This window comes from Vitis vinifera, chromosome 9 (genome assembly GCF_030704535.1).
Source record: "Vitis vinifera cultivar Pinot Noir 40024 chromosome 9, ASM3070453v1".
NCBI classification, from domain to species: domain Eukaryota; kingdom Viridiplantae; phylum Streptophyta; class Magnoliopsida; order Vitales; family Vitaceae; genus Vitis; species Vitis vinifera.
In genome coordinates this window covers 14152867-14224955 of record NC_081813.1, presented here as the reverse complement: position 1 = coordinate 14224955, position 72089 = coordinate 14152867, and the positions used below count along the sequence as shown (strand labels likewise).

The following is a 72089-nucleotide window of genomic DNA, read 5'->3' as shown; positions in this document are numbered from 1 at the left end:
GTTCTTTTTCAGTTTTTCATTTAAAGTGATGGTATAAGTGTTTAGAGCCTACATCATTTTGGTCACCCTTAAGAGGTTTGACCTAGAGTAGTAGATTTCATCTCCCTCTTCAACTGATTTTGGCATTAAGAGCCATGTTTTAGGTGTTCAGAGCCAAAGTTCAAGTGTTCAAAGCCATATTATTAATGTTTAAACCTATATTAGTAGAATTTAGAGTTTTTTTTTTCATAGTTTGGTGTTAAGAGCCACTGTTTTTCAGTCAAGCATTCAGAGTCATCATTTTTAATTTGGCATTCAAAGCCATTATTTTTTAGTTTGGTGTTTAGAGCTACAATATACACATTTAGAGCCTACATCATTTTGGTCACCTTTGAGAGGTTCAACCTAGAGTCATAGACTAGATCTCCCTTTTTGGTCGATTTTGGTGTTTAAAGCCATAGTATTGGTATTCAAAGCCACTTTTTCAATTTTGGCATCCAGAGCCTTTTTTTTTAGTTCAAGCATCTAGAGCCATAGTATTAGCATTCAGGGTCCTTATCTTTCAATTTGGCATTTAGAGCCACATTTTTTCAGTTTGGTGTTCAAGGCCTTTTTTTTTTTTTTAATTTCGACGTTAAGAGTCTTTTTTTTTTTGGGCATTCAAATCCACCTTTACCCATTTTTAGCATTGAAAGTCATGGCTTTCAACATTCATGGTTACTAGCTTTCTATATCTTGCTCTCATGGTTTCACATCCACTGTTCTCTTTACTTTATTTTGTATATGCTCTCCACTCTGTCATCATCTTCATCTCAAGTTTCTTTTCTATTGCCTGACTAATCTTAGAGCTTATCATGTCATGTGCTAGGACAAAATTGTTGGTCTTTTTTATTCTTCAGTATAAATCACTTCATTCCATTCATCACTCACATTTCATTGTTCATATTCATTATACTTATGATCTACACCGAAGAGGGGTATAGTTGTAGACCCTTTATTTTTCTATTAGCACATGTCATTTCATATTCATTTTTCTCTCACTTTGTGTTCCCTTGTAATGCATGCCTAGGATCTTTTTGTTTAGTCATTCATCATGTCCCTTGGTAGTCCGCAATTACTTGACTTGTTATTGATTCTCGAGCCAATTTTGAAGACCATTAGGGAGATTTTTGTGGATCCTAGCATGGATTTTAATTGCCCCTTAGGTTTAGCTTAGATTCATTCATTTGGACATGAGCCTTAGCTTAGGACCCTTATTTAGTTTTTTTTTTTGGTTTCATTTAGGGGGTTTCTTTTTAAGGTTTTTAGAGAGCTTTTTATGCTTGGATTATCCATCCTTGACCCTTTAAAAAAAACCATTTTGGTCTTTTATGAATGATCTTTTTCTCTTTTTTAGGATGGGGTGAGAGAACATTCAACATTGTTGTGTGTGAGAAAGAGAGGAAAAAGAGAATATTTTGTGGTTGGAAATTTTTGGGTAGAGAGAGAAAGCTTGGAAAGGAAAAAATAGGAGAAAAGTAAAGAGCCAAATGAAGAGAAAAAAGGGTTCGCCAACAATCTCTTCTCAAGTAAGTTCTTTTTACTATGAAACCCATACTTAGTGTTGTTTTCTTTCTCTTTCATCTGCTCTTATTGAAGATTGCTTGTTGGTTGAGTGTGGATATTAGAGGCCACATGTTGTTCTCTTGATTTCCGAGTTAGTCTATAGATTTGTTATTATTGTTTCATCTTCACTGTTTGATATCTATAAATCTTATTTTCATTTTGGTTTCAAAACCACTTTAGCTCTCTCACTTGTTCTTAACTCATTGATAAAACATAAAATGGGGCTTCGTTCAATGGCTTGTTTGTTTATTTGTTCTCTTTAGTTGTGCTTTATATTTGTTGGGTTTTTTCTATGTTTCTAGTGTTTGTTTCTCATTGGGCATCAAATTATGCATCTCCTCTTAAGGATGCTCTTGTTTGTGCAACAGTTAATACGTTTTTATTTTTTGTGATTGTTGTTTTTTTGCACACTAGTTAGTGTGCGTCTAGCTCCCACTAGTGTTTTACGTGTAGGTTTATGCATCTCTTGTGCACTATTGTACATTGTTTTTGTTTGTATGCCTCTTCGTTCCAGTCCTTTCGTTTGAGCAAATGGTTTACACATTGTGAGTTGAGTTAGTGCATTGCTCAGGTGTGTAGAGTTTATGCATCGTTCAAGTATGCAACATATATTCATGCATGTCTCTCCATTTTGTTAATGCTCATTTTTAGTTTATGCACCATGTTTGTGCATTAGTAGTTTCCTATCTTTGTTCACATAATGTTTAGTGTGCATTCCACTGTAGGTTCATGCACTACTTATGTATGTACTCTAGTCTACGCAAACATGAGTTGCACAAGTTTGGTGTCTTTTTTTATATGCAATCTTGTTTTTGTACATTTTGTTGGTACACTTTTTGTTCTACGGTTCTTCAATCCCGCAATTTACCTGCATAGTGCTCTTAGTGCACTTTTCAAAGTGTACACTCTTCAATGCACATTCTCAATGTGCATGCTGCTTTCCCTTCCGATGTACTTTATTTAGTGCATTTTTTTCTTCTTGATAATGCATCTTAGCCATGCTATTTCCCAAGCATGCAAGCTACTTTAGTATGCAATCCTCCTACACACACTCCTCTCTCTCTCTCTAATGCACACTCTGTTGGGCTTTGTAGAGCCTAGTTTTGTTTGATCCGGTTTGACGACCCGACCCGAATAATATTGCATGGCTTTTTTAATGGGAGATTTATTGAGGCCTGTTGGGCTCGTTTAGCCCATTGTGGAACCACCCTTTTTTAATTAGGATTTTTTAGTATGGTAGGGTTGCCGTGCTATATATATATAGAGAATATTGTAGCCGCTAGGTTGTACTCTGTATTCTTCCCTGATAATAGTGAGATCCCTGCCTCTTTTGGGGACAAAACCTGAGAGTATGAAGGCTGAGGAATGGGCGCTTCTTGACAGACAGGTTCTAGGAGTTATTAGGTTAACTCTGTCTAGGTCTGTTGCACACAATGTTGTAAAGGAGAAGACCACAGCAGATCTGATGAAGGCTTTGTCCGGTATGTATGAAAAGCCGTCCGCAAACAATAAGGTGCATCTGATGAAGAAATTGTTCAATTTGAAGATGGCAGAGAATGCATCAGTAGCACAACATCTGAATGAATTTAATACAATCACAAATCAATTGTCGTCTGTAGAAATTGATTTTGATGATGAGATTCGTGCTCTGATCGTCTTGGCTTCTTTGCCAAATAGTTGGGAGGCAATGAGGATGGCAGTAAGCAATTCTACTGGAAAGGAAAAGCTCAAGTACAATGATATACGAGATTTAATTCTGGCTGAGGAGATTCGCCGAAGAGATGCAGGTGAAACCTCAGGATCTGGTTCTGCCCTAAACCTTGAGACAAGAGGTAGAAGTAATAACAGAAATTCAAATCAAGGTAGATCAAATTCCAGAAATTCTAATCGGAACAGAAGCAAATCTAGATCAGGCCAACAAGTACAATGCTGGAATTGTGGGAAAACAGGTCACTTTAAAAGGCAATGCAAAAGCCCTAAGAAGAAGAATGAAGATGATTCTGCTAATGCTGTAATAGAAGAGGTACAGGATGCATTACTTCTTGCAGTAGACAGTCCACTTGATGATTGGGTTTTGGATTCAGGAGCTTCGTTTCATACCACTCCACACCGAGAAATCATACAGAATTATGTTGCATGTGATTTTGGTAAGGTGTATTTGGCTGATGGTTCAGCCTTGGATGTTGTGGGTCTGGGAGATGTCCGGATATCGTTGCCCAATGGGTCTGTTTGGTTACTGGAGAAGGTTTGACATATTCCTGACCTGAGAAGGAATCTGATTTCTGTTGGACAACTTGATGATGAAGGACATGCAATACTATTTGTTGGTGGTACTTGGAAGGTTACAAAGGGAGCTAGGGTATTGGCTCGTGGAAAGAAGACTGGCACTCTGTATATGACCTCATGTCCAAGAGACACAATTGCAGTTGCTGATGCAAGTACTGATACAAGCCTATGGCACCGCAGACTTGGTCACATGAGTGAGAAAGGGATAAAGATGTTGCTGTCAAAAGGAAAACTACCAGAATTGAAGTCCATTGATTTTGACATGTGTGAAAGTTGCATCTTAGGAAAGCAAAAAAAGGTGAGCTTCTTGAAAACTGGCAGGACACCGAAGGCTGAAAAATTGGAACTAGTACACACTGATTTGTGGGGGCCTTCTCCGGTTGCATCCCTAGGAGGTTCAAGGTACTACATCACCTTTATTGATGACTCAAGTAGAAAGGTATGGGTTTATTTTCTAAAAAATAAATCTGATGTATTTGTAACTTTTAAGAAGTGGAAGGCCATGGTTGAGACAGAAACAAGTTTGAAAGTAAAATGTTTGAGGTCAGATAATGGAGGAGAGTACATAGATGGAGGATTCAATGAGTATTGTGCTGCACAGGGAATTAGGATGGAGAAGACCATTCCTGGGACACCACAGCAGAATGGTGTGGCTGAGCGCATGAACAGAACTCTCAATGAGCGTGCTAGAAGTATGAGGTTGCATGCTGGACTACCAAAAACTTTTTGGGCTGATGCTGTTAGCACTGCAGCTTACCTGATAAACCGAGGACCATCAGTTCCCATAGAGTTCAGACTTCCTGAGGAGGTTTGGAGCGGTAAAGAGGTGAAGTTTTCACATTTAAAAGTTTTTTGTTGTATTTCTTATGTTCATATTGATTCTGATGCTCGTAGTAAACTTGATGCAAAGTCAAAAATATGTTTTTTCATTGGCTATGGTGATGAGAAATTTGGCTATAGGTTTTGGGATGAACAAAACAGGAAAATCATCAGAAGTAGAAATGTGATATTTAATGAACAGGTTATGTACAAAGACAGGTCATCTGTAGTGTCAGATGTTACAGAGATAGATCAAAAGAAATCTGAGTTTGTCAACTTAGATGAATTGACTAAAAGTACTGTCCAAAAAGGGGGTGAAGAAGATAAGGAGAATGTAAATTCACAGGTAGATCTGAGTACACCTGTAGTTGAAGTTCGCAGATCTTCTAGGAACACTAGACCTCCGCAGCGTTATTCACCTGTTTTAAATTATCTCCTGTTGACTGATGGTGGTGAGCCAGAGTGTTATGATGAAGCCTTGCAAGATGAGAATTCAAGCAAGTGGGAGTTAGCCATGAAGGATGAGATGGATTCCCTGTTGGGGAATCAGACATGGGAACTGACTGAATTGCCAGTAGGAAAGAAGGCTTTGCACAACAAGTAGGTATACAGAATAAAGAATGAGCATGATGGTAGCAAACGTTACAAGGCCAGATTAGTTGTTAAAGGGTTCCAACAGAAGGAGGGCATTGACTACACAGAGATATTTTCTCCAGTTGTGAAGATGTCAACAATTAGACTTGTACTTGGAATGGTGGCTGCAGAAAACTTACATCTTGAGCAGTTAGATGTGAAGACTGCATTCCTTCATGGTGACTTGGAGGAAGACCTTTACATGATTCAGCCAGAAGGGTTCATTGTTCAGGGACAAGAGAATCTAGTCTGCAAACTAAGAAAGAGCTTGTATGGCCTTAAACAAGCTCTTAGACAGTGGTACAAGAAGTTTGACAATTTTATGCATAGAATTGGGTTCAAGAGATGTGAAGCTGATCATTGTTGCTATGTTAAGTCCTTTGACAACTCTTACATCATATTACTGTTGTATGTGGATGATATGCTTATTGTAGGGTCTGACATTGAGAAGATTAATAATCTGAAGAAGCAATTGTCCAAACAGTTTGCAATGAAGGATTTGGGAGCTGCAAAGCAAATCCTTGGTACGAGAATCATTAGAGACAAAGCTAATGGTACATTGAAGCTTTCACAGTCAGAGTATGTGAAGAAAGTTCTCAGCAGGTTCAACATGAATGAAGCTAAACCAGTGAGCACACCCTTGGGTAGTCATTTCAAACTAAGCAAAGAACAGTCACCAAAGACAGAAGAAGAAAGGGACCATATGAGCAAGGTGCCCTATGCCTTAGCTATTGGCAGCTTGATGTATGCTATGGTGTGTACAAGGCCAGACATTGCACATGCAGTGGGAGTTGTGAGCAGATTCATGAGTAGGCCTGGAAAGCAGCATTGGGAGGCAGTCAAGTGGATTTTAAGATATCTGAAGGGTTCATTAGATACATGTCTTTGCTTCACAGGTGCAAGTTTGAAACTGCAGGGTTATATAGATGCTGATTTTGCTGGTGATATTGATAGTAGAAAGAGTACTACTGGGTTTGTTTTTACTCTAGGTGGTACAGCTATATCATGGACTTCAAATCTACAGAAGATTGTTACTTTGTCTACTACAGAAGCTGAGTATGTTGCAGCAACTGAAGCTGGAAATGAGATGATTTGGCTACATGGTTTCTTAGATGAATTGGGTAAGAAGCAAGAGATGGGCATTCTACACAGTGACAGTCAGAGTGCAATTTTTCTTGCCAAAAATTCGGCTTTTCATTCAAAGTCGAAACATATACAAACAAAATATCACTTTATCCGTTATCTTGTTGAGGATAAACTGGTAATACTTGAGAAGATTTGTGGATCTAAGAACCCTGCAGACATGTTGACTAAGGGTGTCACTATTGAGAAGTTGAAGCTGTGCGCAGCTTCAATTGGTCTTCTAGCTTGAGGACAGGAGGATGAGTTGTAGGGATGAGGGATCGTTTCTTGGAGGATAGCGGTTTGATGTTGGTGATTGGACTAGTCTCCAAGTGGGAGATTTGTTGGGCTTTGTGGAGCCTAGTTTTGTTTGATCCGGTTTGACGACCCGACCCGAATAATATTGCATGGCTTTTTTAATGGGAGATTTATTGAGGCCTATTGGGCTCGTTTAGCCCATTGTGGAACCACCCTTTTTTAATTAGGGTTTTTTAGTATGGTAGGGTTGCCGTGCTATATATATATAGAGAATATTGTAGCCGCTAGGTTGTACTCTGTATTCTTCCCTGATAATAGTGAGATCCCTGCAACTCCGTGGACGTAGGCAAATTGCCGAACCACGTAAATACTGTCTTGTGTGTGTGATTGTTTTTCTTTGGATTGTGTTTTTCTCTAATTTTTGTTTCTCACGGGTTGGGAATTCGGTTTAATTCCCTACACACTCTAGTGCACAAACTTTGCCCACACAATACCCCTTTCATGACCTTCCCCTTATTCAATGCATAATGCTTGATCTAACTCCCTTCAATGTGCATTGCACCCTCTTTAGTGTGTAGTCAAGTTCCCTTCAATGCACTATTACGTACATTATTATAGCTTCTTAGTGCACAATCTTTATGCACACTTTTTCCTTCATCTCTGATGTGCAATCTTGCGTGCACTTGTATTCCTCAATGTACATTTCCTATGCAACCTTGTTGTTCAATGTGCACACCTAGGTGCATAATCCTCTTTGTTATGCTATTGTGCACCTTTTCCCTTGCGCACACTCAATGCACAACCCCCTTCAATGGGTAATTCATTTGCACATGTTTTTTCATCCTTTCTCTGGTCCACACTCTGGAGCACAACCTTTGTGCACTTAATCCCTCATATTTTAAGTGCACTTTTCCTAACTACATTTTTTCTCCGCATGCTCAATGCCCATGCGCATAGTGTACTATATTTTCTTTTGTGTTTTTTTCTTTAGGTACAATTTCTGTTTTTTATGTTCTTTTCATGATTTTTAAATTGATTTCTAACTCTCTTTTCCTTTTCACATTTGATCCTTAAACCCCCTAGGTTGATAAAATTTTGCTTTCAATCCTAGATGCTACCATTTTCCTACGACATGCACTATTCCTAGTTTTCTTTGATTTTAAGGATTTTTTTTTTCTCAAATTTAATTACATGAATGAATCTTGCAATTCCAAAACAAAGGAATACTCTTTATCCTTTTATGAGCTTCCCTTTATGATCATTTGAAGAAAAGTTGTGGATTAATTCATGTATATTGATGTGGGCTACATTCATATCTTTTTAAATACATTCATTTGACTTAGTTTTAAATACATAACTATTCCCTTGCTATCCTTTTTGGTGTATTGACATTGATTTGAGCATTCAGCTCATGTCTCTTATATTGTACATGACTTTGATGCATTAAGAATTGCATAAAAGATACAAGTCATGGGTTCATTGTAAGTAAATAAGTTGTCCACAGTCGATTCATGGATTTGGACAATCTAGTAGATATTGTAGAGCACCACCTCCTAATTGGAAGGATGACTTGTCTTGGTTGTCAGGATGGGTTTCTCATGGTGAGTGCACTAGTGTATGCGATGCATACTAGACAGGACCTATGGTGAATCATAACGCTAGGCTATCATTGTCATGATTCACCAATCTACTACATGGAATAGGAGGCTTTGACCTGTGAGTGAGACCCTAAAATGGTCATATATCCCTATGAATTGGGTCACTATTGATGGAGGTTGGTGGCAACAAGTATTCTCAATAAAGGCACCATGATATCTCATGAAACTAAGACAGTGTGTCCCCTTAGGTGATCCAAAGGACATGTGATCATGGAATCTATGGCCACGGTAACTCCTTTTGTGGAATTTGACATATGCTCTTTGGAGCTAGAGTATATCATTTGATCACATAATAAGTAGGATTTGTAACTCAAAGATTTAAAAGGTAATCTTGATAGATGATAACACTACCTTGTTATATTACAGATACCATTTCATGGGAAGTCTATATATAATAGATAGTAGGTCACAGACCTTAACACTTGGTGTCTTGTTGTAATATGCATAGGATATTGGAGTGCAATTAACTCTCTATAGTGGGATGTTGAGTCAATTTCAGAATTTGATTTTGAGAAAACCAGTACTCCTATGGGTCCTAGTGATTCCTACTCTAAGCTCATATTCCTTGATGACATGGTTTATGAGGGTTGGATGGGTTTTTAGTTCACTTTTGTGTACAAAGGTATTTTGGTAATTATGTAAAATTATGCAAGGATAAGTGAGTAGTATCTTTGGACTTGGCTAATTGATTAATTACGACCTTGTATGGTTAATTAATCAATTAGCAACCTTTTTCTCCAAATCTCTATTTTGTAATGGTTTTTGAAGCTATTATTTTCCGTTGCATTAGATCTAGAGATCTCTAAGAATAGATACATGCACCTTATGAGATCCAGAGCACGGGAACAAAGTAATCCAAGTTTTCTAACACATAATATGGTACTAATTTATTAGGGATAGAAAAAGGTCAAGTTTGAACTCCAATTAAGGAAAATATGGTGTTTGATTAGCCGATCAATGAATACACTCTTATTGCACCTTTAAATTGCATGTTCATATGTTTTTAGCATGGTGAGAGTTTTGGCATGGTGATTATCCTTAATGTACGATTATTTGTTGTATTCATTAGTTTTGTTTGAGAATTTTGGTATGGAGATTATTATTGTTTTATGCTTACTTATCAATATAGTTTGCACAACTTTATCAATAGTTTAGTCCTTTGAGGCTTGGTAGTAAGTCCCAAGGGTGGTTCATCACCTGAAGCCTTAGGTTAACTAGCTTGGGAATCACAAGCTAAAAGTCATTATATAAGCAAATAAGCCAAGATAGAATGACTACTTGAATTATTTAAATAATATAGAGAAAAAGAAAAAAAAATGAAGGCATAAGTAAAAAGAGAAAAAATGAATAAAATGAGAAGACATTAAAAAAAAAAAAAGTGGAAGTGAATAAAAAGTAACCAATAAAAACTTAAGCACCTAAGTTACGATGTAACTTAGCAACATTAAGGGCAAGGAGTACTCCAAATTAACACTAGAGATGTCTATGGAAATCCTAATGATATTCTAACTTAAACAAGAAACTTAGAGAATCCCTTCAAACTAAGTTTTACATGTTAATAGGGGTAGCTAATGAGGAGACTTTGACCTTGGCGATGAATAAGGGATTTCTAGCATAGATTTTGAAGCAAACTTAGGGTTTGTTTGGTTACTATTTTTCAAAACTGTTTTGGAAAACAATTTTTAAGAACAATTTTTAAGAATAGTTTTTTATGTTTTCAAGAAAAAAAAATAGTGTTTGGGAATTGAATTCTATAAAAAAAGTTTTTGTTCTCAAAAATAAATAAATAAAACATATTTGGTTGAGTTAATAAAAAAAATAGAACAAGTAAAACAAAAAACATGTTTGGAAGTTGTTTTTTTAAACTAAATGTTTTCTTCTATTAATTTGATTTTATAAATATAAATAATTTTTATATTTACTCTTCATTAAAATTTAAGAAATTGTACCAATTTCAAAAATTATTTGCATCATTTTCAATTTTTTTAAATAATTATAAATAATGAAAATACATCAAAGGTATATTAGGTGTCTTAATAGAGATATGTTGGTGAGGATATTCTCAAGGTGTAGTACATTATTCAAAGTCGTGGTTTTGATCATTAACTGCATCATTTTTCATGTCTATAATATAGGGTGAAATGCAGAATATGATAATTAAAAAAGTTCAACAAATTATAAAAATATTATTAAAATTATTAAAAATAATTATAATTATATAAGTTTAATCATTAAATTTATATCATATTATTAAATTTACATCATGATACAATATCATTAAATTCACATTATTCAATAACATCATACCATTAACATATAAAATAATACATCTTTACATATAAAATAATATATTACTGATTCTTATTCAAGTCCTACAATGTCATTAGAATTTATATAATAAACCATACATTAGAATTTATAGAATTCACTCCACACACACACACACACACACATATATATATAAACTATTATTATATATATCATCAGTTGTTTGCCTGCTTTTCATTCCCCATTCACAAACACCACAAGGGCATACCCACAAAACCCAGATGCAAAGAGGAGATGGGTACATCGATCACCCACACACAGAGAGAAAGGAAAAGACAGGATGCACTGATCATCAATCCTATCGTCGATAAGAGGAATTGGATCCCAGTAACCACAGCGACACCATTGGAACAAAGGAATTGTTCTCAATTGGTCAATTATTTGGATTTGTTTATTCTTCATCTTCATCTCATGGGTATTGAAAGTTTTCCTTTTTGAGAGAATCTTTGATTTTTCAAAGATTTTTTGATGTTTTTCAGAGATTTTTCTTTGTTTTTCTCAGATAGTTTCCTTTTTTTTTTTCAAAAAATTTTTTGTCCGCCCAGAGATTTTTTCAAGGATTTTTCTTGGTATTTTCATAGATTTTTCTTTGAGATTTTTCTATGTTTTTTTAGAGATTTTTCTCTATTTTGGATGTTGGTGAAGATATTCACGATGTAGACTGAGAAGGAACACTTGAGAACACGAAGAACACTCCTAATGAAAACACGAAGAACAAGCCCTTCTTTTAGTTCTCTAAATAGTGCAAAAAACAGGAAAAACAAGTTGAAGATGTTCTCTGAAAATAGGATTTTAAGAACACGAAGAACACTAGAACAAAACATCACTCAGGTTACCAAACATGTTTTTTGGTGTTTTTTGTTCTTAGGAACAAAATACAGTTCTTGAAAACACTTCCCAAACAGGCCCTTAATCATGGATTTCTACTCCTTTAAACCCTATGCAAGCTGGTTATAAGAGTTTAGCTTTGTTTGTGTACTTCTCTTTTATTTTCCCTTTAAAGGTGTTGAGGGACTTGCAACAAGGGCCCAAACTCAACACCTCAATAGACTCTAAGGAGCCTATCATAGTTTGTTCAAGGTGCTTAAAATTCATCCAAGCTTAATCTTGTTGTTGGTGCCTTAGCAAGTTACATTTGATGCTTTTATGTTTGTGTTGTAGATTTTTAGGTCCAATCTAAGCTCAAATTTCAATAGGAGGAATTTGGGCGTGAAAGGTTGAGGAGAAGGTAGAAGGCGGCAAGAGCTAACAAGTTCAAATTTGGGAGAGAAAGAGAACTTGCATAGAGAAAATCACTAAGCAAGCCTGAGCTAAGTGAATCTATACAGGGGAAATGCCTAAGCAAGCCTGAGGCACCTCGAACTCATGCAGGCAACATAGAAGCCACCATGAACTCAAACTTATACCCATCTCTACCTAAACTTCTAGGGCACCAAATCCGAGGCACAAATCATGCCCAACTGAAATGAAATTGTACACTTAGTACAACAAAAGCCCATATCATGATTCATGCCCCTCTTCCAAAACCCATGTCTGTATCATTTTCTTCATCATATAAATTAATAAGAATACATAAATAACAAGAAGCAGAAAGGTGAAGCTAGATTATTGCTAGGAAAGCAACCCTCAAAAAAGACACAAAGCAGCATTACAATAAAAAACACACGAGATGGAACTCTTCCTTGCTGCGATCCTTCGTTCATTGCTCTTTGTTGCAGCATAGAATTCTCGCTTCGGTGTCTTTGTCCTTTAGACAAATACAAAGGAAAGATATGATTGAATGGAAGAGATTTAAAATTGGATATCAAATAGATCAGTAGTAGGGGATTCCTGGGGGAGGAGGAGATGCATACGATACCCCGATAACTGGTGGCAATGGCACGTTATCCGGAGGCGGTGGAGGGGGTGAATATGGGTTTTTGGTGGGTGGTGGAGAATTTTGATGGTGTAACGGTGGTGGATGATGCCAATGTTGTGAGGGAGGTGGGTATGATTGTGAGTGGTGATGGCTGGGTGCTGGTGCCAATGGTACTGGTAGAGAATGTGGCGGTGGTGGTGGTGGGAGTAGGGATCCAGGAGTGCCACATCCAGATGGTGGTGAAGGAGGAAGAGGATGCAAAGGCCCAGGTGATGGAGGCTGTTGTTGATGTGACGGAGGCATCTCAGACTCTGGGGGCGGATTTGGTGATGAAGGTGAGGGCGGGGGTGGGGATGGCGGTGTCATATGTGGATAGACAGGTGGTGGCGGTGGTGGTACAAAATGGGCATTTGGTGATCCTTTTTCGGTGGGTGGGGGAGGTGGGGAAGTATAATGGCTCGATGATTGTGGTGGTGGTGGTGGTGGTGAATAATGATAGTGGTTTGATGACGGAGGTGGCGAACTGTAATGTCCTGTTGTGGATGGTGGCGGTGGTGGTGATGAATAATGGTAATGATTCGATGATGGAGGTGGTGAACTGTAATGTTCTGATGAGGATGGTGGGGGTGGGGGTGGGGGTGGTGGCGAATAACGATACTGGTTTGATGATGGAGGTGGTGGTGGTGGTGGTGGTGGTGGTGGTGACATATGCTGATAGGTGGGGGTTCGTGGTGGGTGCGGTTGCTCAGGCTTTGGGGACCAGTTGTAAGCTGGTGGTGGTGGAGGCGGCGGTGGCGGAAGATGCGTCCTTGGTGATACCTTTTCAGTAGGTGGGGGCGGTGGCGGGGATGTCATGGGGGACTGCTTTGGAGGAGGTGGGGAATGATATGATTTGGCGGGAGGAGGCACGGACGAGTGTTGTGATTGGGGTGGTGGTGGGTGTGATCTGGTGGAAGGCGAAGACTTTGAAGAAGGTGGTGGTGGCGGGGAAGGACCAACTGGCGTTGTTGGGCTGGGCACAGGAGGGGTTTTCTTGGGAGGTGACCCTCCAGGGGAACCACCAGCGTTGGTGCTGCCGCCGCCGCATTTGGACTTGCTGCAATCCACAGGACGTGCAGCTTGAGAGGAACACATACTAGAGGACCGCTGGTCCGTCTTTCCTGGGATACAATTCTGGCGACCATCACCAGTAATGGCAGCACAAACAGGAGCCTCTCCGGTGAAATAGTTGAAAGAATAGGTGAAGTTTTCCAATCTGGGCAGCTGACAGATGCTGGGCGGAATCGCACCGGTGAAACTGTTGTGGGCAACATCCAGCTGCTCCAAGCTCTTCATCTTGCCAATGGCGGGTGGCAGTGAGCCTTGGAGATGATTGAAGCTCACATCAAACACGGTAACCTCTTTGAGAAGGCCGATTTGAGGAGGTAAGCATGAAGTGAGATTGTCGTTCATGAGGATGATCTCATTTAGGGTTTTTCCCATCTTACCAATGCTGCCTGGAATGCAACCCCCAAGATTGTTGTTGGCCAAGACCAGAACAGAGACGGGTGAATTGCCCAGATTCTGAGGGATGCCGAATTGGAATCTGTTGTCATTGAGGAAAACTGCATCCAGATCCTTATTGAAGAGCTGGGATGGAACTGGACCCTCGAACTCATTGAATCGGAGATCCAGGAACTTGAGGGAGGGCATGGACAACACCACATTGGGGAAGCTCCCCACGAAGCGGTTGTTACTGATGTCCAGCTCGTAGAGGAGCTTCATGCGCTTCAAAGAGCTGGGAACAATGCCGCAGAAGCGGTTGGAGTTGAGATGGAAGAGAGCCAAGTCGGAGAGGAGGCCCAGCTCAGAGGGCAGATAACCGGCGATATCGGCATGGTTGAGGTCGATGCCAGCAACCACTTTGAGGGAGGGATTGGAGAGAGAAGGGGCACAATACACACCCATGTAGGAGCAGACTTGAGGACCAACCCAGTTGGAGGTGAAGTTGAAGGGGTCTGAGAAAATGGCCGTCTTCCATGCTTGGAGGGCAATGTAGGCTTGCCGAAGTCTTGGATTCTCAAACTTCAACTTTGGATCAACCACCACGCTTTGTGCACAACAGATCTGAATGAAAGAAGCACCAAACCAAAAGGAAAAGATGAAGAGCAAGAGGCGAGCAGCAGGTGGGCGAGACATTGCTGCTTGTACTACTGGATGGATGGAGTGTGGAGAAGTCACATGCCCCTATCAAAAGCCTCTGCGATCTCCTCTTCAGTCCTGACTAGACTCCTGTTTGGGGTGCTTGATGTGTGTGGCAGCTGGCCAAGGCCATCCCTCATTGCCTTCCTGCCTTTTATTTTTATAAACCTCTACTACGCCTATATTTTATTTTCTTAAATTATTACTTGGGTTCACAATTTCATAACCACACCACCAGAGCAGTGTTGGTGTCAAGTCCCTGCCATGAGTCATGACATGCTGGCACGTCTACGGGGATTGACAAAACAGAGGTGTGTTGAATTGGGCATTAAAAGCTCAGCCCATCTACTCCCATAGGGCCATAGTAATTGGATAATCCAAGTAAATGCACTACTCCACGGCCTGAAGCCCTGCACATTTTCTCTGCTCATTGAAATTTTTTCCAACATTATGTTAAAATGTATATAATTAAATATCAACAAGTTAATGATCTTTTTAGCCCAACCATTCAAATTAGAATATTTCTTTCATTTTGAGTTGGTGTCAGTAACGACATTAAAGCACTTGGGAGGAAGGGAGTAGAGAGGGATTTAATTAGACCGCATCCCTCGCTATGCCATACAGGAAATAAGTTACAGAGAGGGAAAACCTCAACTTGCGAGGGGGAAAAAGGGAAACCACAGGGAAGTTCTGTAGTTTAGTCATCCGGGAGACAAACGGGCCCCACGGATACAATGTCTGCACGATCTTTGAGACCTTTTCAATTTCGAATCTTTTGCAATCAATTATCAAATTCAAAAAACGCGGTTGAGTAGGAGTATTAACCTGTGCCATCTGGGCAACCGAGTCTTGAAGGACAGGAGTCACTCAGGTTCCCATTAAAAGGAAAGGGAAAATGGCCGTCCCTCCTCATCACCCATGTGGTCCAGAGTGGCATTTTTTTATTTTTCGAAATGGGCACCCATCCTTTGCAACTCCTTTTCACTCTTAACAATTATTAATTTATTTCTGATTTTCTCCTGTTTGTAGGTAAATAAAATCTTCAACCAAAGAAAAACCCATCCAAGTCGCCCAACGGCCCCGACTGATGAGAAAGTTTCCTTGACCCCTTATAAAAGAAAAAAGGTAAACGTGGGCTGTAAACTTGTCATTTCAAGCCTACAAAAAGGCAATATAACAAGTAAATTAAGAGTTGTCAAGCACAAAATGCATTCTGCCTGTCTGGATTTGACAATTTGAAAAACAAAACAAACCAAACCAAATGATTCAACACCCATTGTCTTACTTTTGTTTTGACAGTGAGGTTTGTACAACTTGAATCAAGTTTTGGGCTTGAATAGTGAATACACATCAACAGCAGGAGGATAGGGGCTGTGCTAAATTTATGGATTGGCCCTAGATACATACATACATACACACATACACACATACACGGAAAGATGACAGATGCAAACCATTTAAACAAAATGTCACCACCCAACACCCTTCCACTGCATTAGTTTTTATTTTAGTTTTTCTTATATGCCATTCATCCATCTTAGAGTCCCCTCACTGGAGGTTTACCCCGTCGTTAGCTTCAGGGCTCCGTGGGATTAGTCGAGAGGGCGTAAGCTAACCCAGACATCCACGGTTATAAAAAAAAAAAAAAAACTCCAATTTTAATTTGTCCCTCAAGTAGGAAGCATGGCATCTAATCATGGACAAGCTAGAAATAATTTGTTTCTTCCATTCTCGATTTGCAGCCATCTATGCAATTTAAGAGCTTCCAATCCTGCAATTTTTTTTTTTTGCCTCTGAGAAATCAGAAAACAACTAAAACCAAGCTCTTTGCATTAAACAGATACGCATACATATCAACTGATCACTTAATTTCTGCACCTATTTGAAAAGCAATATGTTCAATAGAAAATATCAGCAATTATGTGCATCAATTAATGCATTTATAGATAATCTAAAAATTTGCACAGCAGCATAGCCACAATTCAGATGCCGCTTTAAAGGCTAGTACATGGCAAGATATATGTGATTAATGGAAAAGATAATCCCACATTTCACTTGCCACGGCTAGAGAACTTAAGACTCTAAAGCAAGAACAGGGGCCCAGGCATCAGAATGATTTGACTATTGTAGCAACAAGTGACTTCTTCAGCATGCCAGAAAATTATCATACCAAAATTAATCATCCCTTCTTCCCACTCCATGGCCATGACAGCTTTATCAATCTTGCAAGTGACGCCAATAAGCTGTGTGCTCTTCTAGCCTTTCAACTATGATGCTTTATAAGTCTTCATTACCCAAGTATACCTGTTAAACAAAAGCATCCGGAGGCTCTTCTTCTGGAATCTGGAAGCCAAAAAAAAATTAGTAAAAAAGACAACAACAAAAACACAGAGTAGTTTATTTAAGCTTCATTTGGATAATACCTTTTGTTCTTTGTTTTTAAAAATAGAAACATTTATATAAAAAGTAGAAACTCTTTTGGAAAATGTATAAACTTAACCTATGTCCTTAAAATTACTTTAAAAAATCTTAAGATTTGAGGTAAAAAAATTTTAATACCTCAAGATTTTTAATTAATCTTGAAAAACAATTATCTTTTCAATGCAAGCCTCTAGAAGATTTTATATTTTAAATAGCAATTTCCTTTTGCTATTCTCTATTTTTAAAAACAAATCATAAAGTATATCCAAACGGGCACTTAATGGTTTTCTTTTTTACCGAAATAAGATATGGTAAAGATCATCAAATCAAGGCTGAAAGACACATTTACAGTAGGCAAAGTGGTATTTCCATTTATTTTTATATTCTGTCTGGTTAATTGGAGGCCTTCAAGACAAAGACTGACAGAAAATAATAATAACAATTATTATTTTGTTGTTTTTGTTGCTTATTTGTTGATTGACAAGGAAGACTTAAAATGCTAAAACACAATGCATTACTCTTTCTATTCTTTCTTTTTTTCCTTTTCCTTTTATTGTGCAAAGGAAGGGCATAAACTCAATTTCCCAGTCAATTCTCAGCCCTTTGTAAACAGATTATGAGGATATCAATCCTCCCATAAAGCTACAAAAGCCAGAAAACTAATCATGAGAAAAATTCACAAAATATAGCCAACATTAAGATCTTTACCTCTCCAGGATTCCATTCCTCTTTCAACCAAATACTCATATCCCCAGAGAAGTTATCTCTCTGCATTTTCTCTCTGCAGCATGGAGAAGACAGACCAAAACCAAACTATAAGAAAATCACAAATTTTCAATCATGAAGAACACAAATTTCTTTAAAATTACATATCCATTAAGGACTACCATCCAATGAATGAATGAGTAAAAAAATGAATTGATTGAGTCAAGGGTGTCACAAGAACATGATGAACGTTAAAAAGCACATTGACCCATGTAGTGGGAAAAGCCATCATCATATGGTATAAGATTTGACTAGAGATATGGCCTTAGATTATGCAGAATAGCAAAAGGGTTCATTTTGCTAAGCTGAAGGAATCAGGATTTAAGGTTTTATCGTGCTTAGTCAAGCTTCAATATTAGAGGCCACAGATGCATCATCCAAAGTTCGGAAACTTCTCTGTTTCAGTTAAAGAGAATAAAGGAAAGAGTTTGATTTGAAATAGATTGATAGCTGAATAAACAACTTCAGCCCAGAAACCAAAACTCAAATCTTATAATTGTCATCTAACCTTTTGAATCCAAAAATTGTTAATTAACAGGTTCTCTTTCTAATAGCTTGCAGATAGAAGATTTCTCCATTAACTTACAGCTGAGCATGCATGGTTGACTCTGCACTAAACATAGAGTTAGTCCCACTGGAAAGGATAGGTGACTGGTTATTTGCAAAACTGATAATCTGCGGAGATGCTGCTGGAGGAGAAAATGCTTTACTTCCAGCACTCATGTTATTATGGCTGAAGCCTGCTGTATTGGAGGGAAGGGGACTTCCATGCATCTGTACAGGAAGTTGGCTGCCAAATGAACCTATAACATAATTGAAGTCAGAAGCAATATGTCCACAAGTATACAACCTTAGAGTTCTTGCACAAAAGCTTTAAAACACCTGCATTTCCAAATGCCAAGTTGTTTGTCCCAAATGCACCTGAAGTCTGGCTGGAGAATTGAATGGAATTTGATTGCCCAAAAGCATTATTTGATGGTGTAGAGGGCCTGAGGAAAAATTGCTCAACAGGTCAATAAAGGCCAAATGGCATGCCAGGAATAGGACTAATGAAATATCAGCATTAACTTAAGTTTTTCTTCTTTTTTTTCTTCAATTGAATGGAAGGATTCTGTGAATTCCTAAAAGATAACATGTGAAAATCAAACGTTAGGAAGAGATCTTACCTCGTTCCAAATCCCATATTAGGTGATGTGCTCAGTTGACTAAAACTTGAGGCTGAAGGAGGAGTATTATTTTGAGCAGTTAATGAGGATGCATCTGGATTGGGAGCAGGACTTTGGATGGCTAGAGTAGAATTTGGAGGAGCTGCATAGGGTTTACGGAGGAGGCTATCAAATTCAATTAACTTGGAATTGAGCAAACTCCTCTCCCTTTCAACCTGAATAAAGATAAATTTAGTCAGCAAATCATCTAAGAAAGCAATAATAGATCAACATGTACTGAAACATCAATATCTTTAGTATTCCTGAAGAAAGTTATAGGAAACTACCAAAAACCAGATGCAGGGAATTTTCACAAAGGGCAAAACGTGAAACTTTCACAGAAACTAGTTAACTTCCAAAACTTATGCCCATGAAACCTTATTCCTAACTCCACTCAAATTAATAAAAATGTGGGGTGCATGTGCAAACACCCCTTCTCCTCTATCCAATTGATGACATTAGAGCAATCACACACTCCATTTTGATAATTCCCAGTTTTGCATTCCTTTCTTCTTCTTCCTATTTTTCTTTGGTTTTTTCCGTTTTTTTTTTTTTTAAGGTTAGGGCAAGGTCCAAAAGCAAAGGTTACCCAGGAGAATGGCCACAGCTCAGATTTAGAAGCCCTGTACCTTTTAATCTTGAAAGTTAGTCCTTGAATCCATTTGCTTTCATCTCACAACATGCCCCCGCCCTAGACATCCAAGGATTTCCTTTAGATCTCCCATCAGTATTTATGTTGACACATGTTGTTGGTGGGGGTTGCCTATTCAAAATGATCTCCCTCTGTATATTGAACCTTGAATCCTACTCGAAGCTTGCAGAACTTCCTTGCCTCTCAAAAGAGGAGAGTTCCAAACCTTGGCCCCGACTAAATGCCCATGTGGCTCAGTTGAAGACAACTTTCCATGGATGAACTCCCCTACCTCCATAATTAAATCCAAACACAACCAATCAATGATATTCACATAGAAGATACTATGATGGAGAGGATTAGTCACAAAAGTCAAGTCTCAGTTAATGCATGAAAAGAAAGCTCCTATATGACTTAAGTGATTCAGGCGAGACTAAAGCAAAAGAAGCCACCCTTTCCTAAATTGAATATTATGACCTGTAGACATTGTAAAAAATTCTTTTATAGTTCTTTCCCACAACATCAAAATGATGGCCAAATCAATCCCATAGCATTCTAATTTTAGCCCATCAAATTTTTTGAACATAGAGAACCAAAAGACAATTATGTCCCTAGAGTTGACCCAACAAGTACCCACCACCAAAAACAAAGACCGCATACTGAGCGAGGTACCAGTTATTAATTGTCTCATTACTGACTTTTCACATTATGCAAACGCCAGAAGAACCGTAAACCTCATCTTTTACAGAAGCTCACAAATGTTTAGCACAGAAAACAAAGACCAGTTAGTAAGTGCCTTTGAAGGTCACAAATGTTTAGCACCTTTAATTCTTTAGTCCAGGCCAAATTTTTAACCTCTGGAGGAGCTTTGATTTCCCTAATAGTTTACCATGAAAAGGAGAATTATCTGAAAGAGAAAAAAATGTCTAGAACCTTTAATTCTTCAGCCCAGGCTTAAGTTTGGCTACCCTAATTAACTTACCAGGAAAGAAGAATAATCTGAAGGAGAAAAAATGTTTAGCACCTTTAATTCTTCAGTATGCTTAAGCTTGACTTCCCAAATTAACTTACTAGGAAAAAGGATAATTATTTGAAGGAAAAAAAATGTCTAGCACCTTTAATTCTTCAATCCAGGCTTAAGTTTGGCTTCCTAAAAAGGAGAATTATTTTTGAAAAAAAACACATAGTAAGGTCATGTTTGTTTGTTTTTCTTTTTTTCTTTTTTTTGTCTAAAATATGTATGGACCTGCATTTAACTTAAATCAGAATAGACCTTAATGTCATTAAGTGTTTAAGTTGTTTGGCTTTTTATTAGAATTAAATGCTTTTTTTTTTTAATCAAAAACGAAACTTGATTAAAATACAAAACCTGATCAAAGTAAGAATATACTCCACCATATAATGATAACTACATATGACAATATCATTAAAAAACCAAAATCAAACTCTCTCAAACATTATCCACCCCTTTTGAATTACAAACCGATGTCCAACTTAGTTGAATAACATTAAGTGGGATTCCTCTAAAAGCAACAATACAAGAGACTCAAAAGGAGGAGTAGAAGTGAAGAAGACCTCACAACATCCCTTCTGTTTTGTACTTAGCCTAAAAAATCTTAGCATTTCACTTTTACCACACAATCCACAATACAGTGAGGCAAGTGCTATGCCAAAGAGTCTTGCCTCTAATTAAATTCCCCAACCTTCTAAATAAAATAACCAACCTATCTCCAATACTCCTAGAGGGAACTCAATCCATATTAGCTATCGTGAAGAGCTTATGCCAAAGCCCCAGCATTATTAGGTAATGTAGGAAAATGTGATCAATTGATTCTCCACTCCCTTGGTAAAGAATGCACCAATGAGCAATTAGAGACTTGTAGGATCTTCTCACCTGTAGCATGTCATTGGTATTTACCTTCTTGCACACGACTAACCAAGCAAAGGCTTTGACCTTTGAAGGGGCTTTTGATTTCCAATCAAAATTAGCCAAAAGGAATGGGATTAGATTCAAGGACTTGGACAAGACCGTGAAAAAAGATGAAGAATTTCTGAACTCCTTTATTGATAATGAATCGGTACACACCATACACATATATATACACAAATGACTGAATAAGAAACAATCAATCTAGCTTAATTCTCTCCTAAAATTAGGAAACTAAATCATAAGGAAATATCCTAAATGATCTCTCCTTTTTTATTCCTAAATTAAAGTCCTAACTTTGGCATTATTTCAACACTCCCCCTCAAGCTGGAGAATATATATCATATAATCCCAGCTTGCAAGTTAAGTCTTCGAAGTTAGGCCTAGGTAAAGCTTTGGTGAGGATGTCTGCGGTTTGGTGCTTGGTAGGAACATAGTTTAATTTGACCGTCTCACTAGTCACCTTCTCTGTGATAAAGTGTCTGTCAATCTCAACATGCTTGGTCCTGTCATGATGCACGGGGTTCTTTGCTATGCTTATAGCTGCCTGATTATCACACATCATCAGAATTGGAGATGAACTCGTTTGTCCCAGTTCACTAAGAACCCTTTTTATCCAAATCCCTTCACAGATTCCCTGTGCAAGAGCTCTGTACTCAGCTTCTGCACTACTTCTGGCTACAACTGATTGCTTCTTACTCCTCCAGGTAACAAGATTTCCCCAGACAAAAGAACAATATCCGGAAGTGGACCGCCTGTCAATGATGTTTCCTGCCCAATCCGCATCTGAGTATACTTCAGTGTCACGGTTCTCTGTCTTTCTGAAGAATAGGCCTTTCCCTGGTGTCATTTTTAAATATCTAAGAATCCTGTAGACTGCTTCCATGTGTTCCTCAGTGGGGCTGTGCATGAATTGACTTACAGCACTCACTGCAAAGCCAATATCTGGCCGAGTGTGTGAGAGATAAATCAAGCGCCCGACAAGCCGCTGATATCTCCCCCTGTCTACCGGTGTACTTTCTTTCTCGATACCAAGTTTCTTCTGACTATCCATAGGAGTATCAATTGGTTTGCATCCAAGCATACCGGTCTCCTTAAGAAGATCAAGTATGTATTTTCTTTGAGAGACTACGATTCCTTTCCTTGATCTAGCCACTTCCATACCAAGGAAATATTTCAAATTTCCAAGGTCTTTAACTTCAAACTCTTCTGACAAATACTTCTTCAAATTCTGTAACTCCCCCATATCATTTCCAGATAGAATAATATCATCGACATAGACTATCAATATGGCCAATTTCCCGGCATGAGATTTCTTGACAAATAGAGTATGATCAGCCTGACCTTGTTTGTAGCCCAGCTTCAGGACTGCTTTTGTGAATCTATCAAACCAGGCTCGAGGAGATTGTTTAAGGCCGTACAATGATTTTTGGAGTTTGCAAACCTGATTCTTTGCCATACTTTCTTCGAAACCAGGTGGTATTTCCATGTAGACTTCCTCTTCTAGGTCCCCATTTAGAAACGCATTTTTTATGTCCAGTTGTTGCAAGCACCAATCTTGATTGACAGCCAATGAGAGAAGGATCCTGATAGTGTTCAGTTTTGCAACAGGAGCAAAAGTCTCCTGATAGTCTATCCCATAGGATTGTGTAAACCCTCTAGCTACCAAACGAGCCTTGAATCTTTCGACTGATCCATCTGCTTTGTATTTTATGGTGAAAATCCACTTGCACCCCACAGGCCTCTTCCCAACCGGCAAATCTGTGATAGTCCACGTCCCATTCTTCTCAAGTGCATCAATCTCATCTTGTACTGCCTTCTTCCATTCTGAAATTTTTAATGCCTCTTGTATTGTGTTGGGAACCTGAGTATCATCAAGAGAAGTAGCAAATGCTCTGTAAGATGGTGATAACCCTTCATACGTAACATAATTCCCAATTGGATGATCTGTACATCTCCTAACACCCTTCCTCAATGCAATTGGCAAAGTAGAATCATCAATGCTGGGAATTAACACCTCTCCAGCCCTATCCTCACCTATGTTCTCTTCAGGAAGACTTGAATTGGAGTCAATATATTGGCCACATGTTGACTGTGATCCGTGCTCTAATTCCTGTCTTTTCCTCCTCCTGATGTAAACTTGTAAGTTCTCATTAGCAAGTTGTGGGGCTATAGGTTGAATAGGCATGGGAGACTGGATGGTCACGGGAGAAGGAACATTTGTGTGCTGGGCTGGCTGAACTGATGGCGGCATGGGTGTGGACAACTCAGTGGGCGCGAATTGGGAAGGATTTGGTGACTCTGAGTGAAAAGAAGGTACACCATCAAGAAAAGACTCCCAAACTTGATGTTCATTCATGCTCTCCCCCTGAACATGAGATTTGGGATAGAAGAAGACATGTTCAAAGAAAGAGACGTCCATGGTGGTGTAAAATCTTTTGTTGGTTGGAGAATAGCATTTGTACCCTTTTTGGGTTGGAGAATACCCTAGAAAAATGCACTTATTTGCTCGAGGAGCAAATTTGCTACGATTTTGAGGATACACATGAACGAATGCCGTACAACCAAATACTTTGAGTGGTAAATCAGAAGAGGCAGCATGGGTGTGAGGAAACTGTTTTAAGAAAAGTTGACGTGGGGATTGAATGGTAAGCACTCTGGATGGCATACGGTTAATCAAATAGGTAGCTGTGAGAATAGCTTCCCCCCAGAAATAGTTTGGAACATTAGAGGAAAACATAAGGCACCGGGCAACCTCCAAGAGATGTCTATTCTTGCGTTCGGCCACCCCATTTTGTTGTGGGGTGTCAATGCAAGAACTTATGTGGATAATGCCATGATTTTGAAGATAAGTACTGAGACTACTAGTAAAGTATTCCTTTGCATTATCTGACTTGAGGACTTGTATTTTGGAATTGAATTGATTTTGAACCATACGATTGAAGGTTTGAAAAATGTGCCCGACCTCTGACTTTTCTTTCATAAGGAAAACCCATGTTACCCGAGTATGATCATCAACGAATGTCACAAACCATCGAGTGCCAGAAATATTTTTTATCCGGGAGGGACCCCACACATCACTATGTACTAGAGAGAAAACAGTCGAAGGTTTGTATGGGATTTGAGGATATACTGTTCGAGTATGCTTTGCAAACTGACAAATTTCACAGTGATAAGATGCTGGATTTTTATTGATAAATAATCTGGGAAACAATTTTGCAAGGTAAACAAAGCTAGGATGACCAAGGCGATAGTGTAACATTATAATCTCACTATCTTTATTGACCTTAGAATTTGACACAGAATTGAAAGACTCTGACATACTCTGAGACTGTACGCAACTTGCTTGAGAGACTTGGTTGGAGAATTGGTCACATGAAAGGAGGTAGAGCCTAGAACACAGTTCAGCACTGCCAATCATCTTCCCCGATTTCAAGTCCTGAAAAACACACAAGTTTGGATAGAATTTAGTAACACATTGGAGATCATGAGCCAATTTGCTAATGGACAAAAGATTGCAATCCAAGTTTGGAACATGGAGAACAGAGTCAAGATATAAGTCTTTAGTAAGTTTTATAGAACCTGTCCCGGCAATTTTTGACTTTGAACCATCAGCAATATGGACGGATGAATGACCATTACTTGGCTTGTAATTTTGAAGAATGGCAGCATCTCCTGTCATGTGATCAGAAGCACCTGTGTCTACTATCCACGGCCTCATTCCTCCTCGATTAGCAGTGAAGGCTACACCGGTAGTACTGCCACTGCCAACTTGGCTTAATAATTTCTGTAGCATCTCCATCTGCTCTTTGTTGAATGGACTCGGCTCGGGAACAGAGGTGCTCTCAGAGTTGGCAGCCACGTGTGCTCTGCCATCTCTGTCAAACCGTGGCTTTGGTTTCCAATCAGCAGGTTTGCCATGAAGCTTCCAGCAAGTCTCCTTATAATGGCCTGGTTTCTTACAATAATCACACCAAGGCCTATCCCGTTTCTGACGATCTCCACCACTACTATTAAATGACCGAGCCGCAAGGGCAGAGGCATCCAATGTTGGGGCAGGTTGCTCTTTTGATCCCATCATCACTTTCTTTCTACTTTCTTCACGTCTAACCTCTGAAAAAGCCTCCCTGAGACTTGGCAGGGGTTTAATGCCCATGATTCGGCCTCTAACATCATCCAATTCCCTGTTTAGTCCTAGGAAGAACTTGAACAGTCTCTTTTGTTCCACAATTTGCCTGTATGTTGCTGCATCATCCGAACATTTCCATGAGTGAGTCTCAAATAAGTCAAGTTGCTGCCAATACCTTGTGAGTGTGTTGTAATACTGAGTAACTGACTGATCTCCTTGGCGGAAGTCATGTAGAGCTGATTCAACCTGAAACAGTTCTGAAGTATTTTCAGAACTTGAGTAAGTTTCTTTGGCTGCATCCCATATGTCCTTTGCAGTCCCAAACAGCAAGAAATTTTCACCTATGTCATTGTTCATGGAATTGATAAGCCATGACATGATCATGCTGTTTTCAATCTTCCACTTCCTGAAACCCGGTTCTGTAGTTTCTGGCATGACTGCTTCTCCAGTGAGGTACTCATCCTTTCCTTTACCGCAAATGAACAGTAACACAGATTGTGACCACTGTAAATAGTTATGGCCATTTAATTTGTGTCCTGTGATGAGAATAGGAGAGGAATCATTGCCACCAAGGTTTGGAATTTCAGATCTGCCCCCTGATTCTGGTGACGTGACGCTGGATACTTGTGATGATGTCATTCCGTATTTTGTCATGGACCGGAAAGGTAGAAGAACACTTTTCAAGGCACGTGCAGGGACTGGAGTTGAGAAAAAATAGCCGAAGGACGCCGGAAAATCTGATCAGAGGGCCCGCGGAAGCAAAAGAACCCCAAAAGAGGCACGTGCAGGGCTCGGATTGCACAAACAGGTAGGAAGGGTGGCTGGTCGGCGTCAGGCGAGCCTAGAGGAGGAAGCGCGTCGCCGGAAAGTGGCTCACGCGCCCTCACGCGCCGGCGCGTGAGATGCAGTCGCCGACCGGAAAAACGCGCGTGGGCGGCGCGTGGATGGGTTTCTGGTTCCGGTGCTTTGGGACAAATTGGAGATCTCCTCCAGGCGCTCCTTGCGGTGTAGAAAAAAAAAAAAAAAAAACCGTCGCCGGAAAGTTCGCCGGAAAAGTTGCCGGCGGTGAGTGTTTTCTGACGACTATTCGACTGATTGGAAAGTGTTTTCTCCCTTGGCTCTGAGAACAGGGACTGATGGCCGGAATGAGAGAGAGAGAGAGAGATGATCGGATTGAGATATGGCCAGAAAGATTTGGCCGGAATGAGTGATGGCCTGAATAAGAGGTGGCCAGAAGGGATTAGGGTTTCAGAAAACTGGCTCTGATACCATGAAGAATTTCTGAACTCCTTTATTGATAATGAATCGGTACACACCATACACATATATATACACAAATGACTGAATAAGAAACAATCAATCTAGCTTAATTCTCTCCTAAAATTAGGAAACTAAATCATAAGGAAATATCCTAAATGATCTCTCCTTTTTTATTCCTAAATTAAAGTCCTAACTTTGGCATTATTTCAACAAAAGATTTTACTAAGAATAAACTAAGGAAGACAAGGATCAAGTTCTTGAATCTATGGTAGAATAAGTGCACTATGGTAAGTGAAGACATGAGTTTTTCGATAAGTACAATTTCTAAATCAGTAAGATTGCATCAAAAGTTAAAATTACAAGACGGATAGGAATTACCAAGGACGATTGAGATGGTGAGATTTCTCACTGAGACAACTCTATAAAAACCTGAAAATTGTGAACACAAAGGTTGATCTCCCCACCATAAATCTTCCCAAAATCGGATTCTCTCCCCATTCCCCACCACAAAGCGGGTGTATGGGGAAAAGTCTTAAAAAACTTATGCAATAACCTTCAAAGGACATCTATGTAACCATCTAACCAAAATGTTGTTATCCCATCCATTAAGATGTGTTGCATAAATGCTCAAAATAACTTGCAACAAAGAGCACCTCCAAAGCCATCTAACTCTATGTGACCATAGCTTTCCTTAGGAAACCTCCACAGTCACTTCCCTAAAAGTGAAATGATTTCTCAAGTCTTCCCAATTCCCAAATCCCCAAACTCTGTTGGCCTACACACTACATCCCAACTGATAAGATGATCTTTCTTTCCCTCCCCAATCCCTGACCAAAGGAAATCCCTTTGCATTTTCTCAATCTTTAAGGTTAATTGAATCTTGAAAAGAGCGAGAAAATAACTAGGGATGTGAAACAAACAAGATTGAATTAAGGTTATACTCCTCCCCCACCCAAATACAAAAAGGTCTTTTTCCACCCATCCAACCTCCTCAAGACTCTATCAACCATAGGGTCCCAAAATCCTATTGTATTTGGATTCCCTTGTAAAGGAAGACCCAAATAAAATAGTGGCCACTCTAAAACTCTACAACTATTAAGTGTTATAAGGGTTTGCCCTTGAGCAAGAGTGCTTGTGGAGGAAGATCATCCAAGGAAACTTTGAGGAATGGGTCAAGTTGTGATGTGAGGGAGACTTTTGGCATGAGTCTATGGAAAGATATAAGAAAAGGTTGGGAGGGAATTAGCCAAAAGATAGCTACCCATGTTAAAAATGGAAGACAAACAAATTTTGATGGTATAGGTGGTTGGGGGAGATCTATCTAAAAGAAGCATTTCCTTGATTGTTCAAACTAGCTTCTCATAAGAATGCTACTATTTCTCACCTATGGGAAGGGAGAGGTTGTGAAGGCCAAGAGCTAGTGCATTTCAGAAGGCCTTTCCAAGATTGGGAAATAGAGGGAGTGTCCCAATTTTTAGAGCTTATTTATGTAGAGAAAGTGCAAGAAGAAGGAGAAGATATCTTAGTTTGGAGGGAGGATTGGAAGGGAATCTTCAGTGTAAATTCATACTAGCATTCATTGTATGTTTGAATCTAGAGTGGACCTCCCAACCAAAGGAATTTGGGGTTCCTGAGCTCCTATGAGATAACGTTTTTTTCACTAGGTAGTGGTATGGGGGCAGATCTCAACTATAGACACGTTAACAAAAAGAGGATGGACAATGATTAATAGATGTAGTCTTGGCAAAGAGAATGGAGAGCCTACTGATCACATTTTGAATCATTGTGCAAGGACAAAGGCATTGTGGACTTTTTTTTTTAAATCAAGTTTTGGTCAGAAATAGGTGTTTCCAACTACAATGAGGAATTTACTCCTCTAATGGAAGTTAGGAGTTCGAATAAGAAGAGTCACAATGTTAGGAGAATGGTACCTCTATGCTTGTTCTGCTGTATATAGAAAGAGAGACACCGCAAAATCTTTAATGGAGAAGTGCTTGCATATCAGAAGTTAAAGGAGAGCTTCATTAAACCCCTCCTTAATTGGTTTAAAGTATCATTAGAAATGGGAAATTTCTCAATGATGGCCTTCATAGATAGTCTTAGTGCTGGATATAGTTGGTTTTGAGGCTTGGCAAATACCAACTGTTATACTTCATATATACATAAGAGTGTGCTCCCTTTCACTGGCGCTCTATCCGCTCTTTTAATAGATTCTCTGTTTGCTAACAAAAAATAAAAATTAGCGAATCAGATCTTACAATGGACTGCAAGCTCAACCCACGCCCAGCATCATCATACGCAGCCAACCTCAATTCTTCATAGCTAATGTCGCCAACAATGTCACAAGGAGCACTGCAAAAACAAAATTAGAAAGATAAAAAACTCATAACCAACGCCACCAGTTTCCTATGCTTGATCCACTCTTATAATCACAAGAAACAAGCAGAATATGATAGAGTCAATTGAAGAAGGAAGAGATAAATGAATAAAAGAACATAGATGGTTATTCCTTTATTCTCCCTCTCATTATGAAAATATAACAAAATTGCCCATTTTTCTTTGCATAATTTCTTACGACTAATCAATGAGTATATTTGACTAGAGTTTATTAAAAATAGTTTCAAAACCCATGATTATTCACCGCCACATAAGATCATTATGAATAATTGTTGAGTTATATGTGATACTTCCAACCTATACTGAACAAATCACTAGAACATGCAACTTCTTTTCAGTAAAATGCATTGCCTTTCCCCGCATGTTTTAAAATATTTAACTAATTGGATAAAAGAATAGGAGCTGAAAACCAAATGTCAAACCAGAGAAAACCAAATGTCAAACCAGAGAATGTGCTGGCAAGGGCAAAACAAGGGCATACAAAGTAAAGCATGCAAACTTGAGCCTTCGCTGAGCAATAGCATATCAAGCAATCAAACAAGCCATAAATATTTTGAGCCCTCCAAAGGCAAGTTTTCAAGCTTGTTTGGTATGTGATTTGCAAATTGAACAAAAAAAAAGTGAAAAGGACTGATAGGTTTAAATTGGCCAGTGGAAATTGGTTTCACCATTAATAATGCCCACCACCAATTTGGCACAACTCTCTGTGTGTATATTAAAATTCCTGGACTGAAGCATGTGCCATCCACTAAAGCTTGCTTTTGTGCTCATTACAGAATCAAATGCTATCCCATCGGAATCCTTGAGAATAGCCTAAAACTGGTTTTTTTATTTTTTTCTTCTTTTCACCAGCTTATTTACAATCACGTCTCTATTGACATTCGAATTCCAATCAATTATGCCATGAAGCAAGTCCAAAGTCCCAAATTCATCAAATGCCAGAATCATGTGGTAAATAGAACATACCTTTTACTTCTGATAAAAAAATAAAATAAAATAAAAAAAGACACAACAACATACCTTTTACAGTGACCATAACATGTGAGCTTCCAAATTGGTCTTTCATGCTCAAAATCTTCAACAATTTGACGTTTGCATGACTCAGGATCTGTGCACCTTCACATGCATCAAAGTTAATATTTCCATAAAGTACATCACTTAAGTCATGATGAAGTAAAAGAACAAGATGTCCAAAGCCATAAAACAGAAAAAGAGAGAAGTCTAGCCTGTGTACCAAACACTTACTTATGATTAGCAGGCTGCACCTGATTATCAGATTGTCGGGAGGAGGAAGAGGAGCTACCAGTAGTCAGAGGGGAGAAGCGGGTCCACTTGTTTTCAAAAGGCTGATCGACAAAAAAAATTTTAAGACCAACAAAGCTAAACTCTTCAACACTTTTTTTGAATGGCAATGCGCATAACTAAAACCTTTTAGAGTTCATTCATTCAAGAAACTCAAAGAGCATGGTGTCCTCCAGTGACATTCTTAATGATGTTAACTCAGTTTAGGAGGAAAAACCTTGAAATGGTTCTGCTTGGATCCAAAATCAGAGGTCCCTTTTGGCAAAGAGTTGCTCTGGACACCAAATCCAAAAGGATTAGACCTTTGCTGTTGAACGTTTGTGTGCTGGAAGTTTGAGCTAGTTTGTGCACCAAATCCGGAGACATTAGGTTTTGGCTGCTGCTGAGTCACGTGAAGAAACTTACACCGTTCGCCATACTGACAGCTGGAAAATGTATAGTAAAAATCAAAAAATAAAAGAAAAATATCACAAAAATGTTTCCAAGTAAAACAAGTAAATGCACAATGTGGCAATTAGAAATAAAGCATCAAGACATTTTATGGATAAGGCAGCAAGACAGCATAAAACACAATTATCATTCTAATAAATGATAAAACTCAATAACAAATTATAACAAAGAGGCAAGGGAATTTTTTTATTTTTTTATTTTTTTTTACTCTTATTTTTTTTTACAAGTATAATGACAAAGAAATGTATTGATGAAATATGATCATTTGTTTTTTAAAAGAGAATATAATGAAAAGTATTGAAGAAGGAAGAAAGAGAAGGAAGAGCCTTTCTAAAAGGGAAAAACGACAACGGCTCCGTTTGGGAAGTGTTATCGAAAAAGTTCCAAAAAACAATTTTTGAAAACTATTCTATGATGTTGTATAAAACAAAAGTTTGTTCGGGAACTTGAACTAGTTTTCTATGTTTTAAAATAACTTTTATCTATAGTGCTTTATTTTTAATCACACTTCACATTCATATAATTGTTTTTTAAAACAACCCTTAGAAAACATGCGAAAACAACTAAAACATGTTCTTTGAAAACACCATGTTTTCTGTTTCTAAGAACAAAAAACTCTTTCTTGTTTTTTGGTTATTAAAAATGTTTTCTTGTTTTTTTTTTTATTCTATAGAACTAAAAACTATTTTAAAAAATAGTTGCCAAACAGGGCATAAAAGATGCAAAGGACAAAATAAAACAAGAAAGGTTGGCCAAGTAATGAAGAGTTGCTATAACATTTCTCAAAGATATTATTATTTCAACCAAAACATTGACAGTTCAAGAAGGCTTCTCTAATAATGAGGACTTAAGTTTTCCTAAGAAGATATGAGAATCTCTTATGCCTTCTCATATGAACATTTATTTGTTGCATAACAGTTGACAGCTACTTTTCATTAAGGCGAGTTCCAAGATCCTCAATCATCTCCCTTCATGCCCCATTGGACCTTATCAGTGAAACCCACCAATCCAAACTGTTTGCATTGGGCTCAAATTGACACATTTCTAAATCTATTTGGGTTTTGTTTTAGGGCTTGAACTTGGTTACATGTACATCTTATTTTTATTATACCATTTATAATTCATTTTTGTTTTAATAGTATTTGGTATTCTATATTTCTTATATTCATGAAATTATAAACAACTAGGCTACACAGCATCTAAAGTCTTTGAACACTAGATAAAGTGCACCATTTTAGAGAAATGATATAATATGACAAATAGGGAGTCATGGAGCCTAAAAGTTTTTGGCAAACCAAGGACAAAGTCCATGCTTAGGTCTTGCCATGGCTCATGTGGCATGTACAATCCTATATTTTTCTTCTTTCCCTTTGATAGTTGACATGTGCAGCATTTAGAAACATTCTTGCCAAGGTTCATTAGAATATAAAACAAACTCCTTTGGAATCAAATAATGACACCAATAGTGCAAAGCTTGAATCATTGCATAGAATTCTTCGAGAGTGAGTATTTTTCTTTGCTTCATTCAATTTTTTGCTAAAAAATGCAACAAGATGCCCTTCCTGACTAAGTACACCTCCAATTCCCACATTTGATGCAATGCAAACTACTTTGAATACTTTTGAAAAATCAGGAAGTTAAAGAACAGATGCTTCAGTTAACCTCTTTTTTATTTCTTCAAAAGCCTTTGTTGTCGCTTTGGTCCAAACAAATTGCTTTTTCTTTATACAATCGGTCATAGAAGTCATAACAATGCTGAAACTTGTTTTGAAACATCGATAAATTTTGACAACCCATGAAAACTTCATAGCTCTAGCAATATGCAAGGAATTGGTCACTTTAGGATGGATTTTACCTTATCAGGGTCTACTTCTTACCCCTTGGCTAAAACAACAAAACCTAGGAACACAATAGTTGGGGTCATGAAGGAAAAAATTTTCAAGTTTAGGTAGGGCTTCTCTTGTCAAAGAATTCTCATGACTAGTCGCAAATGGGAAACATGATCTACCTTAATCTTGCTATAAATTAAAATGCCATCAAAGTAAACAACTAGAAATTTTCAATAAATGGTTGAAATACTTGATTCATGATGAGCATAAATGTACTAGGAGCATTTGAGAGGCCAAAAAGCATGACCAGCCACTCATAAAGACCATCCTTTGTTTTAAAAGCAATTTTCCACTCATCCTTGAGCCTCAACCATATTTGGTGTACCCACTCTTCAGATCTATCTTCGAAAAGATGCAAGAACCAGCCATCATATCCGACATATCATCAATTCAAGGAATGGAAAACCGATATTTGATAGTTATCTTATTGATTGCACAATTGTCTACACACATGCACCAACTACCATATTTTTTTAGGGTTAATAAGGTAAGCACAAGGACTTAGATATTCGCAAATAAATCCCTTGGATAGCAGCTCCTTCACTTGTCTTTTAAGCTCTACATATTCAATTGGATTCGTATAACAGGTGGGAAGATCATGCAACTAATATCCTAGTATAAAGTCTATAGTATGTTGAAGTTGCCAAGTGGAGGAAGTTCACTAGGCAACTCTATTAGTTGTATCTGAAACGTCATTGAACAGTTGAGTGGCCTTGTTAGGTATAGAGGAAATGTTGCCAGCATCTAGCAAGTTGACTTCTTTCATCACCACAGCATATAAAACCTCATTTTCCTTGCTTTCATATTGAAACGTCTTCTTACTAAGAATATGAAGAGAACTCTTCATGCCCTCAACTACTTTTGTTGACTTTTGAATTTGGCATTTTCCTATTTCAGAAAGAGTCATTGTTTTCAACACAACCTTTTGGTTCATGAACATGAAACTATGTGTTTTCTTTCTCATGATAATGCACATCCCGATCATAAAGCCAAGGATGACCAAGAATGATATGTGCTACTTGCATAGGGATCACATCACACCAAATGGAATCTCTATAAACACCATAAGAAAGAGAGACAAGACACTGTTGATTTAGTAGAATAGACATGTTATTTATCCATGCTACTTTGTATGGTTGTGGGTGTGGCTCAACAGGAAGTTTAAGACACGCAATTGTGGAGGTTGAGAAAACATTCATGTGATTGCCACTATCAATAATGAGTTTCTAAGATTGGTTCCTCATTGGACCAACAATTTAAAAATAGATGTTCGGCATCAATCTTTCTCTAACTTCAAGGGCTACAAGAATACATCTCACAATAGAAGCTACTAAAATGTCCACTTCCTCCTCATCTACGTCGACAGGATCAGACTCCATAGTCAAATGACTTTTCACTCCACTCATCCTTTTGTTATTCTAGTACCTCCTCATGCTCCAACCCAATAAGCAAGTTCTTTTTTGGACAATGGTACCCTATGCAACCTGGTTGTTGGCACTTGAAACATTTGATACCCTTACCCTTAGGATCAACGATTTGAAAAGAAGATGGCTTAGACCTGCAAGTAGATTAAATGGCTGAGATGATCTCCTCATACTACAACTTGTGTCACAAAGCTTCTTATATGCAGATTTCATAGTGGTAACTCCCGACTTCCAGTTGAATCGATATCCCAGGTATTCCTCCATATTTAATGCAACTTGAAAAGCATATTCCAAGCGTACAATGGCTAATGCAACAACTCCTGCTTTAATATTTCAAGTCTTAGTCCAGCTTTTAATCTTGCACGTGTTTGTCGAGGGTCTTCTATTATTTGACTCTTTGTCTTTAACTCATCAAACTTTTGCATATAATCAACAAGGATGTTGTTCTGCATCAAATTAATGAGTCAGTCACAAATATCACAGTAATTTGTAAGCATGTATTTCTCTTGAAGCTTAGCCTCCATCTCTTGCCATGCGTTGATTGGTAGTAGCCCATCCTTTAATATCTCCTTCAACACCTGTCCACCAAACTTTTGCTAAGCCTGCAAGTTTCATTCTAACAAACCTCACTCTTCAATCATCAATCATGTCATGCCAAATAAAACACTCTTCAGCTAGCCAATCAATAAATTGAGTAGGATCCACCTTCTGTTCAGAATCAAAAACCTCCACTTTCACTTTTTTTGTGATATCTCCAATAATGTCACAAGCTTCATATCTTCTTTCAAGTAATCCTCTAGCCCATTTAGACATAGGGTGTTGTGGTGCTTGAATGACCTCTTGCTCTTCCGCATTTTCCTAATCGTTATCCTAAGATGTTTCCCCTTGCTCAACATGTGATAAATCATTCATGGGCAAAGATTTTCAAGTCTTGATGTAACTTAGCCAGATGTGGAGGTTATCAAGCTAATCCACCATCCAAATTAGTACCTCATCATGCTGGCTATCAGTTAATCATCCTCTGGAACTCCTTCCAAATCATGTAGTCATGATCTCAACACATTCAGCGATCAAGCTGACCCACCATCCATATTAGTATTTCATCATGCTAGCTATCAATTAATCTTCCCCTAAAACTCCTTCCAAATCATATAATCATGATCTCAACCTTGCTCTAATACTAACATTGATGCAAGTCAAGAAAGTGAAATGCAAGGAGAGTAGTAGTGCAGCTGAAAGAACTCTAAGAATCACTCCCAAAAACCTTTAGGCTTCACACCCAAGTGCTCTTTGTATCACACAAAGAAAACAGTGATTGTTGGAAATTTTTATCATTCATTCATTGAGGCTTAAAAAGACAAATCAACTACTATATAGAACTTCTTTAGGGACTCATAATCCTTGGAACTAGTCTACAACTTGAAAATAATGAAAACTTGGACTGACTACTAAACCACATTAAAGACTCATGAAAAATGACAATATTAATGACTAAAAAATAGTAACTTATGACCATTGACTAGGCCCGTAATTTGATTTTTAGAAAGTACTTCTAGGTTGACCCATAGTGAATTATATAAGATCCCAGCTAAGCCCATTATCATCTAAAGAATGTCAAATTAAAGCTTAGACCTTGGAGCCCATTCCTATGCACATTTGGTAAACTTTTAAAGGTGGTTGCCACTTGTCTCCATTAGTGCACCTCATGTGCCAAAAGCACGCTTGAGGCGCTCCTAATCACTGCCTCAACCCCTAAAGTCTACACATTTAATGGTTATTGCTGAATTTATTCCACCTTGATGCATTTTGGGAAAGCCTTGCCTTGAGGCACACCTAAAGTGCACTTTCGAAAACTTTGAGTACAAGTAAAAGACAATAAAAATTATGTATCAAACACATAACAGGACATATAGAAGAATGTTGTCCATTTGTGATAAAATACCATATCTCCCTTAAGATCCTTAATTATAAAGGACAAGAGACCATATAAGAAAAATTCCTTTCAGCAGCTATCTCCACCACATTGTCTCAATTATGTGTTGATATTCTATTGCTAGAATAGGCAACAGGATAAAATACCAAATCCCCTTTAAGATCCTTAATTATAAAAGACGAGCCCATATAAGAAAAATTCCTTTCAGCAGCTATCTCCACCACAATGTCCAAACTATGTGTTGATATTCTATTGCTAGAATGGGCAATAGGTCTCATAACATGTCTAGTTACTGTTAAATACTTAAGATACTTGCTGAAATATCCCTTTACAGTTAATTTATGGATCAAATTATAAATTCAGATTCCGATAGTAATTGTGCAAAACAATTTTATAATCAAACCATATTTTAAAACATACTAGCTACTAGTAGACAAAGTCCACCATTTTGAGTCAGTGATTAGTTAGATTGAAGGTTTCTGTGCTTTTCCAAAAACTTCCACCCCTGCTGGCGTCTCAAATGTTTCCCACCATGGACACCAAACTCAAACCTCAAAAGCAAAAAACCTTGAACCATGGAATCCAGATCCCAAAGGAAGCAGTCGAGATCACAAAACTCGGAAATAAACAGATGGAACTGACTGGAACCCCGGGTCAAATTACAAGTGTTCTAGGTATATCAATAATCAATTTACAAATTCACATCTATATTGCATTGTGAATATCAAGTCCAACATAAAATGTTGTCATTCAATATCCATTCAATTAAATTCAGCCAAAATATTGTTGTTTAGTAGCAAAAATGGTTAAAAGAAAGAAGCATTTATAATAGCCAGTCACAAATAGCTCACTAATAGAACCTTCCCATGATTAGACCAAGGAACAGCCACAGTATACATGCCAAGGATAAAACAGCTGCACTGAGTAACTTAAGCTTCTCAGGGAGGAAGTGATCTTATTTCTTAACTCAGAAAAAATAAACAAATAATTTGGGCACAAGGGGAGAACTGCAGCTTCAATTGACTCTACTCCTAGCAGTAAAAAAATCCATCATTCCTGATGAGTCAATCATTAATACTAAAACCAGGACCCTCTTCTGCAGGTTCCCCACTAGCTAAACAATGAAACAGTTAATACCTGCCACGTTGGAAGTTTCTGCAGGGTTCTTTCTTGCGATTCATCTTCCTTCTTTATATTATGTGAAGATGATGCACATTTACTATATTGAGCTTGCTGGTGGGCAGTCAGAAAAATGTACTTTGTAAGCCTTCTGAGGGGTTGACCCACACAACTTCTAGGAGAAAACATATGAAAGTTATGAAAAAAAATGTAATAACTAAATAAATAAAGAAGAAGAAGAAAGTATAGGAAAATGACAATTAAAACCAAAATGAAATACACAACTAAATCAGCATGCGCGCACGCACACGCACACACACACACACATATATATACATAGAGAGAGAGAGAGAGAGAACAAAATTAATCTTAACTTTATTAAGCCTACTTCATTTTAGGTGTAAAATATGATACTTGGACTCTTTAATTCCATCATGTCGACACCACATGACATGGATAAAATTACATAAACCCAATTGAATAGGTCTCTTTGGCATCAAACATTACTTGTTGATCACCAAGTGGCATGATTTTGTTAATTATTTGTTGAGATAAAATACTATCCCAGTAAAGTAAAAATAAAGAGATCAACAACCTAAATTTAATGTTGATTGATATGTGATAAAAGACAAAATAGACAAATACACAATTTGATGATTTAATGCTATCCATATGTGTACTTCTTACAAGAAGGATAAATATTATTTATTTTGATCAAAACAACTGATTTGGATTTTAAATTGGTGAGACATAAATTTCTAGCAACACAAAACTTCAGTAATTATTAATAATACATATAGAAAGAAAATCTCAATAAGAATTCAAAATTTTCAAAAATAGAAATATGACAAATAACATGACAACATTCTGTTACATCTGTTTTACACCTTACAATAATATGACTTGCATTTTTATCAGAAATGATGTCACTTGCATTAGAAAAAGTTGATATTATGGATGCAACAAATGACAAAATAAATATAAACATGCAACAAATGACAAAATAAATTTTTTTTTTGATAAGCAAATGATATATATAAAACGGCCAATAGCCTCAAGGCATACAGGAAGTATACAAAGCTACCAACCCTCAAAAAACAACAAAACGAAACAAGCCCTACTTGGAGGCTAACCACTCCAAGAAACCTATTAGGGATTTCGACTCCATATTAATGTACACTTTAGCCCAACCCCAAATAATGTATACAAGAGACGTTTTTAATTTCTGACAATCCAACACCCCCCCTTTGAAAGCTAGTCTATTCCTCTCCTTCCATATATTCCAAAAAATGAATAACGGGATGGCCTTCCACACTTCTTTTCTTTTCCTCCCCACAAAAGAGCCTTTCCAACTACTAAGGACCTCCTTTACAGAATTTGGAAAGACCCACTGCACACCACCCAACGCAAGAATGATATTCCATAACCCTTTTGCCACTGTACAATGAATTAATATATGGTTGATCGTTTCCTCTTCACACCCGCACAAAAAACATCGATTAGGTAAATGCCACCCTCTTCTTTGCAGCCTATCCAACGTGAGGACTTTCCCCCAAGTAGCTTCCCAAGCAAAAAAGGCAATTTTGGTTGGGACTTTGCCTACCCAAACATTGCTATGAGGGAAATCCAGCCCATGAGAGTTTGCCAACACATTATACGCATACTTGATTTTAAACAGCCCGTCTTCACCCTTCTTCCAGCAAACCGCATCGTCTTCCATAGTAACACTATAATCCCTCAACACAGCTAGAATATTACCCACCAAGCCCACCTCCCAATCATTCAAGTCCCTTACTAGCCCTAAGATCCATCCTCCTTGCCCCGTATTCTGATCCCAGCATTCCTCCACTGTGACATTCCTATGGGCAGCCATGGAAAAAAGGTTCGGGAAGTCTTGGGACAGCACACTGTTACCGCACCAAAGGTCAGTCCAAAACCTTATTCTGCTACCTTTTCCCACCTTAAACCCCATATTTTCCCAGCACCAAGTGGATTCCTTCAAGATCTCCTTCCAAACTCCAACACCAAACGCCCCGTTTGCCTTCCTTGTCCTCCACCCAAACTCCTCTTTCCCATACTTGGCCTCAAGCACTTTTTTCCAAAACTCCTCCTTAGCACACGCGAATCTCCAAATCCATTTGCCAAGGAGAGCTTTGTTCAAGATAGTAATTTTCCTTAGCCCCAATCCTCCCTTCTCTTTTTCCACACACACCGCCTCCCATTTAACCAGATGACTCTTAGTCCCCCCGTTAGTTCCGCCCCACAAAAAATCTCTTTGAAGTTTTTCAATCCTTCTTGCCACTGATTTAGGCATACGGAAGACCGACATTTGATACAAGGGGAAGCTGGGCAACGTACTCTTTATAAGAGTGAGTCTACCACCTTTGGATAGATATTGACGTTTCCAAAGGGATAGCCTTCTCCGCGTTCTCTCCTCCACCCCATCCCAAGCGGAAACATCCCTATTTGGAGCCCCAAGAGGCAAACCCAAGTAAACAGTAGGTAGTTGCCCCACCCTACATCCAATTTCAGCCGCCATATCCAACACCCCATCCACCTCCCCTACCGGAATAACCATGCTTTTGTCCAAGTTAATCTTCAGTCCAGAGGCAGCTTCAAACCAAAAAAGGACCCAGCCCAGATGCAAGAGAGCCTCTTTCTTGGCTTCACAAAAAATAATTGTGTCGTCCGCGAAAAGAAGGTGGGTAACTTTAACAGCCTGCTCTCTATCTCTCCAAATTCTGCAGCCCTTAATAAATCCCCCTTCAGCAGCCCTAGTGATAAGCACACTTAGTACTTCCATTCCCATGATGAATAAGTAGGGGGAAAGGGGGTCCCCTTGCCTTAAGCCTTTCGTGCTTGAGAAGAAACCAGCTGGGACCCCGTTCACCAGCACTGAGTATTTGACAGTGGAAATACAATACCACATCCATCCTATCCATTTTGATCCAAAACCCATCTTTTGCATGACCTTTATCAAGAATTGCCAATTGATGCTATCATACGCCTTCTCAATATCCAATTTACAAACTATACCTTTCTCTCCCCTCTTTTGCCACAAATCTATCACCTCATTTGCGATTAAGGAACCATCAAGAATCTGTCTCCCTTTGATGAACGCATTCTGATCAGGAGATATAACCTTGCCAATAACTTTTTTGATCCTATTGGCCAGCACCTTGGCCAATAGTTTGTAAAGGCCCCCAAGCAAGCTGATTGGCCTGTAGTCGCCTAACTCCTCCACACCCCCTTTCTTTGGGATCAGCACCAGAAATGTGTGATTCAGACTCTTAATGAAAGAGTTCTGATCATGGAACTCCTTGAATAACCCCAGCAGATCCTCCTTGACAGTCTCCCAACTATTTTGCCAAAAAGCTAATGTAAATCCATCCGGGCCCGGGGCTTTGTCCCCGTTCATCCCCTTCAAGGCTGTGAAGATTTCAGTCTCAGAAAACGGAACCTCAATACCGTCCGCTTCTGAGGGACTGATCTGGTTCATAAGAAGGCCCCCTATATCCGCCTTCCAGCCCGGATTTTCCGAAAGGAGTTGCTGATACGCGTTTGCTATTCCTTCCCTCATATCTTGATCCTCTGTGAAGCTCACCCCATTTATCATAATTTTGGACATGGCATTGATTCTCCTATGGGCATTGGCCATGCGGTGGAAGAACCCCGTGTTCCTATCCCCTTCCCTTAGCCATAATTCCCTAGACAGTTGCCTCCAATGCACTTCTTCCATTGACACCCATTTTTCATAGCTCTCCTTAGCTTCCTTCTTTTGATTTAGCTCCACCTCTGTTAAACTCCTCACTTCTTCCACAGAATCCCAGGACTCCACTTGCTGAAGAGCATCGGCTTTGTTTTTCTCCAACCTTCCAAAGACCTCCTTATTCCATGTTTTTAGATTTTGTTTCAGCCCCTTCAGCTTTGTCGCCAATCTGTAACTTGGTCTCCCACTAACCTCTATCCCATGCCACCACCCCTTTATCAGCTCTTGGAACCCTTCAGCTTTGAGCCACATGTTTTCAAACTTGAAAGGAGACGGACCTCTCCTTACCCCTCCCCCCTCTAACAGAATCGGGTAATGATCTGAAGTTGGACGAGGCAGCCTTCTGTTAAGAACCCTACTAAATTGATCTAACCAACAAGGGGTTGCTAGGAATCTGTCCAGTCTAGCCCGCGTTTGATTGTTGAGCCCCCCACTCCAAGTGAAGGAACCCCCTTGCAAAGGGATATCAACGAGTCCTAGCTCGTCAATGATCTGGGCAAACCTCCTCATAGCTGAAGTAATTCTCCCAGTTCTATTTCTATCATCTATGTACAGAGTTATGTTGAAGTCTCCTCCCAAGCACCACGGCTCCTCCCACAATCCTCTGATTGCCCCAAGTTCCTCCCATAAACCCTCCCTATCTTCTCTAGAAAAAGGTCCATAAACCCCCGTGAAAACCCAGATTGCACCATCACCCTCATTCCTGAATCTACAGGAAATGGAAAACTGGCCCTCTTCCACCCCCAGAATCTCCAAAGATCTTTTATCCCAACAAATTATGACACCTCCTGCTGTCCCCTTAGCATTCAACACCTTCCAATCAATGTATCTCCCCGACCCTAGACTCCTCACCATCTCATCAGACATCACTTGCACCTTCGTCTCTTGGAGACAGAATAGATCCACCTTCTGACTCCTAATCACTGACTTAATAATTTTCCTCTTGAGCCTATCATTCACGCCCCTCACATTCCAGCTCAAAATTCTTAAATTCATTGGACACCTACTTTCTGGTTCCCTCTACCCTTCATAGGGCCTTTCTTCTTAGCTTCCTTTTCATAGTTAACAGAACTTTCCAATCTCTTGAGCTCCCTCTCAAATCTTGAGGCCTCCAGAAAACCTTTACCTATGATCTTCTCCTTTCTTTTTCTGATTTTGCCCAAAAAGTTCAGGATTTCCACCTCCAATCCTTCCGTAGAGAAGCCTAGGAAATGGCTGAATCTAACCAGACTACTCTCCTCCCAGTTCAGTTGGTCCTCCTTACTACCCTCTTGTGGCTCCGTCTGGACTGCCATCCTTCCCAATTTTCTTCCCAAAGGCTCAACACTATTTATTTCAACCAGATCCCAACAGCCATTCCTTATCTCTATTCGGTCCTCTACATTTGGATTTCGGAACCCACTTCCAATCACAGCTCCCTCCCTTTGCATCCCAGAATGGTCGTAACCCTCCTTTTCCGGAGACCGACCAAAATAAAGAGAATTAGAGGAAGAAGCCCCTTGTACCCTAAAACCCCCCAAATTTACATCAATGCCGTACCTTGCAGCTTCTTCCTCCAGCATCCTCTCTGTATCCTGGGATGGTGGGACCGACTGCTGCCTTCTTCCTATCTCTTCTACTCTGTAATCGATGAACACATTCTCCGTGAAGACATTTCTATTCTTATCAGTGAGGCCAGGGGAGAAGATCTTTAAAAGGGGTCCATTGTCCACATCGTGGGCCTGGTTGAGACTGGATTTTCCTTTTTGAAGCTGGCCCAGTCCATCAACTGTAGCCCGTCCCAAATTTGGGTCTTGCCGCAGCCCAAGCTGGTCCCCCATTGGGCTTAGAGATGGCCCAGCAGCCTGGTTCTTCAAGCTGCTAGGACCCGCGGACCCAGCCCACGAGTCGGGCCCCCGCAGCTGGCCCACATGCGAAAAGACCCGTTCTGCTGTACCCTCTCTCTGCAACAGACGGCACGTCCCGTCTCCCATCTGACGCTGCATCTCGATCCCCACACCCACCTTCTCCTTCACTCTCGACCCCGCACGTGGAGTTGCATCTCCACTAACCTCCCCTCGTAGCCGATCGCTCAGGCAGCGTTTCCTCCCCTCTTCCTGCCTTAGCACCGGCACCGACTCCCACCATAGTGATAGGGAGTAAGAGATCTCTTCAATCCCTATCACCAACGATCCCGGGGTGTTCGCGCCGTCCGATTTAATTAGTATCCTTGCCCATTCTAATTCCTCCATCCTCTCCGTCTTTGGATCCACATCTAAGAATCCACCACAGGCGTCTCCCACCTTTCTCAACACCGAAGGGACCCAGAGCGAGACTGGAAGTCCCAATATCCTCACCCACACTTCCTTACTTATCTCTCCCTCTTCCATACACCCCGATCTTGGATTCCATCTCTCTAGTCCCATTTGAGCACCTCCCACCACCTTGTTGCCAGACAGATGAACCTTTCTTGCTTCTTCCACGAGCTCGAATTCCAGAGGAGCTCGCCCTTTACCCATACTCGCAATCCCCATTTTACCTTTCAATCCCCAAGCCTTTGCCATTTTCCAGCCCAGATTTTCCAAATCTTCCCCTATTTCGTTTTTAGGGTCCCAGTTTCCAATCAAGCAGTTCTTCAATCTGCTAATGTTTCTGCTAATCTCCTCCCGTCCCACCTCCACTCGTATGGGACTGGGCTCCTTGTCCCCCCAAGCTTTCACCATGTCCACGAACGACCTTCCTTTCACTTTTTCCGGGCTCGACCTTCCCGAAATCCTCATTCCTTCCTGCTGTACCTTTCTATCAGCGATGATACCCAACTGGCACAACCCTTCCACCATCGCCGTCCAGCCCCCTTTACTTCCTTTGCCCTTAGGGATACAAATGCTGTATCTCTTTGATACCTCATCAACTACCCCTACCCGCAGGAAACATCCAGCCCTGTTGTATACGCGCACCATGGAGAAGCTTCGACCCTTCTCCTTCCATCTCTTCTCCCAGTTTCCATCCCTCCTATCCTCGATGCACTGTTGGAGACCTTCCATGAGTAGCCCTACACTGTTCAAACCCATACGCACCCAGGACGATACTCCTTTCTTGCTCTCTGTTATGGTTAGGGTTGTCCCTCCCTTCTCCACCATTTCCAGCTCGAATGCCTTGGACTCCACTTCGAAACTGATTGTTTTCCGTTTCCGCCTGTTCTCCGCGCGATGCATTTTTCCATTGCTGTCAATCTCTCTCACTCCCTCACCCGCAGACTCTCTCGATCTCTCTCTCTCGCTCATTTTTTTTTACATCATTTGAAAAATAAATGACAAAATAAATATAACTCTACATAAACCAATCAGACCTTAATCATGCAACTATATAATCTTTAGTCATGCCCAAGTACCTATGTCCTTCATTGAAATCCTTTTTAGTTTTTAGTTTATTTCTCATATCTTAAAATTTGGGAACTTTAAGGATCGGACATGTATATATACCAACACCTGAACCCATGCAACAAATGGTGTAAGTTGCATCTTTTCCAAAATGCGTGTGTCACATCTTTTCACTAAAAATGAAAATAAAATAGTGATTTTAAATCATTTAGCTTGCATTGGGCTTTCCAAGGGATTTAGGAGGAATTGTAGGTTGCTTACCACTCTTTGGATGATTTTATTCAACAGAATGATAGGATTTTTTTAAGTTCAATAGAGATCTACTTACAGTTGAGGGGACAGTATTACGGGAAAAGAATCAAGAATCCCATAATTTCAGGATGAGATTTGATTGTATATAGGAGATTATTTTTGACTGATTGTAATTGATCCGTATGCACATAGATTCCTGGAATAGGCTAATCGATGTTTTGTATATATGTATCTTCTTCCCCGTAAGTTGATATGTTCAATATACTAAAGATTTCCAAATACTCTGTTTTACTCTGTTTTTTCACATGGTATCAGAGCACCAAACCTAGTGACTCTGAATTATTCCAAACGCTTCCGCAACTTAATTCCTTGTTACAGCTGCTGCCATGGACATCAACAAAATGGGATTGACATCATCCAAGGCTACCATAGAAGCCTTAGATCCCTTCTCTCTACTCCACTCCAACCACCCAGGTATGGTACTTGTCTCCAAGGTACTTGAAGGAGATAACTACAGCACATGGAGTCAGGCTATGAGAATCAATTTGAGTGCTAAAGACAAAATTGGATTCATCACAGGTTCCATTAAACCACCTCCTTCAACAGATGATAGTTTTCCTTCCTAGCAACGATGCAACGATATGGTAATCTCATGGTTATTGAATTCCATTCATGCAGACATAGCCAGAAGTGGTGATTTATGTCGAAACTGCAGCAGAAATCTAGGCAAATCTACAAGAACATTTTTCTCAAGGAAACGATTCAAGAATTCATCAAATCAAACGAGACATCGTGGAACATAGGCAGGGGCAGCAATCAATTTCGGTTTACTACACAAAGCTTAAAGCTTTTTGGGATGAACTTTCATCCTATCATGAAGTGCTATCCTGCTCTTGTGGAGGGTTGGAGAAACTTAAGGAAAGGGATGAGAAAGAGAGAGTCATGCGGTTTCTCATGGGATTGAATGATAGTTATGCTGCCATTCATGGAAAAATCTTATTGATGCAACCTCCACCCAATACACATCGAGTTTACTCACTTGTCCTTCAACAAGGACGAGCACAGCCTCAGCAGCAAAGGTCTTGATGCGTAAGCCCAACACACACTAATGCAACAACATGAGTCTTGAGCAGGCAACTGAGCCAACACGTTTTGGCATTGGAATGAGCCAAGCAAGGTGCGATCATCTGCAGCAGCAAGCACTGTGGGCTGGTACATATAGCAGGGGAGACTCCCACTGGCATGGGACTTCTAGTCAAAGTGGGAGACAGAGACCTGATGCAGGAGGAGAGGGACTCCAAACACACAAAGACTATAAATCAGATTGGAAGACTGAGTCTTGATGCAGCAGGTTGTGGCTTGGGAGTTTGAGATTGAATAGGACTCCGAGTTCTACTCAAGGTGGTGTCTGTTGAGCTTGGAATCAGAGTCAGACTAGGACTCAAATGTCAGTTACCTAGTGGGATTAGGACTGCTTGTTGCAGCCTCTATAAAAGGAGAGCCTCGTGCCTCCTAAAGGCAAGTGAACTACCCAGTGAGATTGTGGGAGTCCTTGCAGAGAGCCCTTGTAATCTGTTGGAAATCAATGAGATTCAAGTTGGGGAGAGCCCTGTAAATATTGTGTGCTTTGTGGCTTGAGGAAAGGCTAGTCTAGGGTGTGCCTAGACGCTGCACAAACGCAAAAACTCAACCTAGAAATTGCGTGTGTGACAGCTTCCATGTGCTAGCAGGCCCACCCAATGGCCTTTTAGTCACCAACCCTACCCACCTGGTCTTTAGACCAAGCTGTCCACCCTCAGAGATCCTTCCTCCGCCAAAAAGCTCCTTTCCTTCCAACCTTAAACCTTTAGACACCCCACTTTTTCCCTCGTCGAAAACCTCATTCACCTTAATGGAAACCTCCGGTAGAGAAACCTCATTCACCCCACTTTCTTATCCCTTCTTAACTTTCTTTTTCTTTTTCTTTTTTTAATGTAATAATCTATCAAAGAACTTGAAAATAAAAGGTTTTTTTATGTAATTATCTATCAAAGAACTTGAAAATAAAAGGTAAATCAACCAAATCAAATACTCAAAACTGAGGAATGTCCAACAAGGATCCCACACCCATACCCATGTGTCAACATGGGTAGATGGGGAGGAATTGGATACTCCTGGTCCCATTGGTTTTTTTAGGGTTACTCTTTCAATTTTTAGCTTTGATTATTTTCCTTTTTTATAGACACAGCAAATATATATACAACACCAAAGCAAAGAGTGTAGCAAAGTACAAATGATATATACAATAAGCAAGCCCATAGAAGAGAGAAAACCAAAAAAAAAAAAAAACCAATTCCTTCTCAAAGCTAAACCAATCAACAAAGTTTATCATGGTCAATGAATGATTATCTCCTAGAAAAGATTTAATTGCCTAATCCAACAATTCAACATCTTCCAATGACCTTCTTTTTCTTCCATCGGCCCTCCAAGCTTTTTTCCATTTTTTCTCATGAATGAATGATCCATGTCAACTCAAAAGAATCCTCTGCTGTAAAGTGCATCACCCAAACCACACTTAATAGAGAAAAAACCAGCTACCATCTAATACTTGCTTTAGCGCAAATAAAGAAGCATATGATCAATTGATTTTCCTCATCTTTGCACATAAAGCATCTATTCGACACACTTAGATTCCTTCTAACTCATTCTATCTTCTCATATCTCTTAACTAAGTTCATTTGCAATCTTCATAAGAAATGTGTCACTCTTTCAATTCCCAGTCCTAGAACTATCTTGAGAAGCAAGGACTCCACCAAACTCCCTCCCTAACTTGCTCCCACATCTTTGCTATGCATGGATCTTTAGGATGTCATAGAGAATAATGTTGGTAAAGACTTCCAAATATAAGTCTCCACACCATCTATCTATCCAAAATTTAACCCTTCTTCTATTACCAGCTATGAAGTGAGATTTACTTTTAAAGACCTCCCACCTGTTTCTATTGTCTCCCATAACCCCACCCTAGAACCATCCCTCACACCCCTTGAGCACCATCCCCCTTCTTCCCCAAAATATTTTATTTTAGCTTATTTCCAAGGGATTCTCTCTTAATTGTGAATCTACAACTCCACTTACCAAGGAGAGCCTTGTTTAAAGTGAATGGATTTCTAATGTCAAAGCCCCCATTCTTTTCATTCGAGCTGGCAAAAAACCAGGCCCCCATTCTTTTTGTTTGAGTTGACAAAAAACCAATTCACTCAATGGGGTTTTTTCACAAGTGTGGACCTCAAAGGAAATCTCTTTGAATTTACTCCAATCTTAAGCTCATCTTTTTCAAAATGATGAACTGAGACATGAAATAACTAGGTAGGCTAAACAGCATACTTTTGATCAAAGTATCCCTCCTTTTGATACACACACACACACACATATGTATCTATAGCCTTTTTCATGCACCAAGCCTTCTTTAAACCTCTCCTCCACCATGTTCCAAACCCTTAATTGTTTTGTAAGGAGCCCCCCAAAAGGCAGGCCTAAGTATTTATTGGTTAGATTCCCCGCCTAACAGCCCAACACAAAAGTTGATCCCTCCACATTAGCAACTCTCCCAACTGGAATTAATTTGATGTTTTACTTTGATCATTTAATAAGTATAATGTTGTTATAAAAGGTTCACTCTAGAGTTGGGTTGGATTTATATTAATATTTAGGCTCCGCTTGGTTGCTAGGAAAATGTAGGGAAAGAAGAAATACAAGTAAAACCTAAAAAATTTTCACTATTCTAAACCTAAGAAAATAGAACCATACTGAACTACACATGACATGGCTATTTAAATCAGTTGAGTTAAGCCGATACCATTTATTAGTAGGGTAATAAAACAATTTTATAAATATATGACAAAATTTGTGGCATAGGGTACTTATCAAAAAGGTTTGTGACATAAGGTAATAATAGTAGAACTTAGGGTGCTGACCACACCCGAAACAACCAACATGGGGTAAATCAAGATATCATCAATGGCAGAATTCAAACTCGGGACCATATGCCTCTTACTAGGACCACACTTCCCAACATTCGCCTGGATCAACTAGGTTACCTTGATGGGCTCAAAAATATTTATAAGTTTATGTCTCTTTTATATTTAATTATTATAAAAATATATTTAAAAAAACTCATTAACATGATTTTTACTATGGTTTTTTATATTTTTAATAATCAGTTAAATAAATTTTAATAATCAGTTGCATTTAATATTCCATTTTTTATGAATATATTAAAACATGCGTTAGGGTATTTTTTTTTTAAGTGGGGTGAGTGGTCACAAGAGTCTCACTGATTGCAAAGCAAATCATTTAAAAAAAATGAATAAGAGAAGTCTTCTCTGCACACTATGCTTAAGCAAATCGTTTAAGGAACGTCTGAATATTGACAACTCAAAACCCTACCAGAAAAAACAGAAGAAATTAGAAAAGAAGTGGGGAAATCGATTGAATACTAAATGCCTAACACTCAATCAACTTGAACACGACACCAAAATAGGTGTTGTAAAGAGCAAAATATGTAGAAGTCATACCTGGCAACAGTCGAACCCTAAAATCTGCCTCTAAATTCTCTGAGGAATGCCCTAAAAAAACCAGATGATAGGCAAGAAATCAGAGAAAATCGGAGAGTGAAAAAGCGAGTGAAAATCAGAGAAAATGGGAGAGTGAAAATCAGATGAAAGGCAACAAAAAATAAAAAATAAAAATAAACACAGATGATAGGCGAGAAATCAGAGAGTGAAAACCAGATGAAAGGCAATGAAAAAACCGAAGAGTCATGATGAGAAAACTAAATGGAGCAGGGAATTATATAAACCTGAAATAATGTTGCTTATTGTTGGTAGTCATTGACTGCAATGGTGCTGCTGGTGCCAGAACTATGGAACAGAAAGAGTAATGATGGCAGGGAAGCGGTGGCCGTCGGTGAGATGACAGTCGTGATGGTATATCCAAAGGCACCAGAAAACGAAAGCTATTCTCGTTGGCGCCTTGCCGGAGATGAATGACGATGGTGGATATGAGAGCAGCTAGAAGCGGCTAGGAACGGCTGTGGAGGTGATTGCAGTGAGGTGTACCTGTCGGGGATAGTGGAGCCAGAGACTGCAGCGACCACCGGCTATCAGAGTAACGACTGGTCTCTGTTTTTCAAGCAAGGGTTTCAGTGGGTACCGGAATTAGGATGAACGCAAGAGACTGGGGCAACGCCTAAAAAGGGGCTGCAAAATGTCCGAGATGATCGGTAACCCGAGAGCCCAACCCAATCGGACTTTCACTCAGACAGGTTTTCAACTTAAGTTGAATCCAACTAATTCTCATATTAAGTTGGAACGAAACGAGTTAACCGCGGATTGTTCGAGTTAGACATTTAACCAAATTACATTATTCAAATCTATTTATAATTTATTTAAAAAAAACATTTTTTATATATTTATATAAATTTTTAAATAGTAAATAGGAAAATATTTTAAAATAATAAAAATGAATTTATGTATTTTTCTAACAAATGAAAGAGTATATGTTATAATAAAATTTAATATTTTAAAAAAAATCTAATATGAAAATGAGTATTATTATATATGATAATATATTAAATTGGGTTCAAGTTAGGCTCAAGTCATTTGAACTTTGACTCAAACTCAACCCAAATTGGCTGTGAATTACAAAAACTAAAGTTTTGAAAATGATCGTCTCAAATTGATTCAAACTCATTCCAATTAAAGTATTGAAAATGATTGTCCCAAGTTAAATTCAAGGGAAACTTGTGTTTTAATGCGGCCATTTGGGAAATATATGGTTTTTGGAACCCAACTTTATGAAATATGAGAACCAACTTTTAATGTGGAAAGTAATATATTTTTTTATGCACTTTGAGTTGGCTCCATTTTTTGTGCCGAGATTGGCCTTCCAGGTCTCCAAGCCAGCAACATCCTCGAGTCCATGTCAGCACAAAGCAAAACTGAACCATTGAAAAACACAAAAATCAAAATTTGACCATCTGAACCTGATCATACCAATTTTCCCAAAACTTCATGCTTTCAGTTTGCCCTAACCCCACTATGTTTCCAGCCAACCACATCCTCGTCAGGTCCATCATTTGGGTCTTTTCTTACACTACTCTCTTTTGCTGTCATCACACCATTTTTTCTCTAAGATTTGTGGAGACATATAGTGAGTGTTTTGGAGTATGAAAGACACATTTTTGCTAGACATTGAGAGGAGTGAGTGATAGAGGGAGTCGCTTTTGTGGGGTTGAAGGCTCAAATTTTCTCCCTCGAGGTAACCCATTCCTTCTTTCTCTTACATTTGCTTTCACATTCACTCAAATCTCCTATTTGTCTAGCTTTTTTTCTCAACTAGTTGTGTCTCAAATTTTGGCATATAGGTTTTTACATTGAGACGAGAATGATTTATGGAGCAAAGTTTTTCGCAATTTGAAGTGTTTATTTAATTGGATTTGTATTTCTGATGAGTATGTTTATCGATTTGAGTTTATTTTTTCCTTTCCTATGGTAGAGCAAACTAAGAAATTTGGGTTGTTCAAATTTTGAATTAGTTTTTGTGTATGTCACTGGTTTTAAGGAAGTGGGTTGGTTGATTTGATGACAGAAGTTGAATGTAGGAGACTATTTCAGGATTTCAAGCTAACCAAGTTTTTAAATGTGAATCATCATGTAATTTTTGTTTTATTCCTTTTAATTGAGAGGTCAGTCTCTTGTTGTGAAACCTTCTCTATGTTCTAGGGCTTCTTTGGATCTATGATGCCCTAAAGTTTGAATATTTATAGGTTTCTTTCAAAGTTTCGTGTTCAATTTTAGGAAGTTGGTGTTGTTGTTTTGAGATGTATATGTGTTTGATTGGGATTACATGGATCTTAGAAGTATGAAAATTTAAAAAATTCACGCCTTTATCTTATTTTCCACGTTTTAGATTTAGATGATGGATTTCCTTTATTTGTCTTCATCCTTTTTTAGCATAGATGTTGAAAGTCTAAAAAAAAATGGTGTATTATTTTTTTCGTTGTGTCAGCTTGTGAAATATGTAGGTAGAGAAGGAAATGGACTCGGTTTCAATTTATGTTTGTGTTTGTGGCCATCCTATTTAGGTAGTTGGACCTTCATCATCACTTAATGTGTTATATTGATTCTTTTGAATGCCAATTTGATTGTGTGTATGGTTTTATTGTTGTATCCTTGGTCTTTAGTTGAGAGAGTTGAATATATGAATTGAGGGGAAAAAAAAAATTCAAGCTAGGTGACATTCTTTTTAGAATGTTTTTGTAATTTGATAAACTGATCCGCAGTAACCATCTAATTAACAAAAATAAAAATAAAAATGATCAATTAGGTATTTATTTTTAAGATTTATTGATGGTATCATAATTGCTTTGGGCTCATTTGATTGTACTCTTGGTCAACGAATTATATTTTAACAATTTGAAGTTTTTGTTCGATGGATATCACTACCAGAGCCTAATAGTATTTTTAAATGTTGTTTAACGATTTTGATTTTCTAAACATACAATCAAAATAAGCGGCTTTGATACTGGATTTTCTATTTGAAAAAAAAGATAGTATCACAAGTTAAACCAAAAAGTATACACATAAAATTAAAATAAATAAATTTTATTAATTATATTATTAATATTAATATTTATTAATTTTACTTCGTGTCAAAATAGAATACTATTTGTTGATGTTTGTATTGATTAATCCCACCTTTAAATAGGTTGTTCTCAACAACCTTAAAGCAAAGACAACTAGCTAGGTAATCATTGACAGATGTCGCATATATCTTGATGCTAACATATTGGGTCGTGATCTTGGAACATGTGATATGGTATGCCACGTTTGTTACAATTCTCAACGACAACCTCTCTCTTTCTCTCTCTCTCTCTCTCTCTCTCTCTCTCTCTCTCTATCCCATGTCCCATTAATCCGATTCTCCTTATAATTCAATTGCAAGGATTAATGGTTTGTTGAATGGTTCTTTTTTGGTTCCTCCTTGCACTGATCACTTGCCCTTTTATTTAGCTGAAAAATATGGGTTTGAAGGGACGTTTCAAAGACCCATAAAGCTGAGACTGTTATCCATAGAAGGGGTAGGAGAGACTATGAATTTGTTCATCGTCAAGCACCTGACCAAGGATGGAACAAGCTTTTAGGACAAATGGATATGTGAAATTACTTTGTTTAGCACTATTCTAAAGTATTTAGAGATAGAGAAATAGGGAATTTTGTGGAGAGTCGTGGAGGGTGTAGGCTTTGATCAAGAAGAAAGGGTTTGATCAAGGATGAAACGAGTATAATCAATTGAATTGAGGCTGATCAACTAGGACATAAGGCGGGTTTGAAGTGAGAGGCCATGGATGAGGATTTGGGTGAGGGAGGTAATGGATGTTTGAAAAATAATAGCTTTTAGTATGAACTGGGTGTAATGTTTTGCAGCTTTGAAACGGTGTCATTTCATAGAAGTGGAATGTGATGTTAAGAATATGCCTTTTTTTTTTCCTTACCAAAATACACTAAAGTAACAACTATCATATTTTCATTTAAAAAAAAATACTTATATAAAAATTAGTTTGATAATATTTTTGAAAATAATTGTTAAAAAGTAAAATTTAAAAATTATTCTTAAATGCTTTTAACACCAAAATCTTATTTTAGAATTTAAATATAAAAGATAGTTTATTATATAGTTATATATAATAAATTAAAGTAGTATAGTCCTCTTTATTGATTAATAAATTAGTGAATATGATAATTGTATTTTTTTCATCCGAATATGATAATCGTATCTCTCATATGATCTTTGTGTGATAGTCTATAACACAATAATCTTTTTCTTTACTGTAATATTTGATTTATTAACTATATAATAAATTAAAATATTATAGTCCTCTTTCTTGATTAATCAATTAGTGAATATGATGATTATGTCTTTTCCCATTTGAATATGATAATTGTATCTCTAATATGGTCTTTGTGCGATAGTCTATATCACAATAATTTTTTTTTTCTTACTATAGTATTTGATTTATTATTTTAGTATTTTCATAATCGAACTAATCAAAGAACTGGAAAAGTTATCATTTTATGGTTTATTGGTTATATCGATGGTTGAATCGATCATGTCATAAATACATAATTTATATATTATTACAATTTAAAACATTTATAAAAAAGTTTTAGTATGTAAAGAAATTAAAAATTAGTAATATTTATTTTTTTTGTATTTTTAATATTATCATATTAAGATATAGATACATTAACATTTTAACATTTTATTAAATAAAATATATATAATATTTAAATGTGAAGTTATTTGTTAAAATTTATTTAATTCATATATATATATTAAAATTTATATATCTTATTGTTTTATAAGTTTAAAAAAAATTATATCATGTTACTTTAAATTATTTGCATTTTTATTATTATAAAAATTTTGGGAGGAATTTTTTTTACCTAACATGAAAATGTTTACATAAAGAAATAAATAGCATAGTAGTGTTATCCTGACAGTTTAACCTTAAGGTTATGGGACCATGTTCTATTTTGTTCTCCCAGTTTCCTAGGTTGATCCAGAATGGTACCAGGAATAAAATACCTTTATATTGCGGTTTGCCCACACAAAAGATGCGGGTGATTGGTGGCCCATGCACCCATTTTGGCCAAACAAATTCAAGCCCGAGAATATTGAATATTGAAATAGTATAAAATATTCGTAATTAATTAATGATGATTTTTTTTTATAATAATATTTAGTTGTCATTATTTTTATTTGTTAAAATTAAATTTATATTTTTTTAGTGGGACAAATTTTCCTGGTTTTTATTTTATTGCTCACTCCACTAGGGCTCTCTTGGATTGGAACGACAAGTTTCAGTCATAAGGAATCGAAATGTTTGATACTGATAATAGAAAAGGGATTACAAACAGAGAGAAAACGAAAATGAAACAGAACAAAAAGAAAAAACAGAAACGACCTGGTTAACTAAAAACCAACATAAAATGCCTAAACTAAAAACCAAGCATTCTGTCATCCATTGTAGGGTTCGAACTTGGCGAGCTTCTCGCATGTTGATTTCAATATACTCCCCATCAACGATAGCATTGCTTGTGTTATTGCTTGTTTCTTGGTTTTGCAGTGTGAAGGGTGCGAGAGGTAGAGGACTATCTCACTGGTCCCAGGACATGGACACCCGCTGAGGGAAGATGATTTTACAGATGTGTCATTGAGAGGATTCCATCATAATCGAACACCATCAATGGCACGCCTATAAAATCATCTCCCCTCGGTGGGCGTCTATGTCCAGGACCAGTGAGATAATCCCCTACCGCTCGCACCTATCACACTACAAAACCAAGAAACAAACAATAATAGAAGCAAGGAGAGAAAGAGTAGAAATAATAGAGGATGACGCTTATACTACCCACTGTAGGAGATATGTTCACTTGGTTTTTCTCCTACTTCCCCGGAGGCTTTTTCTTGAACTCCGATGTTAACGGATATACTTCTGAGAAACCCATCCACATTGTTCCCAGCAAGGTAAGAGAAACTAAAATATTAAACTACAAAACCACATCAATGTTAAATCAAACAACAAATGATGAACAATATTGAATGTTTACTTTAAAGAAATAGTTCATTTCCTCATCATCGGTGCCACCCTCTTATGCAAATGAGCTGATGCAAGAAGCACAACCCTCAGCATTTTTCCTTCTTTCTTTTCTGAACTGTAGTTGGGTGGAATATCTGATACCATTCTTGGTGAAGAAAAAATAAAAGAGTAAAGAAGAGAAAAGAAATTCTGGAAACGTGTTCTTCACTTCCACTCACCTGATCACCTGATTGATTTACATATGTTTTTATATCAAAACTTCTAGAATTTAACTCTGGTTACCAACTAACTGTAGTTACTAACTGACCATAGTTATAGTTACACGGGTTAGCTATAACTCTGGTTACCAACTAACTGTAGTTACTAACTGACCATAGTTATAGTTACACGGGTTAGCTAATTTGATTCCCCCGTTCTGCTGCTGAAACTGGGTAGAGGTAATGATAGAGAGCAACTTTTACCTACTAAGAAGTAATGACAGAAAACTATTTTTATCCATAGTGGCAGCACCACCGTGACAATTGACATAGCCTGGTGATAACATCGGAAAAATCAAAAGCTTACAGCAACCAACTCTTCCAGTCCCAATTCCAGAACATTGACAGTTGACAACCTCTAATATATGTACTGCAAGGATTGAAATGTCGAAAATTTTCGGCAACCTATTTGACACAAGTATTTTTACAGATTTTTCGGGAAAATTTTCGGGAATTTTCCCGATATTTCCTATCAGTCCAGCCCGCGCACAGGTTGTGTTTTTCAGCCCGGCTCAAAAATCGTGGATTTAGGGTTCGTGAAATTGAAATCCAATGGCACAAAAGCAAAGAGACCCCTGGAACAGATCCAGAAAACACAGGGAGCAAAAAAAAACAAATTTTTTGGTTTTCCTTGGGGGTTTTCCATGGATTTTCTCGGGAATCAAACGATGATGAATTTTCCCGGAAATCGAATGGGGGGTGGATTTTCTTGGGAATCAAACGGGGGCAAAAAAAAATAAAAACATGATTAGATTAGTACCTGCGAGGATTGAGAGTGGCAGAGGAAAATAGGCCCTTTTTAGGGATTCTCTGCTCTGGATGGCAACTTCAGAAAAGGGCTTCTTGATGACCGAGTGAGAGAAGTGGGTGGCCCTCTTGATTTTTAGTTTTAGTAGAGATTTAAAAAAAAAAAGAAGAAACAAATCATATAAGAACAATATTCCTCTCTCTCTCTTGCTATAAATAATTATTAATTATCCATCTTTATTTTTATTAAATCACTACTAGGATTGAAATTTCGATTTTTATCGTGATATTTAATAAATTAAAATTGATGTGATAAAATAAATTATTACTAATTTTAATTATTTAAATAAATTAATATTAATAGAAAAAATTATTATCACATATTTTTAATAAAATTTTAAATAAAATATTTTATATAAATTAATTTAATTTTTTATTTAAAATTTAATAAAACATGTTGTTAAAAAAGTATTTTAAAATTTTTTAAATAAATATTATCTTCAATAACATGAGTTTCCTTCGTGTAACAATATGATAAAACAACATCGATTTTTTTTTTTATACTAAGGATTATTGCAATATGATATGTATTATATTTATGTATAAATTATTTTTATTCAATAAAATCAAATATTTCTTAACTCAATTTTAACTTTATACATTTTCAAAATTCATATTTATTATTCTTAAAATTCAAATATCGAATCTATCGATATATTTCTGTCTACCGATGTTTTTCTTCTTGATTATATTTATGTCAATTACAATTACAAAATAACTTTAAAAATGTGTATTCTTACTTATTTTATCATTTTTTAGAGTTTTTCCAAGCATTCCTATGAATTTTAAATAATTTTCGCTCCATCGATATTTGTGAAAAAAAATATCCATCGATATTTTTTTGATATTTCCGATATATCCATAATCGCTGATATTTTCATCCTTTTATATATACCAATTTTTATTATAATTTACTTCCATTCGCCAGCTTACCAACTTGATAGCCTCTCATGCACCAATTGATAGCCTATCTGCCTACCTATTTTCCACCACCTTACCCTTGAGCCATAGCCTGAAAATATGGGTGCCTCGGTTTTCTGTTTATATTGTTAATGCTAATATTTCTTTACAAGGTTATTTTGCAGTTTTATTATGTAATGTCCATTGTAAAATAAATTGAAAATTTAAAATTTGGAAGTACATTCATTGGTCATGTGGTTATAGACATGCTTGCAATGGCCAACTACTATGTTAGATCCTTCAAACATCCTTCAAAAGTAATCATGTTTGATATCTCCAAAAGTAGGAATGTTTTCATTAGAAGTGTTTTTTAATTAAAATATGTTTTTTAAAAATTTTGTTAGAAAAATCAGTTATCAAATGCATGGAGCAACTTTTTTTATCATAAGGATGGCCAGAATATCTTGACCACTGAATGATTTATAAGGAACCAAAAACTAAATGAAGAATAAGAAATCAGTGTTGAAGCATGGTTAAAGGCATTGAGGCATTCTGGACAACCATATACAGGGATAGGTGAAATTTTATAAAAGAGGACATGCCAAACACTACAACTAATGCTCCCATAAAGTATGGGAAGTCAAAAAATTTAATCTCCACATGCATTTTGAAGGCTTATAAACCTTATGACAGGGACATTCATAAGGAGCTGTCCAAATATCAAGTCTTATGCAAATCCCATCAATTTATATAAAGAGTGTAAAGAAGTCTAATATTGTATAGTAGTTGAGATCTCCATTTTAATCTAAACCTAACTTCACAATTCATAAATGTAGATGACTCTGGCATCGCAGTAATTTCGTTAATTTCCAATCTGCTTTCATCACCATCAATTTGAACATCTTCCAAATAATGTCGCCAACATTTGGTGGTACAAGTTGTGCAACACTTGGGGTGCTCTTCTTTGTTGTTAAACTTGTTATATATGACTTGCATTGTAATCACATTTTAACATCATAGTTAGACTAAGGCCCTTGTTTGGATCGATTTCTAAGAAATCAAAAGCTCTGTCTTAAGCTAAATAAAAGTTTCTAATGATATAATTTTCACAACGCTTAAAAAAATTATTTAACTTTCTATATAAATTAATTCAAATAAAGCCGAATTTAAATTAACATTAAGGAAGAAAATTTATTACATTTAAAGACTTGGGGTTGGTCCTTGATGAAATGGATAAAGTTTGAGGGTGATACATCCAAATCAAGCAATTTATGATGTACTGGTATCTACAACGGTAATTTACTATTATGTTTAGATGCTTGATATCATAAACAGGGGGAGATAAAATTGGCCTCAACTTTTTGGGAAGAATGAGCTCCTTCAATCAAGCAAGCCGAAATAAGCAATGATTCATAAGAAAGATTTTTGACAGAAAAGAGAGAGAGATGAGATGAGTGTTGGAATTTTTATGTGTGGACTTACATAATCAATTTAATAATGTCATAAATCAGTGTTATTTATTTTTGCATTGTGGTCCATAATGGGACTGGACACATATTGTTGCTTGATTTTTTTATGGGCTCACCCTAATTTACTTGACTGGCCCATTAAGTCAAGTGGTGGTCCAAATAATGTGTGTGATATATATATATATATATATATATATATATATATATATATATATAAAAGAATAAAAAGGGCTTCACTCGCTGACTGGCTCCCTGCTCCTTCCTCCTTTGGCTGAAAGAGAGCACGCACTCTCGTTTTGGACTGAATCTGGGTGTAGAAGGGAAGAACTCATTATCCCATAATTCTCGCACCATCAAGCACTGGAGGAGCTTCCTGAATACCAGAAAAGAGAAATAAATGGCCTTTCACGAAATTAACCAAGGTGAACATTTCCGTTTTTGCCGTTCAATGCATGCTTAAATGTCAACATGTGATCCTATGCTGTTTAAATTTTCATCAATTGGTATCAGAGCTAGCATGGATGACATTTGAGCTGCAATTTTGGGTTAATTTTTGGGTTTCCCGTTTCCTATTGTGGAAGCCATTTTTTTTGGAATTTTATTTCTCGTTTGATGTTGATTCTCTGTTTTCAAGCCCGATTGTTGTTGGAAACTTGTAGAGAATATTTTTTGGAGCAAAACCCATCATTTTATTTGATTTTTGGAGCTTGTTTGGTGGGATTTCGAGAATTAGGGCTTGCTTTGGTTCTTCCTATTATGCGTTTTTTGTGCAAATTTTGGGATTAGATTGAAGGTTTGATGTTTGAGGATGGAAATCTAAGCGGTTTTTGTCGAAAAATGCCCAAAATTTTGGCCGAAAAAGGAAAATTTTTTTTTCTCCTGCACCAAGCCGTGTTCAGCTGGAGAAGGAGATGAATAGTGACGTGATGACGTCAAAAAAAAAAAAAAAAAAACAAACAAACAAAACAAAACAAATTTTTTTTTTTTTTTTGTTTGTTGCCTTGGTATTCTTGGATTGATTGTGCATATGCTAGAATTATTATGCATTTGTTAAATTTGACTTTATTGGGACAATTATTATTATTATTGTTCTTTATGGTATAATTTTTTTCCTTATATCAATAATGTTGTCCTATGTCAATTTTGTTAAATATTTCAATTTATTGAGGCAATGAAGCACACTTGTGTGATTGCCTATCGCAATTCCAAGTGTGTCAAATTGTGAAAATTAAGATATTTTGAATTTTATTCATGACAATTGTGAACATATGTGTGGTTGCCTATCGTGATCTTATATATGTCAAATTGTCTTTGTTGAGATATTTTATCTCCCTCTTTTGATTGTTTTATTATTGTGATAACTAAGGTGCATACGGGTATTGTGATTGTCCTATCGATGATTATAATATTTGGTAGGATGCTTGGATTGGTGAAGGAAATTAATTTTATATTATGAATCGTACTAATTTTCTTTGCCCTTTCGGTAATAAAATTAGTGCATCTTGGTTGTGATATTTAATTAGTTGTCCTTACCGCCGTGGAATTTTCAAAATTCCAAGCTGTTGCTAAATTGAGAAATTTTGGAAACTAGCAAATGCATGATTTTGTAGTAACATGCATATTGCTTAATTTTGCTATTTTCCAGCTACTAGCAATCCTGGTATTACTCTGCAATTGTCTGCCATCAAACCTCTTACTGGAATAATTTTGAGGAATGTTTTGAGTCTTTCAATGTGCATATGGCTATGCACATTTTGGACTGGGCTTTGAGAGTTGATAAGCCAAGTAAATTTGAGTTCTTCCATATTGTGGCACAAACGCCTAGGTCATTTTTCTAGGCAAAGATTAGAGAGATTGGTTAGAGATGGTGAGTATTATGGGAGATATGATGAGACTGGATGGAATTTTGGACCATTCGCTAAGTTTCTGTTGGAATGTGGCATTGATGCGAGATATACATTGTCAGGCACTCCTCAACAGAATGGGGTTGCAGAAAGGAGGAATCACACATTGTTAGATATGGTGAGGTGCATGTTGTCCAATTCCTCTTTACTAGAATTTCTGTGGGGTGAAGCCTTAAGGACTGCAGCATATATTTTGAATCAAGTGCCCAGTAAATCTGTGCTTAAGACACCTTATGAGCTATGGTCAGGGAAGAAACCAAGCCTTCATCATTTCCATGTTTGGGGATGTAAGGCTGAGGTTAGGCCATATAATCCACAGTCAAAGAAACTTGATCCTAAAACCATCAGTGGTTTCTTTGTTGGTTATTGCATTGGATCAAGGGGTTCCAGATTTTATTGTCCATCTCATACCACCAGGATCATTGAGTTAGACAAGGTTGTATATTTTGAAGATGTGAGCTCTGTTGATGAAAGATCTAGTGGTATCTGAAGTTTGATAGTATTATCACCCAAAATGGTTTTAAAGAGAATACAGTTGACAGATACATATATTTGAGGGTTAGTGGGAGTAGTTACATATTTCTTGTTTTATATGTTGAAGATATACTACTCGCATCAAATGATCCTGACTTGTTGATTGAGACAAAGCACATGTTGTCAACCCATTTTGACATGAAGGATCTTGGTGAGGCTTCTTATGTCTTGGGCATAAAGATTCTTCGTGATAGGGCTAATGGAGTGCTTAAATTGTCTCAAAGAGCCTATATTGAAAGGATATTGAAGAGGTTCAATATGAACAACTGTAAATCTACTAAAGCGCCAATTGTGAAGGGTGATAAATTTTCAAAGGCTCAGTGTCCTCAAAATGATGATGAGAGAGAGGAAATGAAGACCATTCCTTATTCATCTGTGGTGGACAGCCTTATGTATGCTCAAGTATGTACACGTCCTGATATTGCTTTTGTTGTGGGCATGTTGGGAAGGTACTTGAGCAATCCTGGGAGTCAACATTGGAAAGCAGCTAAGAAGGTCCTTAGGTATTTGCAAGGAACTAAGAACTTAATGTTGACATATCAGCATGTAGTTGGGTTTTGTGATGCTGATTTTGCTGACTGCATAGATGATAAGAAATCCACTACGGGCTATATTTTTATGATGGCAGGAGGAGCTGTATCTTGGAAAAGTATCAAGCAGACACTTACAACATCCTCAACTATGGAGGCAGAGTATGTGACATGTTATGAGGCTTGTTGTCATGTTATGTGGATGCAGAATTTTATTTCAGCTTTGGGAGTTGTTGACTCCATTTCTAGACCGCTGAAATTATTTTGTGATAATTCTGCAGCTGTTGCTTTCTCCAAGAACACTAGGAGTATTTCTCGCTCCAAACATATTGATGTAAAGTTCTATTTTGTTAAGGAGAAAGTGGCAGAGTCTCTTATTGATATTGAACACATGTTCACAAAAAATATGTTGGCGGATCCATTAACAAAAGGCTTACCCATAATTGCGTTTCAGGAACATGTATCTCAAATGGGGTTGTTGGAAGCCTAGGTTATATTAAGTTAGTGGGAGCCATTTTTGGTATTGTAATACTATGTTATTGTTGAAAGGATTGCTATTATTGTACATTTCCCTATGAATCAAGCAATGAAGCATATATGATTGCTTTTGATTATTTATTTATGATGAGATTCTATGGGACATTGATTTATGATTATGTGTATGTTGTAATGTTTGATTATGTAGTCCAAGTGGGAGATTGTTGGAATTTTTATGTGTGAACTTACATAATCAATTTAATAATGTCATAAATCAGTATTATTTATTTTTGCATTGTAGTCCATAATGGGACTGGACACATATTGTTGCTTGATTTTTTTATGGGCTCATCCTAATTCACTTGACTGGCCCATTAAGTCAAGTGGTGGTCCAAATAATGTGTGTGATATATATATATATATATATATATATATATATATATATATATATATATATATATAAAAGAATAAAAAGGGGCTTCTCTCGCTGGCTGAAAGAGAGCACGCACTCTCGTTTTGGACTGAATCTAGGTGTAGAAGGGAAGAGCTCATTAACCCGTAATTCTCGCACCATCAAGCACTGGAGGAGCTTCCTGAATACCAGAAAAGAGAAAGAAATGGCCTTTCACGGAATTAACCAAGGTGAACGTTTCCGTTTTTGCCGTTCAATGCATGCTTAAATGTCAACATGTGATCCTATACTGTTTAAATTTTCATCAATGAGATGAAGGGAAATTTACCCGTTTGGATTTTATGAGTAGTTTTATAACTTGACAATGCTTCAATTTTTCAAAAAATTCTTTCAATTGAGATGGCTATAATTATCAAAGCTGAGAAAATGAATCTCAGCTTCCTGTAGAGATGAAGTGTTCATAGATGATATGAGAGAGGCTAAAGGCATTCTATGGCCACCATACTTGAATGACTGGAGATTTGGGGTATCAATCTTGAGTTTCGCGTTGCTCTGGTTTTCAGTTAGACTTAGGTCTAATCGCTTGAGCTGATGATGCGAAATCTCAATCCTTTGCAATTGAGTGCACCTTATCCCCAATCCCTCAAGGTTCGGAAGTCCAGAGACAATTTTGGAATTGAGTACCAAAATGTTAACTCTCTGAGAAATTCACAGGCCCTCAAGACCACGTCACACGGGCATTTTCCTTGTTGATAGCTGAGATATTGAAGGCTTGGCGCATTGATTTCAATCCTTTTCAATTCATAACACCAAATTACTTCCAGCCTACGTAGATTAGCAAGCCCCGAAACATGAAGCTTTTGTAACCCGTGGCAAGATTCGATGTGCAAACAATCGATCAAAGGGCAACTTGATATCAGTTTCTGAATTGGTTGTTCATCACACCGGATTTCTCCTAAATACAACTTTCGTAGCGCCGGAAGATCTATATCACCACAGATTTCCAATATGACACGCCGTAAACTGAGAACAGTAATTGTTGTGGCAGCAAAAATTTTAGCCGGGAAGCTGTAAGGTTTTCCTCTCGCCCTTCCCCTGGGTAGCATAAATAGATCCAGCTCCTTCACCTTCCTCTCAAGTGCCGCGTCGATCCACGAGTCTATCAGCGAACGCGATTCGACGTCATTGAGATGCAGATGGAGCCGGAGTTTCGCAAGACTTGCGTCTTTCTGACGGAGTTTTAGGTAGGAATCGACGACATTGATAAAGGAGGAGACGTTAGTGTCTTTGCGAGGTGAAGCGAGAAAATCCGCAGACTCGAACATCAAAACTGGGAGAGAGGAAAAAGCAGATAGCTTTCGCCATGCCTTCGACAGCAAATTGGTTCGAGCAACTTCCCTGGTGGGGAGTAAACTCAAGATACTTATCAATATGTCTTTCTATAATTATTTTAATATAATATCCATTTTTTAAATAAATTAAAATTTATTTAAAAATTTAAAATAATATTATTCCTTATTAATAGTTTAAAATATTATCATTCTTTTAAATAATAATAATAATAATAATTTTAATGTAAGTTAACAAACATGCTTTAAGACTTTCCTTTTCGGGGCATTCGCAATCAATGATTTTTGTTCCATCCCATGTTACTATTTCCTATTTCAAAACATCGAATTAAAATTTGTAATTTACTAAAATAATTTTATCGCAATTCCAAATTCAGTAATTGGTATGTATGCTCCAAGAATGTTGTTCTTATATTTTAGTTTCTAAATTGAATTTTATTCTTAAAAATTATTTTTTAAAAAAGTTAGAATATATTCAAACAAATTTTGATTTTATACAAAATAAAAAATTGCCAGGGAAAAATATTAAAAATTAAAAATTCGTAATTTTTAATAGTATGTTTTGTTTAAGAAAAATGCCAAGGAAAAATATTAAAAAAACTAATTTTTTTCTATTTAATTTTATTATAAAATTGTAAAACAAAAATCAAATATAATTAAAATTAATTAAAAATTCATGCAATTTAAAATTATTTAATCTTTTTATAAAATATTGAGTTTCAAGTAACATATACAAATCATTTATTAAATTTAAATCTTTTAATTATTATTTTTTAGTTTTTATCCTTTTTTTTTTCCTTTATATATATTTTTTCAAATTTCTATGAACCAAATTTTTATAAACTTTGGTAACAAAATGTCTTTCATTCATTTTTTTAGAAAAGGTAAAATTTTCATAATTTTATTTTTTTTTAAAAAAATTCAAATTTGATCCTTATTTAAAAAAATAGAATTTCACTTCTCCATTAAGTAATAAAATAAGCCTAACATAATAATAATTAGTCAAATTAAATAAATGTATACAACCAAAAACCACACGTTAATTGTATAACAATGCCCTAAGGCCCAAATGAAAATAAAATCGCTGCAACCCACAAACAAAGCTTCAAGCAAAGGCCCAAAACAAATATCAACAAACCCAAATATCAATAATGGAAACCCAATATCAATAATGAATGAGTCCAATGCGCCCGAGTACCATGGGAACAGGTGCGATGTAGGCATGGTGGAAAGGGTTGCGTCGGCATGAGAGAAGGGAAGGGCGGCGATGGGTGAAGGTGCATTGGAGGGAAAGGGAGATCACGGCGGGGCTATCTCCGGCGATGAAGGTGTGGGTGTCGGTGGGCTGGCGGTGGCGGTGAGAGAACGTGGCGGAGAGAATGACTGTACACTTTTTAATTCCTCTCTCACTCTCAGTCTCACTTGGTTTGTTAATGAAGATAATGATAACAGTTATGAAGATTACTGGACAAAAGGAAAATTGATCGGAAATTATAAAATCCATTGACTATCTACTACTGTAGGGCAAGAACTTGGCTTCCATGCTTCCCATCAATTTCAGCTTCGTAGCATCCACATGCCCCATAAAGCTCAAAATTATTCATTCTCCTCCCAGATGTTTGAAAAAACCAAAAAACCAAAAAACCATAAACTTTAACTCACATGAAAAACGATACTGTTGATGGCAAAATTCCCCTGCTGCAATAGTAATCACCAGCAATGGAATCTCGATCAACGCGTTGTAGTAATTCCTCCTTCCTCCTACAAAAAAAATGTCTAGATAGGTTGTCCGGACATACCCTTCGATGACTAAGTTAGTCTTTTGGAAGTTGTTGGAAAATAGAGTTTTCCTTTTTGAGTGTTGCCCCTTGAGTTTCGTCAAGGATGCTTATCCCTTAGCAGGATGTTTATCCCTTTCTTTCTTGTTGCTTATCGCTTATGGCTTACCTATCTGAGAGCCTCCTTAGAGTTTATATACGAGTCAGAAAGTATGGCCTCGCTGTGCTAGTAGGTCCCATCGTCATGATTGCGGCTCATAAGGTGGCGAAGTAATCATGACATTTCTGGTCCAAGATGGCGGCTGTCAGGAGGATATTTAGTTAGGCGGTGGATGTCGCCTCAATTTATGACTTTAAATATCGGGGATGTGTCAGGAGACCTGAGAAGATTTGGGAATATCTTGTCGAGCACATCTTGCATTAAAGATGAGTGACAATTCAGGAGACTTGGTCGTCAGTATTGTCGGAGTTTGCTTTTTTATTGTGGGCGGAAATGGATCCAGCGGATCGCGAGTATCTGACGAGCCAAGCTATCCGGGGAATCTGAATCGTTGGCCACAGATGTTATCCAGATAAGCGATATCGAAGGATCCGAACATGTCTGGCCTGGGAAGTTGAATCGTCCTTCTCTCCCATCCGGCGACAGGCGCCGGAGGTGAAATATCAGGAGAAGATGGAACGTCGGCCGGATAGAATTGCGGCTGTGAGATATCCGGAGAAAGTGGGATGTCGGTCGGATAGAATTGCTGCTGTGAGACATCCGGATAAGGTAGAACGTTGGCCGGACATAATTCCGGATGTGAGATGTCCGGAGTAAAGTGGCGCCAGCCGGACGTAATTCCTACCCGGGTGGAATGAGCTATGATTCCCATCCGGGTGGAATGAGCTATGATTCCACGTGTCGAAAAGGGAGCCGTCTGCGCGGCCAAGGGAGAGGGAGCCACGTGGCAATTTTTGGGGAGGATCCCACAATGCCCCCCTTTTTATATCGCCTGTCTGGCCTGGTCAGAAAAGGCGGGATAAAAATGCTACCTTTACAAAATTTCTCTTTCATATGGACAACAATGGCACGTGGTGCTTTCTTGTTGTGGGAGCTAGTGAGGCGCGCTTGGGATCTTCAGGCAATGCCCCACTCTTCCAACCGGCTGAGTAATTCTTGTATTTTCAATAAGTGTTTGGCCATGCGCTAGTCTTTGGCCTCGTACTATTTTGAGGCGTTTAGAGTGGTCGCAAGGCCCAGTCCGGATAGGATGGCCTCATATTCAGCTTCATTGTTTGAAGCGAGAAAATCCAGACGGATGGATTGTTCCACCTGTTCGCCGGTTGGTGCTTTGAGGAGGAGTTCGACTCCTGATCCGGACGAGCGGGAGGCCCCATCAACATGCAGAGACCACCAATCATCCGGAGTCGATTCTTTGTTTGGGATCCAAGCGAAGATATCGCAATTTTGTTGGAGCACCTTTTGAAGCTCGAACCTTTTGGCTGGCGGGAGGAGAGTACTGACGCATGTGAAACATTCACCTCCCTCTGATATCTGTATAGCTTCTAGTGGGTCTGATGCCGGGGGATCTTTGTCCGCCGTGTTGGGACGTCATTTGCTTTATCCGGGATTGGACCAGAGTTGGCTTTGACCAGCCGTACCACTGAACTGTGCTAGACGGGGCCATCACAGCCAGAATGGGCCAGGACCAGAGTGACCTTCCCAGGATTCGACCTTGGGTGGCAATGCTCTTACCCCTTATTGTTTCCCTCTTGGAATTTTTGGCTTTAACCAGCCGTACCACCAAACTGTGCCAGACGGGGGCATCACAGCCGGAATGGGCCAGGATCAGAGTGGCCTCCCCAGGATTCGACCTTGGGTGGCAATGCTCTTACCCCAGCGCGTTGCCCTCCTGGTACCATTCTAGGCAACAAAAACATCGGCCTTTTCTGCAACATTTGGGTGTTGCCACTATTTGTATCAGTGCCAAAGCGACTCGATTTTTGGCTCTGGTGCCAAAGTGACCCAGAGTGACGTCTTGGCACCATTTGTATCGGTGCCAAAGCGACACAGAGTGACGTCTTGCCACCATTTGTATCGGTGCCAAAACAACCCGATTTTTGGCTCTGGTGCCAAAGCGACCCAGAGTGGCGTCTTATCTCCATTTGTATCGGTGCCAAAGCGACCCGATTTTTGGCTCTGGTGCCAAAGCGACCCAAAGTGACGTCTTGCCACCATTTGTATCGGTGCCAAAGCGACCTGATTTTTGGCTCTAGTGCCAAAGTGACCCAGAGTGATGTCTTGTCTCCATTTGTATCGGTGCCAAAACGACCCGATTTTTGGCTCTGGTACCAAAGCGACCTAGAGTGACGTCTTGCCACCATTTGTATCGGTGCCAAAGCAACCCGATTTTTGGCTCTGGTGCCAAAGCGACTCAGAGTGGCGTCTTGTCTCCATTTGTATCGGTTCCAAAGCGACCCAGAGTGACGTCTTGTCTCCATTTGTATCGGTGCCAAAGCGACCCAATTTTTGGCTCTGGTGCCAAAGCGACCCAGAGTGGCGTCTGCTGATAGAGCCCGGAGGGGCCGTGTGCGAGGGATCTTTACCAACCCGCGCCACAAGTGGGCGGGAGGCATGTCCCTGTAAAGTAGGTGAGCTTGAAGGCTCGGAGAGTGCATCCAGTGATATGGCAGTATGAGGCCTGTTTTTGCAAGGTGTTTGGGGTCCCAGACGCGTGCACGTTGCGTCAGATATTTGGGGCCTTTTCTCACGCTGTCGCTTAGACGAGACTTGAGTGGAGCCTGAACTTTCGTCTCGTCGGACATGATGAGCGTGCACCGGGGTTTCGCTAGGCCATGCTTCATGCGCCTTGAGGGTTGGGCTCGCCCCTCGGGGGAATGGAGCTCCCTGGTTGTGACAGGGGTCCTGCATCCGCTGATAGTGCTGAGGTTGGGAAGAGCTTCGGATCCTCAAGACATTGTTTTCTTCCCTGAGTTTCCTTGTTTCTTGGAGTAGAATTTGCATATGCCGTTCGTTTTTTCGCTGTCGTCTCTCCATGCTGTCTTGCCATTCGAAGTAACTTTCGTCATCTCTGGCGGAAGAATGCCTTCTTGAGGGTGAAGTCATCTTTACAGTTGGAAGGTATAGGATTTACTGAGAAGAAAAGACGTTCCCACCTACGGCGCCAATGTTGATGGCAAAATTCCCCTACTGCAATAGTAATCACCGACAACGGAATCTCGATCAACGCATTGTAGTAATTCCTCCTTCCTCCTGCAAAAAATATGTCCGGATGGGTTGTCCGGACACACCCTCCGATGATTAAGTTAGTCTTTTGGAAGTTGTTGGAAAATAGAGTTTTCCTTTGGGAGTGTTGCCCCTTGAATTTCGTCAAGGATGCTTATCCCTTAGCAGGATGTTTATCCCTTTCTTTCTTGTTGCTTATCGCTTATGGCTTATCTCTCTGAGAGCCTCCTTAGAGTTTATATACGAGTAAGAATGTATGGCCTCGTTGTGCTAGCGGGTCCCATCATCATGATTGTGGCTCATAAGGTGGCGAAGTAATCATGACATTTCTGGTCCAAGATGGCGGCTGTCAGGAGGATATTTAGTTAGGCGGTGGATGTTGCCTCAATTTATGACTTTAAATATTAGGGATGTGTCAGGAGACCTGAGAAGATTTGGGAATATTTTGTCGAGCATATCTTGCATTAAAGATGAGTGACAGTTCAGGAGACTTGGTTGTCAGTATTGTAAGAGTTTGTTTTTTGATTGTGGGCGAAAATGGATCCGGCGGATCGCGAGTATCTGACGAGCCAAGCTATCCGGGGAATCTGAATCATTGGCCACAGATGTTATCCGGATAAGCCATATCGAAGGATCCGGACATGTCTGCCCGGGGAAGTTGAATCGTCCTCCTCTCCCATCCGGCGACAGGCCCCGGATGTGAAATATCAGAAGAAGATGGAACGTCGGCCGCATAGAATTGCGGCTGTGAGATATTTGGAGAAAGTGGGATGTCGGCCGGATAGAATTACGGCTGTGAGACATCCGGATAAGGTAGAACGTTGGCCGGACAGAATTCCGGATGTGAGACGTCAGGAGTAAAGTGGCGCCAGCCAGACGGAATTCCTACCTGGGTGGAATGAGCTATGATTCCACGCGTCGAAAGGGGGGCCGTTTGCGCGGCCAAGGGAGAGGGAGCCATGTGGCAATTTTTGGGGAGGATCCCACAGATACAATTGATAAAAGATATAGGTATAGATAGGGGAATACAAATGATAAACCATTTTTAAGATTTAAAAAAAAAAATATTTGACAGTGATTTTAGAAAGTGTTTTTAATTTTTTAATATTTAAAAAATAATTTTTTAAATATTATTATATTAAAAATATTTTTTAAAATTATTATCAAAATAATTTTAATATAAAATAAAAACGCTTTAACCACATGGGGAAACAAAAGTAGAAATCATCCCTAAGGAAGCTTTAATATCATCTCTACAGTCATAATTCCAAGTCAAATTCTTCAGAATAGGGTAACCCATGTTTGACCAACACCCTAACTAGGCCACGTTACGCTCCCCTACTACCCTCCAAGGCCCACCATCAGATTTGCTTTGTCATTTTCTGATGTGGCACATATTTTCTCGTTAATAAAAGAGAACTTGGCATAAAAGGTGGTGAGGAAAGAAACAACTGAGCTATTTAGCCACTTCGGTTTATAAATTGGTAAATATTCATATATACTCTTTTAAAATGAACATATTCTAAATATACTAATTGTTGTTAATTAAATTAATTAAATAATTTAGCTAAGTTAATTTACTAAATCTAAATCTCACTATAAATTGAATATAAAAATGAAATTAAATAATCATCTAAAATTAACATATTCATCTAAAATTAAATGACCAAATTAAGCCAAATTAATTAATGGGAAATATACAAATTAATTACAATTGAATGTAAAAAAAACATTAAATCATCTATATTGCAAAATATACTAATTAATTGAAAATATATTAATTATTTACAATTGAAAACAAAATTAATTAAAATTTCAAACAAACATACCTTAAAATAATTAAATAAATGAGCAACTTTAGAAAAATTATGAGCAATAAGAGATCAAATGAAGAATGCAATGAAATGTGGATCAAATGGATGTAAAATGAGTTATTTATAGGAAAATTTTTGACCAAAATAATTGTTGAAAAACATTTTTGCTAGTTGGAATAAAATCTGAGTGAAATCTGACAGTTGGATTATCAAATAACCATTGGAATGTCATCCCAACCATTGAATCAAACCTAGATTAAATTTGGAGCGTCTAATGGACTGGCAACATGACCGTTGCACTTCGACGTGATCTGGGCCATCATATCACGTTCAACAAGGACATTGATTTTTCTAAAAAAATTAGCGATTTATCGTCGATATATTGACGATTTTATGCTATATCAACAGATTATTTAGAAAAATCGATGATTTATTGCCTTCTGCTGATATATTGTTGATATATCATGGTTTTAAAAACTGAACTGGACTAGTCGGTTTGACTGTCGGCCGGTCACGGTTCCGGTTCAGTCAAATGGGTTGGAAAATGGTCAGATCGGAATTGGACTAGTTAAATTGGTGGTCCAATCGACGAACCGGATGAACTGGACAGTTCCTTCCGAACCGTTCGGTTCAATTTTTTATTTTATTTTCCTCCATTGTCACCGTTCCTCTCCGGCGAGACCCCCACCCCGCTGGAAAAACTCTTTTTCTTCGTCGAAACCCTCCCAACAACCCCGCTAGAACCTTCCCTGTCCCCACGTCGGAAAAGCCTTGCCAAAAGGACCCCCACCAACTTTGCAAAGCCAGCCCATGACCCCGTGTGGACCCCGCATTTCGGCTCAATGCGTTTCCCACTCAATGGCGAAACTCGATTTTGATTTGAAAAATGATTTTTATTTATTAAAAAGAAATGACTTGGAGTCGCCACTTATTTTTGTTTTATTTTTAAATGGTAAACAAAATAAGAAAGAAAAACCCTAAGTGTGACTCCTTGTTTTGGAAAAGGTGGTCTGTGAAAACCGGATCGGGTC

General features: G+C 38.2%; 3 protein-coding genes across 6 annotated transcripts; all 3 read right to left on the bottom strand.

Annotated features, from left to right (window-relative positions):
• Nucleotides 1–12206: 12206 nt before the first annotated feature.
• On the bottom strand, nt 12207–14948 carry LOC100265463 (leucine-rich repeat extensin-like protein 4). Its single transcript, XM_010656729.3, has one exon. It carries the CDS (start codon nt 14722–14724, stop codon nt 12502–12504), a length of 2223 nt encoding a protein of 740 aa, XP_010655031.3. The 5' UTR covers nt 14725–14948; the 3' UTR covers nt 12207–12501.
• Nucleotides 14949–16608: 1660 nt separating this feature from the next.
• On the bottom strand, nt 16609–50314 carry LOC100243153 (zinc finger CCCH domain-containing protein 16). 4 transcript variants are annotated; one of them, XM_010656727.3, is made up of 12 exons: nt 49797–50314; nt 49513–49563; nt 37598–37754; nt 30982–31189; nt 30708–30808; nt 30483–30578; nt 29324–29417; nt 19080–19294; nt 18796–18902; nt 18500–18716; nt 17857–17929; nt 16609–17070 (listed from the first exon to the last, which is right to left on the bottom strand). In XM_010656727.3, exons 3-12 carry the CDS (start codon nt 37639–37641, stop codon nt 17035–17037), a joined length of 1191 nt encoding a protein of 396 aa, XP_010655029.1. In that variant the 5' UTR covers nt 37642–37754; nt 49513–49563; nt 49797–50314; the 3' UTR covers nt 16609–17034. The 4 variants fall into 4 exon arrangements, with proteins under 4 accessions (XP_010655029.1, XP_010655030.1, XP_010655028.1 ...); XM_010656728.3 differs by having other exon boundaries at nt 18835–18902; nt 37598–37751; nt 49797–50296; XM_010656726.3 differs by having other exon boundaries at nt 37598–37751; nt 49797–50294.
• Nucleotides 50315–63293: 12979 nt separating this feature from the next.
• Nucleotides 63294–65464, bottom strand: LOC104880366 (putative F-box/LRR-repeat protein At5g41840). The gene is made up of 2 exons (XM_019222114.2): nt 65336–65464; nt 63294–64330 (listed from the first exon to the last, which is right to left on the bottom strand). Exons 1-2 carry the CDS (start codon nt 65462–65464, stop codon nt 63521–63523), a joined length of 939 nt encoding a protein of 312 aa, XP_019077659.1. The 3' UTR covers nt 63294–63520.
• Nucleotides 65465–72089: the final 6625 nt, after the last annotated feature.

Excerpts from the sequence above, each read along its gene's own strand:
- LOC100265463 (XM_010656729.3), bottom strand. The coding sequence starts at position 14,724 with ATGTCTCGCCCACCTGCTGCTCGCCTCTTGCTCTTCATCTTTTCCTTT.
- LOC100243153 (XM_010656727.3), bottom strand. The coding sequence starts at position 37,641 with ATGAATCGCAAGAAAGAACCCTGCAGAAACTTCCAACGTGGCAG. Across the intron at positions 31,190-37,597 it reads AGAAACTTCCAACGTGGCAG|CTGTCAGTATGGCGAACGGT; the intron begins GTATTAACTGTT and ends TACATTTTCCAG. Across the intron at positions 30,579-30,707 it reads GTGCAGCCTGCTAATCATAA|GTGCACAGATCCTGAGTCAT; the intron begins GTAAGTGTTTGG and ends ATGCATGTGAAG.
- LOC104880366 (XM_019222114.2), bottom strand. The coding sequence starts at position 65,464 with ATGCCTACATCGCACCTGTTCCCATGGTACTCGGGCGCATTGGACTCA. Across the intron at positions 64,331-65,335 it reads CTTTGCTTGAAGCTTTGTTT|AAAGACATATTGATAAGTAT; the intron begins GTGGGTTGCAGC and ends AAATAATTATAG.